The sequence below is a fragment of the Lontra canadensis genome, unplaced genomic scaffold, assembly GCF_010015895.1.
Source record: "Lontra canadensis isolate GAN:19392208 unplaced genomic scaffold, GSC_riverotter_1.0 scaffold7, whole genome shotgun sequence".
In the NCBI taxonomy this organism is placed as follows: Eukaryota; Metazoa; Chordata; class Mammalia; order Carnivora; family Mustelidae; genus Lontra; species Lontra canadensis.
In genome coordinates, this window is record NW_022631001.1 from 32,492,471 (window position 1) to 32,553,418 (window position 60,948).

General features: G+C 39.9%; 2 protein-coding genes across 10 annotated transcripts in view; both read right to left on the minus strand.

The window, feature by feature from the left end:
* Positions 1-8,433, minus strand: part of DENND5A (DENN domain containing 5A) — a 99,271-nt gene extending 90,838 nt beyond the window's left edge. For 2 of the 6 annotated variants that reach the window (XM_032853436.1, XM_032853437.1), the window contains exon 1: positions 8,295-8,432. In XM_032853436.1, the coding sequence (XP_032709327.1) occupies positions 8,295-8,406 (112 nt within the window). In that variant the 5' untranslated portion in view covers positions 8,407-8,432. Of the gene's footprint in view, positions 1-8,294 lie in introns of all 6 variants that reach the window. The other 4 variants (XM_032853435.1, XM_032853434.1, XR_004382158.1 and 1 more) reach the window with 3 other exon arrangements.
* Positions 8,434-29,301: 20,868 nt separating this feature from the next.
* On the minus strand, positions 29,302-56,020 carry TMEM41B (transmembrane protein 41B). Of its 4 annotated transcripts, XM_032853440.1 has the most exons (8): positions 55,874-56,013; positions 55,630-55,755; positions 43,443-43,560; positions 41,016-41,144; positions 36,532-36,625; positions 35,547-35,651; positions 33,653-33,791; positions 29,302-31,691 (listed from the first exon to the last, which is right to left on the minus strand). In XM_032853440.1, exons 2-8 carry the CDS (start codon positions 55,748-55,750, stop codon positions 31,522-31,524), a joined length of 876 nt encoding a protein of 291 aa, XP_032709331.1. In that variant the 5' UTR covers positions 55,751-55,755; positions 55,874-56,013; the 3' UTR covers positions 29,302-31,521. The 4 variants fall into 4 exon arrangements, 3 of the variants coding, with proteins under 3 accessions (XP_032709331.1, XP_032709330.1, XP_032709332.1); XM_032853439.1 differs by having other exon boundaries at positions 55,630-56,013; XR_004382159.1 differs by lacking the exons at positions 29,302-31,691; positions 33,653-33,791; positions 35,547-35,651 and adding an exon at positions 36,015-36,241 and having other exon boundaries at positions 36,455-36,625; positions 55,630-56,018.
* Positions 56,021-60,948: the final 4,928 nt, after the last annotated feature.

Below are 60,948 nucleotides of genomic sequence, written 5' to 3' on the forward strand. Positions count from 1 at the left end.
GATTGAGCCCCACATGAGGCTCCCAACTCAGAGAAGAGCCTGCTTCTTCTTCTCCCTCTGCTGCTCCCCCTGCTTGCGCTCTGTTTCAAATAAATAAATAAAATATTTTAAAATTTTTAAAATAAAAATAAAATAAATAAATAAAACTGCAAAACCAAAGGGAAAAAAAGGACATCAGCTGATAACACAACTGAGAGAAGAACCAAGTCCTTTGACATTCCTGTGGAAAGTAATTCTAATGTATAACAGAAGTGCATGTAATTTGTTATAAATTGGTTTTATCCACTTACAAATTGTGGCTCTATGAATACCACTTCTAAATCATTTCCTCCTCTGTCTTCCTGCTTTTAAAAATCCCGGAAGTTTCTTTGTTGCTTCCCATAATATTCTTTCGTTATACAGAATATGATAAACCAGAAGTCAGAGCCAGCCCCCAAACTACAACCACAAAATATGCAAACTACAGCCTACACTGAGGGATTTCTGAGGTTAAGACACAAACCCTTTTTTTTTTTTTCAAAGAAAACAAACCTCAGACAAAAAAGTATTAAACATCCTAAAACAGCCACACCAAAAAGGGAGCTTCTTAGGAACAAAGCCCTCATAACTATTTGACCTAGGAAACACATTTCCAGAACTGATAAGAGTGGGTTAGACAGGAAAAGATATATATAAAATAACAACCACCTTAACTACAATTCAGACCATGAGTGACCTGGTTCTTCTCCTGACAGAGCTCTTCTACTGCAATGTGGGTTGGGGACTGAGCTAAAGAGGCCACACCATAGCTCTGCTATTCAATGATTAAGCCACTGCTTCAATTTTCCCAAATATACAACTGAAAACAATAATCTCATCAATGGTGTGACACCAGACAAAAGATATGGATTCTAACAGTTCTTTCCAATTTGCTGGGTGACAACGGACAACAAAATTACATTTTGAGTAGGACTGAAAAAATTTTAAAACTCTTTAAAAGTACACTACAAAGTATAAAGTCACTTACAAATATTAGTCATTACCCTCTGTAAAAAGTGATGGATGGACTATCTCTCCTTTCTAGCTCTGACTTTTTAAATTCTGTGAACAATATTAATAAACACACATATTATGTTTTGCCAACTAGGAATAGTTTAGAAGCCAAGGAATCCCACACTCACAGAGGAATGAAGCTTAATAAGAGGAACCACCATAAACCTTCTTCTCCCTGATTAAAACTCTCAGCACTCCATGAATACTCTAGACTAACCCAGTTAGTTCCACCTGTATAGTAGATCACAGATGGCCTAGCAAAATTCTGACTTGACTTACCCACCACACCAATGAACAAAAAATATTACTAACCTGGCTACCTTTAACAGGAAACTATGACAGATCCTAAGTGTAAGATACTATACTTAAGGTCTCAGATATCAGACCATCTTAGTATATCAGAGAAACCTGATGATCAAAACTATACCTGTTCCCATCTTACTTCCTGGAGTCATATCTGATCCTCTAGCAGCACACTGAAAATAGCTTGAGAGCTGGCACATGCTCTCATTTTCCACCATGACAGGACTATGTCACTCATAAATCCAGTGCAGGGTTCCATATACTCCAAAATAAAATCAGTCACCGCAGGACATCTGGAACACAGACATTTGTCCATTATCTGCCTCACTTAGTAACTTTTGAGAACTAAATCTTAAAATCTGGCAATGATTGCCTATATGTAATCACTGAATTCCCTAAGTCACCAACTTCCAAAAGGTTGTCTTTCTCTCCTTCACTGGATCCTATGCCATATCCAGCGGGTTCTCTCCTGTGTACCTAGGTTCCTGAGAGACCTCTAAGACCACTTGACAGTAATTCATATCCAGGGACAGCAGAGGAACTGAGAAGCCAAGCCAAGTCCAAGAAGGCTATCCACCAGATCCGGCCAGAAAACAAGCTTATAAAAGGATATATAACTGGAAATGGGCGTTGCCAAAGGACGTCTTAGGCAAAGAAAACGGTTTCTAATCTAGGAGGGCAGGAAGGGCTGCACAGAGCAAAGTCGCGCACAGAGTTGTAAGCAAAGAAGAGCAAGGCTCCAAGGCCGTTCAAATAAAATCCACTTACTTTCAATCTGATCCTCCCTACCTGAGGGAATGCAAAGTAGGGTTCTCTCATGTTTAAGAATATACAGTCTCGGGGTGCCTGGGTGGCTCAGACAAAAAAGCATTAAACATCCTAAAACAGTCACACCAAAAAGGGAGCTTCTTAGAAACAAAGCCCTCATAACTATTTGATCTAAGAAAAACATTTCCAGAACTGGTAAGAGTGGGTTAGACAGGAAAAAATATATATATAATAAAGAATAAAGTTAAAGAATATACAGTCTCTCCAACTAAATTTAGCATGTAACTGGAAAAAAAATTTTTTTTAAGTAGACTCCATCCCAATGTGGGGGTTGAACTCATGACCCCAAGATCAAGAGCTGCGTGTTCTATCCACTGAACCAACCAGGTGCCCCAGCATGTACTTTTAAACTGCCTTGGACTGCTCTGTTTTCTGTGTGTTGATCCCTTCTCTCGATTTCTCCTTTGCTCAACTTTCAAAAAGGAAATATGTGACCTAACGTAGGAAATCCTCCTCTTGCCACAGCAACCTTGACCTCTGGAAGTTATCACAGACCCTTGAGGTAAGCTACCAGGATTTAAGTTTTGCTTCAGCTAGAGATGCCTTTATACAATGACTATGCATAAAATTGAAAGACTAGCAGAGGAAAATAAAAATAAAATAAAAATTAGCTCATACTCTCTGAAACTGGCTCATCAAGCTTTTTATAGTCAATTCATCTCTGGAAAGAGATAGCCTTTTTTTTCTTTTATATAAGGTATACTTCTTAGCTATCAGGGATATGAAAATCAAAACTATGATGAAATATATATTCATACCCACTAGGATGCCTATAATGAAAAAATAAAGTTATAACTATTGGCAAGGGCATGGAGAAAGTAGAACCTTCATATACCCCTAGTGGGAATGTAAACTAGTATAGCTGTACTGGAAAACAGTCTGTCAGTTTCTCAAAAGGTTGAACACAGTTGCCATATGACCAGCATTTTCACTCCTAGGTATATACCCAAGAGAAATGCAGAGAGATCTCCACACAAAAACATGTACAGGGACACCAGGGTGGCTCAGTCAGTTAAGCGTCTGCCTTCAGCTCCGGTCATGATCCTAGGGTCCTGGGATCAAGGCCCACATTATTTTCTCCACAATGAACTCCCTACTAAATGGGAGCCTGCTTCTCCCTCTCCCTCTGCTACTCCTCTGCTTGTGCTCTCTCACTCTCTCTTTCAAATAAATAATAAAATCTTTTTTAAAAACATGTACACAGGGTGCCTGGGTGGCTCAGTCACTTAAGTGGCTGCCTTCCACTCAGGTCATGATCCCAGGGTCCTGGGATCGAGCCCCGCATCGGGCTCCCTGCTCATCGGAGAGCCTGCTTCTTCCTCTCCTCTGCCTGCCACTCTGCCTACTTGTGCTCTTTATCTCTCTGTTGAATAATAAAAATCTTAAAAAAAAAAAAAAGGTACACAAATGTTCACAGCAGCATTATTCATAGTAATCAAAAAGTATAAATAACCCAATGTCTATCATTTGATGGATAAATAAAATGTGGTATATTCTTACAACAGAGTATTATTCAGCCCTTTAAAAAACCCGTACTGATAAATGCTGTAATATGGATGAACTTTGCTAAATGAAAAAAGCCAATCACAAAGACCATACAGGACTTGATTTTATGAAACGTCCAGAAAAGGCAAACCTATAGAGATCAAAAATAGATTAGTGGTTGTCTAGGGCTAAGGACGGTTACAGAGTTGGAAGGAAATGGGGAGTGACTGTTAATGGGTGGGTATGGGTCTTGGGTGGGAGGTGGGGGGAGAAGGGTAATGAATATATTCTAAAACTGACTATACTGATGACTGCACAACTCTGTGAATATACTAAAAACCACTGAACTGTACACTTTAAATATGTGAATTATATGGTATATGAATTAGATCACAATGAAGTTATTTATATATGTATATATAAGAAAATATATACATACAAGTAATAAAACAAATGAAGCAGAATGTTCATCAGTGAATCTGTAAAAAGGATGCACTGAAGTTCTTTGTACTATTCACATGAATGCTCAGTGTGAAATTATATGAAAAGAAAAATCTAAAAAAAATAAGACATCCTTCATGAGAATCACACATAGTATTCTTCCTTAATATGAAACAGAAACCTGCACTAGAAAAACTGCCATAATGTCTGCTCCTGCCTCTGCCAAACAAATAATTCACTTGTCCCCTCTACTCAACAGATTACTGCAAAGCATCATCAAATAGCAGAAAAGAAAAATGAAACATGGCAAGGGAGAAAAATATTCTCCAACTTTCTCATGGCCTCAGTTTCTTCATCTGTAAAATCAGAAGGTTATATAATCTCTTGGAGAGTTCTTCGGCATGTGACATGCCATGAATTTTAAGTTCTAAATTCACTGCTCAATATGGTTAAGGAGGAATGTGATCTCACCAGTCCTCTGACTTTCCTAGTCAGTAAGCATTTTTTTCTCTCTTCTAACAGTGATATTAAGAGATGATTTCAGTATATTCTCAGTATTCTAAACAGGCTCATACAGGACACTGACAAGTCTCCTATCTATGTTCCCAAGCGTTTCTCTTCAATTCTCACCAAGGCTCTCTGCTCAGAGCCTGGGAAAACTGCAGTACTGGATGCATGAACCAAGAATACTTACATCTCAAAGCTAGGTGCAAGTCAGTTCAGAGGAACCTAAAAAGATTCCAAAGTAAGAAATAGATCACAAGTATTCTGGAATCTTAATTCTCAGGCAGACAGGGAAAGTTAAATTCAGGAATCCCATCTCACAGTAAGCCTTCTCCTGCAGTCACCAGCGGTGATCACAAGAAGAAAAAGGAGAAACAAATACACCTGGGATATCCATCCATCAGAGGGGTAAATAAGGACTGCACTCTACTACCATCTGCCACCCCACTTAGGATGAACCAACAGGAATGGAAAACATATATCAAATGCAATTCTTTTTTTCTTTTTTTTTAATATTTTATTTATTTATTTGACAGACAGAGATCATAAGCAGGCAGAGAGAGGGGGGAAAGCAGGCTCCCTGCTGAGCAGAGAGCCAGATGTGGGGCTCCATCCCAGGACCCTGGGATCGTGACCTGAGCCAAAGGCAGAGGCTTTAACCCACTGAGCCACCCAGGCACCCCTCAAATGCAATTCTTACAGATTTGCTTATCTCTCTAACAAGCTCAAGAAGCTAACAAGCAGACACTATTTCCCAAAGTTGGCTAGACTTACGATTCATTCATTGATCACCTCCCCCAAACCCAAAATAATTTCTCAACTGACCAGAAAACAATTTTCATACCTTCCTCAGTTCCTTGCACAACAAATAAGCATATGACTTGCCTAAATGCTTAAGTCTGAAAGAAAGGGGAAGTGAGAGGGAGGGACTCCTATAAAATCCAGTGATTTGAGTTTATATTCAACTCAGCAAGCTCTATGCTTATTATCGCAACACGAGAATGAATCTTAATCCTTCTCCACAAAACTAGAAGGAACAAATAAGTGTCTTTGATTTGCCTGTTCTGGATTCGCTTTTAAGAGTACAGAAGCGACCTGAAGTATAGAACTTAATTTGCATAGAGAGAACTTAGACTCCTCAGTACCTCCCTAAAGACCTGGGTGCAATTCACAATTTCCTATAGTTTCACTTATAATGACATCATCAGTTTGAGAACTACAAGGCCAGCTACGGAGAGAAAACGCACCCTGGAGAGTCTCAAGACTGACCTGCATAAAGCTATTTGTATTCTGTTTTTATTTTTTTCAGATTCCCTCTGCGTAGTCCAGATTCCCCTACCAACTCACCAGAAATGAAATGAAGTAAAAAAAGAAATCCTTCAATCAGTGCCCATTCGAACAAAGGCCACCTACTGAATAAATGGTCTTATTTATAAATAAATGCCACCACATTTAAAAAGGCAGAAAAAATACTCTTTCTTCACACATTTTATACAATTGATTCCCCCTTTCTTTATTCTCCCAATAAATTTTCACAGGGATATAATTTTCGCTTGCAAATAATTTACAGATAGTCACTAAAAGAAAAGTAACAGTTTTGAGTGTCTACTTGATGAAATGCTTTTTACATACATTCCCTTTTTTATAGATGAAGATCCCAGCAGAGTTATCTAACTTGCCCCGGAGTCACAGAGATAGCCAACATATTGCAGAGGGGTAATGTTTAAGTGCAAAACCCATGCTCTCACTAACACATCATTTGCCAGCTTCATTCTAATGCTTTTACCATTTGCGAACCATTCTCTTCATTTTCTAAAATCAAATTTCTTTTTTTTTTTTTAAGATTTTATTTATTTGAGAGAGGGCACAGGCAGGGGGACAGGCAGGCAGAGGGAGAAGCAGATTCCCCGTTGAGCAAGGAGCCCAATGCAGGACTGAATCCCAGGACCCTGGGATCTTGACCTGGGCAGAAGGCAGATCCTTAACTGACTGAGCCACTCAGGCGTCCCTAAAATCAAATTTCTATATAATTTAATAGATACTCAAAGCACAACATTAAAAAACAAAAACAAAAACAACAACAACAAAAAAAAACACTTGCGTATTCCACCACTTTATAAAGCTTTTACGGGGAAGAACTGTGATATTTTTAGTCTTTCTCAACATGTTAGTGTTTTCTAAAGACCCAACCAGGCAATGAAATGCAGTTTAGTGTAAGAGAGAGCACTGAACCAAAAGTCAGGCAATTAACTAACAGGATGTTGGCCCTACTGTCCTTCCTGGGGTTCATATTCCTGAGGTCTCTCCAAGCTCCAACATCATGGACTGAATTCCAACTACTACATCACAAAGTCACAAATTTAATAAATATGAAACATACATGAAAAACCAACATCTGTATTAGAATTTGAAGATCTAAAGAAGTGATCTTGAAACAATAAAGTTGCCCCAAAAAAAGGCCTAGTATTAATAGCGTTATTGTTTCATGATTTTTTTTTCTCCATCTGGTATTAATTTGAGAAAATTGTATATCTGTTCTGACCTTGTTAAAGGTCATCAATTTATCATGCTTTTTAAAAAATGGTCTTTTTTTGTCATTTGAAGTATACACTTAATTTTTTTTTTTCCACAAGAAACATCGGAATTTTTCTGGTGACAAAACAAAAATCTTGTCCTATTATCTCCGAAGCAAGGTAAAATTAGTCAATAGCATAATAACCTTCAGGAAACTTGGGTGAATACAAAGTTTTCAGTTTTTTTCATGACAAAACAATGAAAAGGAAATCCCTCATCAAATCAGGATGATACAACAAACTCACATGAAATCTGCAAACTGGACACTCCAAAAACTTTTTCAAAACTGTTGCAATTCAAAGGTTCCAATGACAGTACAGTGGAATTCATGGGGATTTTACAATTATGACATTCTTCTGCAATTCTTGTCAATTTGATCCGGGCCCCATCTTCACTTTCCTACTACTTCCCCTTTGAAAGATGACTTGAGAAGCATCACCACCCAACCCAGACTCTCCCACTAGGTCACCGCCCTTTTACTCACAAATGAAGCTGGTCTAATATAGCCACCCATTACTTCTCATAAAAAGAGGCATGGCTTGGTACAGGCCCCTTCTAGAACTAAGAGTTCTCACCCTTCTGGTGCCTCAAGTTCACTTTATTACTTCATGTCCTACCAAACCAGGGAGCCCAGCCCAGGGCTGAGTTAGAACAGTTTTGAGGAACTGGCTTCTTGGGAAGAGGCCAGAAAAACTCACAAGTTTCTGTTTTGCTCTCCTTGTTTTTTGTTTTGTTTTGTTTTTCAGTCTGGGTGGAACTAACTTTCAACTGAGATGTGGGATACCTTCTTCCCTCCCTAGCGGGTGTTCGACAACAGGCTTACCTTCATCTTGTACCAAGTCACTCTACCTTCACCAGACAGAACACACAACGCTTCCCCCTCCTCCTCGTCGCCTACTACAGGACCACAGCGCAGAGGGGCGGAGGGGCCATTGGGACCCCTGCCGACTCAGAGCCCCCTCAGCCCGCTACCCCACCTCCAGCCCGACGCCCCCTTCCCCCGTGCCAGCCGTGGGTCCCGCAGACCGGCCCTCGCCCAGCTCCCGGGACAAAGCGGGGAGGTTTCCTCGAGGGTCCCCCACCGCAACGGGCGCGGGGAAGCAGCCCTGAGCTCCGCGAGCACTCACCCGACAGCTCGTCCGGCTCCAGCCCGGTCTCGGTGTCCAGCCCGCAGATGACAAAGTAGTCGGCGAAACGACTGGGCGCCGAGCCCCCGCCGCCGCCGCCGCCGCCGCTCATGGCGCCGGGGCCGGGCCGGGCCGGGCCGTGCGGAGCGCGGAGCCCCCGCACCAGGGCTCCCGCCCGCCCTCAGGCCGCCCCTCCCGCCGCCGCCGCCGCCGCTACCGCGGCTCGGGCCGCCGCCCCCGGCCCTGGCCCGGTCCCCGCGGCCGCCGCGGCTGCCGTGACGGGGCAGGGGGGCACCGGGCCGCCCCGCGCCGCATCCTGGACGCCTTCCTCTCCGCGCCGCCGCCGCCAGCCGAGAGCGCCGCGACCGGAGCGAGCTTGGAGAAGGGCGGAATGCGCGGAGGAGAGCCCCCACCGCGACCCCCTCCCGCCGCGCCTGCGCAGGCGCCGTCGGGGAGGGGGCGGGCGCCTAGCGGAAAGGATGACGTGATGCTCTTCGGGCCCGGAGGGCCGCAGCTTCCCAGGAGGCCGCCGCAACGCGGCCATCCACTGCCCGGTCGCCCGCAACCGCCACCCCCTCGAGGCTGCGACTCCCTTTGAGAGGATAAGGAGGTGAGGGATGAGTGGGCGCATGCCGCAGAGCTGAGACCTTGGTCTATATTCTGTCCTACCTACTCCTCACACGGGAGATCCCGACGTCTCCCTAACCCGACTCTGTCACAGGGATGGGGTCGCGGGACTGAGCTCGGCAGCCCACCTCGTCCCATCTCCAGGCTAGACCTAGACCTCAGATAGCTCTTTCCACTAGCCCTGCACCTTGGCTTCCGTGCCCTGCTCTTTCCTCAGGAGAGCTGAAGATGCCCCCTCTTTTGGTGGAGGTGATTAAGCCAGTCCCATATTTACCCTTTTTTACAAATGGGGAAACTAAGGCTTAGAAAAAAGCAAGGACTCCCTCCAAGGCTATACAGAGTCTAAGAAACAAAACCCGGTCTAGAATATTGGGCTCCTGGTCAGCTCCCAGGTCCCTCACCCACCGCCCCAGGGCAGGCCTTTTCCCATGCACCAGGCTGTCCTCTTTTCTCTCCTGGAGCCTCCAGAGCTCAGGCCACTTAGGAGCTCCCCTTCCACTTATGAGAATTCTCAAATCCATCTCTAAGCCCGTCGTCCTGAGAGAAAGTAGGGAATGAGGAGGAGAGAGACTTGCCTCCTAGCCCTTGCCTTGGGACCCTCTGATTTGGTTTCCCACAGAGGGCAGGCAGAAACCTGGAGATCAGAAGCCAGGAAGATAATATAGTATGGAGATTATTACCATGGGCTCTAGAAACAGAATGCCCAGATTTGAATCCTGACTTTGTCATTTACTATGTGACCTTGGGCACTCTCCAGGTGCCGGCAGTCATGTTTTTGTGAGTTACATAAGATAAATTTGCAGACTGGTTAAATGGTTATAATAGTGCCTGGAACATAGATGACATACCATATTATTATAAATTATTATTATAAATTGTTATTATTATTATTCCAGCAAGAGGTTTGCTTTGGCAGGCTGCTACTAAGGACTCCAGAAAGTAGCTGGTTTCCCCAAGGGCCAACCATGGGTTCTCGCCTGGGTTCTCTCCTGGGTACTTCTCTCAAGCATTGGTTGCCTTGGGGAGGGTGGCCTGGAGGTCACAGCCGACATCACTGGGAACCATAGCACCTGCCCTTCCCTGTATGTAACCTGCCTGAACTGATGGGACAAAACGGGGAGGAGTAGGGGCGCCTGGGTGGTTCAGATGGTTAAATATCCGACTATTGATCTCAGCTCAGTTCTTGATATCAGTTCAAGTCTTGATCTCAGGGTCATGAGTTTAAGCCCTGTATTGGACTCAAAAAAAAAAAAAATTGGGGAGGAGAAGGTAGCTTCACAGAGCCTATTCAGAGTGATGCCCCACCCCATCCCGTATGCTGGGGACACAGAGACACTAGAGGGGGCTCAGAAAGCTAAATAATTATACAGCATCTGGGGCATCTCCCCAGGTTGGGAGATGGTCAGGGAATGCTTCCAGAAGACAGTATAATCTGACCTGAGTTCCAAGGATCAAAAGAAATTTCTCAAGTAAAAAGAGAGAAAAAAAGACGTTCCAGGAAGCATAGGCAATCACCAGGAGTGACAGATTAAAATGGTACATTCAGGGGCACCTGGGTGGCTGAGTGGGTTAAGCCTCTGCCTTCAGCTCAGGTCATGATCACAGGGTCCTGGGATCGAGCCCCACATCGGGCTCTCTGCTCAGCAGGGAGCCTGCTTCCTCCTCTCTGCCTGCCTCTCTGCCTGCTTGTGATCTCTCTGTCAAATAAATAAATAAAATCTTTAAAGTAAAATAAAATGATACATTCAGGCAACAGCAAATAATTCAATTCTATGTGAAATGAAGAATTAAAAGGGGATGAAACCAGGGAAAGAGGAGAAGGACAGAGCAGGAAAGGCTTCATATGCCAGAGACTGTATCCTGTAGAGTGTGTCAGGGGTGGTAACATAGAGGAATTTGAGCTGGGGAATGATAAGATCTGACTGACATCTTAAAATGATCGCTTGGGGGTGATATGGAAGAAGAGACTTGAAAAAGACTTAAATCTCCTCAATTTGAAAGTCCAGAGACTTTTTATCCAATGCATCCAGGGCAACCAGGTGCTGGGAGATCTCTCAAACTAACTCAACTCATAAAACACAAGTTCAAAACAAAAGCCCAACTGTATTAATTTGTCCTGGGAAATGTAACTGCTCAGAAGCCCAGAATACTCAACTGTAAAGTGATCTCCTTCCCAGTAGGAAATATGTTTGGCAGCATGATTGCTTCTTTTGAGAGTCAGAGAGAAAACAGAACTGGATGCTCTTTAGATTTAGTGTTTAAATCCCCATTCCTGCCTTTACTAGCTGTGTGAGCTGAGGCACATCAGTTAACCTCTCTGGAATATAAGAATAATCATTCTACCTTTCCCAAGATTGCTTTGAAATTTTTTTTTAATTTTATGTATTTATTTCTTAGAGAGAGAGAAGTAGCAGGAGCAGGGGGGAGTGGCAGGCAGAGGGAGAAGCAGGCTCCCCACTAAGCAGGGAGCACAATGCTGGACTCGATCCCAGGACCGTGGGATCATGAACTGAGCCAAAGGCAGATGCTTAACCAACTGAGCCACCCAGGCATCCCTGTTAAATTAATTTTTAAAAGTCAATGAAAAAAGGACTTTCAAATATCTGGGACATTATATACTCTCAGTAAGTAGCATATTGGGGCACCCACTTTCACGATGAAGGACATGAGAGAAAGCAAGTGGACATCTGAGGGAAGGTAATTTCAGGAAAGGGCATGAGACCAAAATGTGCCTAGAGTGTTCAAGGAGTTATAAGAAGGTTAAGGTAGCTAGAAAGTGTTGAGGTGGGAGGACTGGTAGAAGACGGTGGTGGATTTGGCTTGTAGTTCACCAAAAAATGTTCTCCTTTCACAGTGTGTGGAGTTGTCCCTAGGAAGCAGCTGTCTGGTCATGGCAACTTTTCCCAGTCCCACTTGCATCTAGATGTGGCCATGTGACTAGTTCTCACCAATGAAATGTGTGTAGGAATTTATGTGTGTCACTGCTGGGTCAGGGTATTTAAGAAGCAAAAGAGGCTTTTTTCTCTCTTTCATGCTGTCCACCAGCTAGAAGTAGAGGATTCTAAGATTCTAAAGAATGGTAGAAGGAGCCTGGATCTCTGAATCAAGCACATAGAGGAAAGACTCCAGCTGACCAAAAATACCCACACTGGACTGTTTTGTGACCAAGAAGTAAACTTCAATTATGTTAAGCCCCCGGTGCTGTGGAGTTTATTTGTTACAGCAGCTAGTGTTACTATCACCAAAGTAGAAGATGTTGGGGTTGAGGCGAAGCCGATTACAGGGAGCTCTGTAGGCACACTGTAAAGATTTGGCCTTTGTCTCTGAATAAATTGAAGGGTCACTGGAGAGTTTTGAATAAAAAAGAGTCATGACTTACCTTAAAAGGACATCCAAGGCACTGTTTTAAGTACTTTATGTATATTAACTCTGCCTAGAACCTGTCCCTGCACTCAAGATTTGTGTATCTAACTGACTTATCATCTCAGTTTAGAGGTCTAAAAGGCATCTCCAGGTTAATATATTCCAAATCAGATTTCTGATTTGCCCCCATAATGCTGCCATTCCACATTCTTCCCCATCTCAATAAATGGCAACCCCATTCTTTCAACTCATGCAAAAACCTTGCATTCATTCTTGATTTCTCTCCTCTTCATCTCTCTCTCTCCCTTTACCAAACACACACACATTAGAAAATTCTATTAGTGGGGCATCTGGCTGGCTCAGTGGGTTAAAGCCTCTGCCTTCAGCTCAGGTCATGATCCCAGGATCCTGGGATTTCTGTCTGTCAAATGAATAAATAAAAATATTTAAAAAAAAATTCTATTAGTGGGGCACCTGGGTGGCTCGGTCAGTTAAGTGTTTGCCTTCAGCTCAGGTTGGGATCCGGGGGTCCTAGGATCAAGCCTATGTAGGACTGACTCCCTGCTCTGTGGAAAGCCTGCTTCTCCCTCTCCCTCTGCTTCTTCCTTCTCCCTCTCCCCTCTGTTCTTACTCAGTTTCTCTCTCAAATAAATAAATTAAATCTTTTAAAAAAATTCTATTAGTTCTGAAAAACAGTGAACAAAGCATAGCACAGTATTGTCCAGCTTTTAATCCCTTTAACATTACCTGGCTCTAAAGTTATAAGAAAACTGAAAAAAGAACAAGCTACTGAAAGCATGAAACATTTTGGTTGTATGAAATCCAGAAAATCACTAAGCATAGTTTGAAAAATATTTGGAACTTTGTAAGTTTCCTCTACTTTTAGTGAGGGTTGCTGGATAATGATATCAATAATGGAAAAACTGGGAAATAAAAACAATTTCATTGTGTGTAAAACATAATGATACATACAATGCATATAATAAACCCCTCAGGGACGCCTGGGTGGCTCAGTTGGTTGGACGACTGCCTTCGGCTCAGGTCATGATCCCGGAGTCCCGGGATCGAGTCCCGCATCGGGCTCCCAGCTCCATGGAGAGTCTGCTTCTCCCTCTGACCTTCTCCTCGCTCATGCTCTCTCTCACTGCCTCTCTCTCAAATAAATAAATAAAATCTTTAAAAAAAAATAAAAAAATAAACCCCTCATTTTAATATAAATATACAATTTTTATTAGCAAATCAGCTTCCTTTTGCTTGATATATATTCAATAAATTCGGTTTTTTTAAGTAAGTTCTATGCCCAGTGTGGGGCTTGAACTCATAACCCAAAATCAAGAGTCACACGCTCTACTGACTGAGCCAGCCAGGCACCCCTTAACAAGTACTTTTTAAAAACCGGTTTGAAGGGACACCAGATTATTTGCCCTTTTATTTCTCTCTGGAATGTCAGTGCTGCCCTGGAGGAATATAGGAATAGCAGGGCTATCTGTACCTTGCAAGTCTCTACCCTGGAAAAGCAACACCAAAGTAAAGGGGAGGGAGGATATGATCATAAAAGATTGCCCAAGAGCAGAGCTAAACCCTGCTTTGAAAGATGGGAAAAGGTCATTGGTGTATCTTGGATCAAAACTAACTGGAAAAGTGTGTGGATGTGTGTATATATATATACATGTATACACACATACATACATATACATATATCCTTTGTAGTATGTAATAGCAAAGACGAACAGAAAAGCTAAGTGGTAACAATTCAAATATCCAGCTATAGGAGACAAGTCAAAGAAGCTACATTTTGCACAAGACTTGAAATAATATGCATTTGTAAAACAAAACAAGCAAGAGAAAGATTGTAAGACAAAAAGGAGACTCATTGTGTACTGACATGGGAAAACATCCAAAATATATTGTTAATGTAAAAAACAAGGGGGGAAAAAAACCCAACCAACCAAACAAACAAACAAACAAAAAAAACAACAAGGGGCAAGACAGTGTGTGTAAGAGTTAAAATGTGGAAGCGACCCAAGTGTCCATCCATGAATGAATGAATAAGCAAAATGTAATATGGAATGGAATCTTGGAATATTATTTAGCCTTGAAATATTATTTAGACTTAAAAAGGAAGGACAATCAGGGATGCCTGTGTGGCTCAGTCGTTAAGTGTCTGTCTTTGGCTGAGGTCATTATTCCAGGGTCCTGGGATCCAGCCCGGCATCAGGCTCCCTGCTCAGCCAGAAGTCTGCTTTTCCCTTTCCTTCTCCCCTGGCTTATGTTGCCTCTCTCACTGTCTCTGTCAAATAAATAAATAAAATCTTAAAAAAAAAAAAAAAAGGAAGGACAGTCAGACACATGCTACAACATGGAAGAAACTTGAGGACATTATGCTAAATGAAATAAACCAGTCACAAAAAGACAAATAGTATATGATTCCACCTACACGAGTTGCCTAGACTAGTCAAAATCCTAGTGACTAAAAGTAGAATGGTGGTTGTCAGGGGTTGTTGGGGAGAGAAGAATGAGGAGTCATGATTTGATGGGTATAAACTTTCCATTTTGCAAGATGAAAAAAGTTGCATAACGTTATCAATGTACTTAATAGCACTGAGCTGTACACTTTTTTTTTAAAGATTTTATTCATTTATTTGACAGACAGATATCACAAGTAGGCAGAGAGGCAGACAGAGAGGAGGAAGCAGGCTCCCCGCTGAGCAGAGAGCCCGATGCGGGGCTCGATCCCATGACCCTGGGATCATGATACGAGCCAAAGGCAGAGAGGCTTTAACCCACTGAGCCACCCAAGCGCCCCTGAACTGTACACTTAAATAAGATTAATATGGTAAATTTTATGTTATATACATTTATTTTACCACAAATTTTTAAATTGAGGGAAAAACCCATAGTCAGGAAAATAATTGAATTTCAAGGTAACTCATCAATCTTTAGTTGTTCTGAACTTACTTCTTGGACACTAGCTTTTTTTTTTTTTTTTTTTTTTTTTAAATCAGAGAGAGAGGAGGAGGGGCAGAGGAAGAGAATCTTAAGCCGTCTCTAAGCCCAGAATGGGGCCCCACCGAGGGTGAAGCCCCACACAGGGCTCGATCTTAGGACCCTGAATCATGACTTGAGCCAAAATCAAAAGTTGGACAATTAACCAACTGAGCAGCCTAGGTGCCCCTGGATAATAGCTTTTAAAAAGGAAAGTGTAGAGGTTCCTGGGTGGCTCAATTGGTAATGTGTCTGCCTTTGGCTCAGTTCATGGTCCCAGGGTCCTAGGATTGAGCCCCACATCGGGCTCTCTGCTCAACAGGGAGTCTGCTTTCCCCTCTCCCTCTGCCTGCCTCTCTGCCTACTTGTGCTCTCTCTCTCTCTGCCATATAAATAAATAAAATCTTAAAAAAAAAAAAAGATAGCCCTTCTTACTTAATGTGAAATGGATCAGTTTCCTGATTTATAAATTTTACTGTTGGGATTTTTAGTGGAATAAAAGATTGGCATTATGACATTCCCGTTATAATTCGGGACTCTGAAATCAGATTCCCCAGGTTCAAATCTCAAATTTACCATTTATAAAACCTGTAATGTTAGGTAAATTTCTTAACCCCTCTAAATGGAGATAATATTACCTGTCTCACATGTTTGCTGTATGAGTTAAATGAGATGATACACGTAAGAAAAAAAACAAGGGTTTGAAACATGAAACATCTGTGTAAAAAAAAGAGAAAATAAAAACTATGTACTTTCGTAAAAAAGATTTTATTTATTTACTTGACAGAGAAAGAGAGAGCAAAAGCAGTGGGAGGGGTAGGCAGAGGGAGAGGGAAAAGCAGGCTCACCACAGAGCAGGGGAAGCCAGATGTGGGACTCGCTCCCAGGACCCTGGGATCATGACTGGAGCCAAAGGTAGTCACTTAACCAACTGAGCCACCCAGGCCCCCAAACTATGTACTTTCTTTATTGTATATAAAGTGTATATACTATTTTTGTGTAGTATATATACAAAATTATAAAACATATACAAAAGTATATACTATTTTTGGAAAAAATAAGACATTGTTAAAACTGATTAAGTCTAGGGAAGGAAACTGAATGTCTGGGCTAAGAAATAGAAGGGAAATATTTCATTGTATGATATCTTGTACTTCTTGAGTATTGAACCATAATGATGTATTATCTCTTCAAAAATAAATAATAACAGGGACGCCTGGGTGGCTCAGTTGGTTGGACGACTGCTTTCAGCTCAGGTCATGATCTCGGAGTCCCGGGATCGAGTCCCACATCGGGCTCCCAGCTCCACGGGGAGTCTGCTTCTCCCTCTGACCTTCTCCTAGCTCATGCTCTCTCTCACTGCCTCTCTTTCAAATAAATAAATAAAATCTTTAAAAATAAATAAATAAATAAATAAATAATAACAAACTGAGGGTTGTGGGAGGGGAGAGAGGTAGGGGGATGGGGTAACTGAGTGATGGACATTAAGGAAGGTACATGATGTAATGAGCACTGGGTATTCTATAAGACGATGAATTACTGACCTCTACCTCTGAAGCCAATAGTAGATTATTTGTTAATTAATTGAATTTAAGTGCAAAATAAATTTTTAAAAATAAATAAATAATATTCAAACTTTTTAGGAGCACCTGGGTGTTTCAGTCGGTTGGCATTTTCTTTTGGCTTGGGTCATGATCCCAGAGTCCTGGAATTCAGCCCCATGTCCGTCCAGCTCCCTGCTCAGCCCAGAGTCTTTTCCCTCTGCCCCTCATCTCCCTTGTGCCTTAGAATAGGGCCTCGCTGCCCCAGCTCAGACTTGTGATTCCAAAAGGAAGAGCTATGTGGGTCCAAAAATCCCTGGGACAATGGCCTGTGTCCACTAAAAAACTCAGGAAGCAGGAGCAGTCCCACCTTGTCCTTCTGAGCAAGGCCTGCCTTGGACCCAGAGGGACAAGCAAGTGGTGAGACACTATTAGGCAACTATGAGGACCCTCACCTGACCTGGCATACTATATATGCAAGGAGGTTAGAATACCCCTCCCACTAACCTTCCCATCTGTACATTCTTACCTTGACTCCATATAGAGCCTCTGAAGAGAGGATAGGGCCAAGTGAAGGCTGGATTCCAAGCTACTGCCAGATTAATTGTCCTCCTTCACCTGTTGACCCCATTCAGGGCTGAGTTCATGCCCCTCCTCTTCTAAGGGCCCTCTGCTGAAAACTCCTAGAGTCCTCTTCATCTTACCACAAAGGACTTTGATACCGTGGCTCAGTTTCCTTCCCGCAAAGCAATCAATGTTAGCAATGCCTTGTTTATCATGTCAGAGATAGTCTCTGCCTATCTGTCAGAGACTATCTCTGACTATACTAACAGGGGTACTTCCTCCAGCAAGACCGGAATCAACTTGACTCCACCCAGGCAGAACCCACCCAGTCCCCAGTTCACAGCACAGCATTCGAGAAAAAGCTGATGAACCCCTGCAGGTGCTCAAAACCCTTCCTCTCCAATGCTCAGTGACGAGTTCACCACGTGCAAAACTAAATGAATCTCACTGATGACACAGAGAAACGGATGCTTTACAATATGGGCTTTCTTAAGACTAGAAACACAGATTCAGCTGGATATAGACTAATCTACCCACAGCCATCTCTGGCAGCCAGCTCCTTCCGGACAACACTCCATCCCCACAAAAGTCACACAGGCTTCACTTTCCCGTGCCCAACTGTCCCACTAGCCCCCAGTACCTCATTCATAACAGGCATCAGGCTCCTCATGTCTCTCAATGACACAAGGGAGGTTAAAAATTGGTTAAAAATTAGATACCACCCAGACAAACTATTAGAGACTCTTAATCTCACGAAACAAATTGAGGGTTGCTGGGGGGTGGGCAGGGAGGGATAGGGCGGCTGGGTTATGGACAGTGGGGAGCGTATGTTCTATTGTGAGTGCTGTGAAATGTGTAAGCCTGATGATTCACAGACCTGTACCCCTGGGGCAAATAATACATTATACGTTAATATAAGTAAGTAAGTAAATAAATAAATAAATAAAATCAGACACCACCCCAGAGTAACAAAGAAGCCCCAAAGAAGAGTCAGTATCAAGTAGCATCTGATGCCTCACGGCATGGGGAAATATGAAGTTGAGCAACAAGAGAAGCAAATTGCAGATAAGGTCCCTAAGTGATGCAACTTTCCCAGAAGTGGTTCATGAGCGCATGCATGTGCGTATCTGTGTACCTGTGTGTTGGAGTTTATATGTGAGGGAGCATTTGTGTATAGGGTTGATCATGTGTATGTGTGCATTTATGTATATTAGATGTATGTGTAATTGCACATGCAAATATCTGCATGGGGTGTGTGTGTGTGTTGTGTGTACCTGAGGAGGCCGAGACAGGGCAGACTGCCAAGACCAAATAAGCAGAGAGATACATTTGCCTCTTGACAAACCCAGGAGTGTCTCACTGATGGTCTGCTCTTCCTCTCTATCCTCCTAGGTTGAGGAGACTTTTGAGAGTTTGGGTTGATGGCCTTATTTGTGCTGCTGCCAGCCCTCTCTCTTAGACTGTGAACGTAGTGGCCTCACTATTCCCATCAACTTGAGGGCCAAGAACTTCCTGGGAAAGGCCAGATGGCCCAATGAGGGACATGAAAGGCCCTTGGACAAGATCCCAAAAGGAAGATATATTTAACTGTGGCTTAACTCTCAGAAATTTCTTTGGGGTGATTGAACTGTAATGTATCTTGATTGTGGTGGTGGTTACACAATTGTTTGTATTTCGTATCTCACAGAACCACACACTAAAAAGAGTGAATGTTACTATTTGTAGATGATACCATAATAAAAAATGAGAAAACATCTGTAGAATTGATAATTGAATATTTTAGCATTTTGTCCTACTGAGTGTAAACAAAAACATAGAGTCATACTATCAATTTCCAAGTTCTATCAATCTGCCTTTAGTGTGACAGACAGAAAAATCATACCAGAATTATTATAGAGAAAATGAATGGTGTTTAATTATTAGATGATTAAATTTATAATAACGATACTGATAAAATTCAAACAGCACATCAATAATTAACTGTAATCAAAATAAACTGAATTTCTAAAGTTCAGAACATTATGTCCTAGAACATATTTGGAGAACACTTTGTCTTTATTCATGCATAAAGGGATGCTCCACTTTTAAGAGGACAGTTTAATGTATTCTATGAACAAAGAAGAGATATAACTGGGTCACTAGTCAGTGTGGGGCTCACAAAAGATTTATTAGCCATTGTTATTAAATACAATGTATTCACAGTATCCAATAATTTTTTTTTAAGATTTTTATTTATTTATTTGACAGACAGAGATCACAAGCAGGCAGAGAGGCAGGCAGAGAGAGAGAGGGGGAAGCAAGCTCCCTGCTGAGCAGAGAGCCCGATCCGGGGCTCAATCCCGGGACCCTGAGATCATGACCTGAGCTGAAGGCAGAGGCTTAAACCACTGAGCCACCCAGGTGCCCCCAGTATCCAATAATCTTTTGGCAAATGTTAATGAAGTGGTTTGGGCCCTTTCTGAGTCTGACCAAAGGTTCATAAAATTTCAGGAAGAAGAAGAGGAGGATGAAGAGAGAAGCAGATGCTCATTCATGGGGATTGAGAGCCGCTTGACCGAGGAGCCAGGAAACCCAAGCTAGAATCCTAATTCTGCGATTTACCCAGATCATGTGACCTCAAGCAGACCCCTAGCTCTCTCAAGTCTTTGGCTTACCCACTTCTGTGAAGAAGGGCCTGGCCATGAGCAGGGTTTCCAGTAGCTCCATCTTTGAGAATCCTTTTATTGTTTTCCCACCCCAGGGACCCTATAATCAGAAAGATGTCTCTGGGACACCTGGGTGGCTCACCTGGGCGGTATTTTTTTTTTTTTTTTGGCCTAAATTTACCTCCGTCCTACACAAACATGGCCTTAGCTCATTTTTATTGTAAATTATTTATGAAGGATATGTTGAATCTTGAAACTGAGGTGTGAGGAAAAATAATCCCATGTTACTTTTATCTTTCTGTACTTTTCTCCCCCTTGCTTCACTTATTGGGCTATAGCTAGAGGAAGAAGAGCTTTGGCATTTTTAAATATAATTAATGTTGAAACTGCTTTCTCAGTTGGGTATCAGATGGGATGTTGGTCTCTAGGCACAGAGTCATGAAAAGCAGATCAGACCTGGGAAGGAGGACTAAAGGTCCGGTGGCCAGTTGCGCAGCGGCTGACAACTCTGGGCCTCAGTTTTGTTTTTTTTTTCTCCAAAATCGGGGTAATAAGACCCAGCTACCTTCCAGGTTTGGTGTGATCATCAGTCAAGAAGGGTGACTGAGAAAGCGTTTTGAGAATTGCAAAGCACTGTGCAAATGCAGCCCAGGTGTCTTAGTGTGTCTGTGTGCAGTTAGGATTTTGAGATAGAGGTGGGTCTCTCCCTCTCTCTGCTGCGGAGCTGCTGAGGATGCAGCCAGGGCTTGCTGCAAGTAGGCCTTGGTGTTTAATGTTTTAGACCAGCTCAGCGTCTGCCTTCGGCTCAGGTCACGATCCCAGAATCCTGAAATTGAGTACCACATTGGGCTCCGGGCTCAGTAGGGAGCCTGCTTCTCCTTCTGCCGGCTGTCCTCCACCCCTGCTTGTGCTCTCTCTCTTTCTCTGACAGATAAATAAGTAAAATCTTTAAAAAAATAAAAAAGATATCTCTGAAACAAATTGCATCTGTAGTCAGTTTTCCCATTTTTTGTGAATAAAAGATACATTCATCTGATGTTAAGACTTTTTAAAAAGGTTTATTTGTTTTTGGGAGACAGAGAGAGAGAGAGAGTGAGAGAGACAGAGGAGGCAAGTGGGGGAGGAGCAGGAGGAAAGAATGTTCAAGCAGAATCCCTGCTGAGCTGGAGCCAGGTTGCTGGGCTCAATCCCACCACCCAGGAGATGGTGACCTGAGCTGAAACCAAGAGTTGGATGATGAAGGGACTGAGCCACCCAGGCGCCCCTGATGTTAAGAACTTTTTTTTTTTAAGATTTTTTAAAAAATTTATTTGACAGAGATCACAAGTAGGCAGAGAGGCAGGCAGAGAGAGAGAGGAAGGGAAGCAGGCTCCCTGCTGAGCAGAGAGCCCAATGTGGGGCTCGATCCCAGGACCCTGAGATCATGACCTGAGCCGAAGGCAGAGGCTTTAACCCACTGAGCCACCCAGGCGCCCCAAGAACTTTTTTAAAAAAATGTTTTATTTAGGGGTACCTGGGTGGTTCAGTCATTAAGCATCTGCCTTCGGCTCGGGTCATGATCCCAAGGTCCTGGGATTGAGACCTGCATCTGGCTCCCTGTTATTGTGAGAGGTCTGCTTCTCCCTCTCCCACTCCCCCTGCTTGTGTTCCCTCTTCCGCTGTGTCTCTCTCTGTCAAATAAATAAATAAAATATTTTTTAAAAAAAAAGATTTTTTTATTTATCCATTTGAGAGAGAAAGTGTGTGTATGTATGAACAAGATCACGGCAGGTTGGGGAGGAAGGTTGGTCATAGGAAGAGGGAGAAGCAGGCTTCCCTCTGAGCTGGGTACCTGACACGGGGCTTGATTCCAGGGCCCTGGGAACATGACCCAAGCCAAAGACAGATGCCCAACCGACTGAGCTACCCAGGCACCCCAAGATTTTCTAATTGGTACAAAATATGTGGATCACAAAGAGTTAACGTAACTCCAGCCAAAAGCAAAAAAAAAAAAAAAGCTGGGGGTTTGTATTTTGTATTTTATTTTTGCCTATAGAGGTTTCCTTTAGATAAAAATACTATTTCCATCTACTCAGCTTTGTCAGATGTTGGAACTGGCCAAAAATCCCCACCATGACAATCTTCATGAGCTGCCACGGGACAAGGCAATGTAAAAAAGAGGAACAACTGATTTTGATTCTCAAAAGAATGCCTCTGAGGCTGGGATTTGGAGGTATGCCTGGGCCACCCGTAGGCCTGCCACCTGGCCCCCTGCCAGCTGCCCACTAAGATTGCCAAGCTCAGGTTGTGAGTCATCTGTGTGTGTGCCTCTGGCCCCCAGGACCCTGAAGGGAACAGGCAGGGCTGCCACTCACGTTTTTACAGACTCACCATTGCCCAAGAGATACCATTTACTGTAGTCACCATTACTTTATAAAGTGATTATGATGTTTTCCAACAGATGGCAGTAAAGCATCTTAAGAAAAGGGCACCTTGGAACTAGAGGGTATCATGCTTAGCGAAATAAGTCAATCAGAGAAAGACAACTATCATATGATCTCCCTGATATGAGGGAGAGGAGATGCAACATGGGGGGTTAATGTGGTAGGAGAAGAGTAAATGAAACAAGTTGGGATTGGGAGGGAGACAAACCATAAGTGACTCTTAATCTCACAAAACAAACTGAGGGTTGCTGGGCAGAGGGGGGTTGGGAGAAGGGGGGGTTATGGACATTGGGTAGGGTATGTGCTATGGTGAGTGCTGTGAAGTTTGTAAACGTGGAGATTCACAGACCTGTACCCCTGGGGGGAAAAAAAAAAAATATATTAAATTATTTTTATAAAAAAAAAAAATATTTTAAAAAAAAAAAAAAAAAAAAAAGAAAAGGGCACCTTTTTCTAGTTCACTCAAAATCACAGTATGAGCTAACCACAGGGCCACATTTTCTCTGCGTTGCCCAAAGTGGTGCCAGGAAATAGCAGGACACAGGAAGTAGGACTCAGCCTCACAAAACTAAAAAGTAGTTGACAGTCAACACCCATCCCTACCTCCTTCTGTCACACCCAGGGCCAGCTTCCCGGTATTTCACCTATGTCCTGGGCTCTCTATTCAGAAGGGCTAAAAAGTCGGTTTAATGCTCGGCTCTTGCCATTTTAAAATCCTTCATAATTTTGTGTTGGATACTTGTATTTTGTAAGTGGAGTCTTATGGGACAAAGGTGCGTGTACACGAGCAGACACTGTTTGAGCAATCTGCACATCTGGGGCTCCTTGCTGCCTCATTCCCAGGGAACATTTGCATACTCCATGAGCAGACAATTCTGGTGGGCCCGTGATGCCTGGGAGCTCAGCAAAGCTAGCATGTTCTGTCTACAATCGCATCAGCAGGGGTGCTGACTGTCCTGACAGAGTATGCTTTCCCTTCAAACCAGAACTTGCTTCCAACACAGAAAGGCGGCATTGGAATTCTAAGAAACACAAGTGACCAAGGAACCCTATCACATTCTTAGATATGTGACTTCCTTGTAGCAATCACTGGCTAAAAAGGATGCAATAGAAGGAAAAGGGAAAATTAGGGCAACCTATAGTCCCTTCTCCTTTCAGTCCTTCCCTACTCCTCAGTCAGAAGAAGGCAGAGACTGTTGGTAGAATGTGCATCTATCAAGAAGTGAAATAAAAACAGTTGAGTTACTTTGGCAGCATTTCTGCTACTCATGTAAGAACTGAATATATATGCATGTATGAGCTTCAGAGTAGAACTGTATTATTTCAGAAAGTCCACACACGGGTAACTACTCTTGTATTTGCATTTAAAACCGGCACAGCGCAATATAAAGGTAAACTAATAATGTACAATTTTAACTTTTTCTTTACTTAGGACAATGTTAAACAGAAAATAAAATACCATAACAAGTCAAGAAGGAGACTCTGGAAGAAAGGAAAAAAACTCTTTATTTTTCTGCCTTTAATGGCACCTTTTTTTCCCCCTGCCTTTTGAATAGAGTTGCTCTGCATGTTGCGCTGACTGACCCCTGCAAATTATATAGCTGGCCCTGATTATTATTCTCTGAATTGCAGGGGCTGGAAAACTACAAACTTTCAATACTGGAATTCTGCATGCAAAATAGTTTCCACACATTAGAAGCCCTTGCAAGAAATTTGAATGGAAAAGAGAAACAGATGTTATCTTCCTGCTACTTTTGGCAGTGTTCCCTGGGCAGGAAGGATTGCAGAGATGTCCATGGTCCATCTCCAGCCTTGCGGGTGATATGACAGAGTTTTAGTGGCATAAGTAGCAGGATCTTTCTTCTAGGATCTAAGAAGCAACATAAAATTCTTTTAAAAAGATTACCTGGTATATTTTCCAATCCTTTCGTTTTAAATTTTTGTTTAAGTATGCATTTATTGTATTCCGTTTTAAAATTATTTAAGTAATCTCTACACCCACCGTGGGGCTCAAACTCACAACCCCGAGATTGAGAGTCGTATGCTCCTCTGATGAGCCAGCCGGGTGCACCTGTATTCTTTTTTTTTTTTTTCTTTTAAAGATTTTATTTATTTGAGAGGGAGAGAGAGAGAGAGAGCACAAGATGGGATAGGGAGGAGGGAGGGGAAAAGGGATAGGGAGAAGCAGGCTCCCCACTGAGCAGGGAGCCCAGACATGGGGCTGGAGCCCAGTACCCTGGGATCATGACCTGAGCTGAAGGCAGACACTTAACTGACTGAGCCACCCAGGCACACCCCCTGTATTGTTTATTTCAATTATTACATATATCATACTTAGAGTTTTTACCTAGTTCTTTGTGATTTCTTGTTCTTGCATATTAATCTTTATCATCTTGAATGTTATTTTTAAATGTATCTGATCCAATAATTCTGCTTTAAGTATTATACATTGTTCAATTTATTGTCTTTCTTTCATAGTGATTGTTCTTAGATGTTATCTTGCTTTATGACTTCATGTTCTAGTACTAGTTACTCTGTTTATTTTATTTAAGATTTTATTTATTTTGGGGCACCAGGGTGGCTCAGTGGGTTAAGCCTCTGCCTTCAGCTCGGGTCATGATCTCAGGGTCCTGGGATCAAGCCCCGAATAGGGCTCTCTGCTCAGCAGGGAGCCTGCTTTCCCCCTCTCTCTCTGCCTGCCTCTCTGCCTACTTGTGATCTCTGTCAAATAAATAAATAAGATATTTAAAAAAGATTTTATTTATTTGACAGAGACACAGAAAGAGAGGGACACAAGCAGGGGGAGTAGGAGAGGGAGAAGGAGAAGCAGGCTTCCTGCTGAGCAGGGAGCCTGATGTGGGTCAGGAACCCAGGATCATGACCCCAGTCAAAGGCAGATGCTTAACAGCTGAGCTACCCAGCCATCCCTTGTTACTCTGTTTATACGTGTTGAGGAGGGGCTGAAGGCAAAGCTATAGTGTCTTTCTCTGTGAATTTAAAGCACATCAGAAAAGATTCTTTTTTACTGCCACTGTACTAGGCCACTCCTCTGGCCAGGAACTTCACCTGGGAAGTCTTCTTCTCTTGGGAAGAAACTCCAGTGTAAGAGGTAGTCTCCTTAGTTTATGATTACTTGGTCCTAGATGGAGCAGGGAGAGAGAAGTGATACTCACCAATTCTTCACCCCAACAGGACTTTTGCACTATGTTGTTGTCATTCTGGTGACACAGTGAGTCTGGGCTATCATTTAACACAGGAAGGGGTAAAACAGAACTTCAAAGCCCCATCATCTCATTGTCTTCTAGTCCTCCACCATGGCTATAGCTGCTAATACTAGTTAACACACACACACACACACACACACACACACACACACACACACAGGCAAAGCTAACTAAAGCTTTTTTTCTCCCCAGGGGTTTCTTTTGGTGTTTGTTGCTGACTTCTCAGATCTGTGCTTCTCTTGCTTCCATTGTTTCCCTAGGGTTGATTTTGGGGAGGAAGCTAGTAGGTTTTGCTAGTTCACCATTTTGATAGGAGACAAGTTTTTAAGAGATAGTGCTGGCTGCTGTGGAGAAAATGGATTTTAGGAGGGTGACCTTGGGACAAAGCAGACAAATTAGGTTACTGAGGTACTTCGAGTCAAAGATAATGATGGACTTGGATGAACTAGGATGCTAGCAGTAAAGATAAAAGAAATTAGATTCGAGAGTTCTAGAGGTACAATCAGTCTTGCTCATGAACTAACTGTTTTCAGATGAAGAAAGAATAATGGCTGCCTTTTGGCATAAAACTGGACTATGAATGGAGCCACTTTTAGGATAAAGACTGACGGGCAAAATTAGGGGACTTTTGATTTCAGAGTTCTGTATCGTATATTCTTATTGGATAAATAAACAGCAGAACCCCTAAGTTGGGTGAATTCCCAGGCAGGGTCTTCTGCCACTCTCCCCTCTCAGAACCACATCTCCCTTTTATCTCTGTCCCATGCCAAGGCCCGTCATAGATAAGCTTCCTGATGGTCTTAGGGTCTCATTTCAGAGTCTCTGTCACGTGTAGGGGAAAGGACATGGCATGTATAAAATCAAAGCTTTCTTCTCACTGGGATCAATTACTGCAGCATCTCATTTCCAATTTCCCACTTGTTGCTTTTTAGTTAACTTGAACCCATTTCCCCTTCCTGTCAGCATCCCAATTTCTTTCTGCCTTAGCCTGGTGGAACTGTAATCAGGTGCTCTGCTCTCCCCTGGCTGAGTGGGGGGGGGGGCATATGAACCCTGGAATGTAAATGCTGAGCAAGTGACAAGGTGAAGACAACTGTACTTTATTCATTCCATCAGCAGTAGCCTGACTTCCATCCTGCAGGATGGAATTCCTGAGGGCATTCCAGTGTCTCTGGGTCTGGGCCTCCAGAGGTGCTAATAAATGTCCTTTTGCTCAAGCCAGAGTCAGTTCTTGTTGCTTGCAATCAATGAACCTTAATAATAAACAAACCTTATTAATTTCCAGGACATGAGTGCAGCCTCGCCCCGATGCCCAGCTTTACCGTAACAGTAAAAATGGGTTAGTGTTGACCCTAACACACCCTCACCCTCCCACTCCCAAGCATCCCTTCGTTTTCTCATAACTGTCCCCATATACTGAGGCCTGCTAGGCTTCTGTTTTGTTTGTAATCAAGACTTCCCATACATTCATAGCTGAAGTAATTTATGTCCAGGTTAGTTTTCAGACAGCATTTTGACCAAAAGGGAATGTGTTTATTTCCATTGCCCAGAATCTTACTCATGAGGCCTCTGAACTCTATTCCAGCTCAAGTCTGAACTGAGGCCTCCCTTCCCAACAAGGCTGGTTAGAATTGTTATCTGAAGATGACCAGTGTCTTATCCTGCATCTCTTCCACCCAAATTAGACCCCTAAGAAAGATTAGAGAGCCTCTCAGGTCTTTGGGGGTTTTAGTTTCTATACTTCACTAAAAATCACTCCTATAAGCGTTTAAATCTAGCTAAGACTGCTGTTCCAACGTGCATTCCCTAGCACCCTTATCACATGACTTGATGAAAAATCTCCCAAGCCTTACATATAAAGATTATTCTTCCTTCCTACTTTTGTGTAGCCAGAGGCTAGCTATATATATAAATTCTGACAATTCTACATGTTCCCAAATACATTTTATGAGGAGTCACATATATCACTAGTTACATTAGCACCAGCACCTTTGACACATTATATAATTCCTTTTTTTTTTTTTTAAGATTTTATTTATTTGACGAGATCACAAGTAGGCAGAGACACAGGCAGAGAGAGAGAGGAAGGGAAGCAGGTTCCCCGCTGAGTGGAGAGCCCAATGCAGGGCTCAATCCCAGGACCCTAAGATCATGACATGAGCCGAAGGCAGAGGCCTTAATCCACTGAGCCACCCAGGCACCCCAACACATTATATAATTCTTGATGACAAATTCTAATATTCTGTATCCATCACTATTCCTTATTTCCTAAGCCTCTCCTTCTGTAATGTTTTGGCATATGTTCTAACCAGAAGTTCCAATTTTCCTCTGCTGTATCTATTGCTATGTCACGTCTCCAGGTAACAGTTGCCTATAACCTTGAATTAGGTTTCTCCAGAGAAACAGAACCAAGGTGTGTGTGTGCATGCGTGTGTGTATGAGATTTGTTAGAAGGTAGTGGTTCGTGATTATGGAGGTTAAGAGTGCCTGCCATCTGTTGTCTGCAAGCTAGAGACCCAGGAAAGCCAGTGGCATAGTTGGAAAGTTTGAGAGACAACAATGTCAATTCTAATCCAGGTCTAAAGGCCTGAGAAACAGAAGTGCAAGGGGCAGATGATCAAGGTCTCAGTTTACCAGTCAGGAAGAGTGAATTCAGCCATTTTGTTCTGGCCTTCAGTGGATAAAGCTATCTGCTTTATTGCAACCACCAATTCAAGCGCTAATCTCTTCTGAAAAACATCATCACAGACGCACCTAAAAATAATGTTTAACCAGCGATTTGGATGTCCCAGAGCCCAGTTGAGATTGACACATAATTACAAGGGCTTATTAATTGGAGCAACTGGATGGCTCACTCGGTTATGCATCTGCCTTCAGCTCAGACCATGATTCCAGAGTTCTGGGATCCAGCCCCACGATGAGTCCCAAGATGAGTGCCAAGTTAGGCTCTTGGTTCAGTGAGGAATCTGCTTTTCCCTCTCCCTCCCCCCAACTTGTGCACGCCTTCTCTAATAAATAAATAAACCATAAACAAAGAAGGACTTATTAATCTTTTTTATCAATTTCAGAGAATTCTATCATATCTGAGCTATAAGGAACCTAGACTTTAGAATTCACTTGTACTAGATGAGAAAAGTGAGGCTGAGCTTAAAAAAATTCCCCCTAAAGTCACCCAGCCCAGAGAGTTTTCCTAGATAAGGAAAAAAAGAAAAGAAATGAAATTGCGCTATGATTCACTTTCTAAACATCTAAACTACAAGCCCTGAGTTATCATTTACACACCAGGAAAGCTTCAGCCCTTTTGATGTATTCTACCCATTTTCAAAAAAACCAAAGAGGGGTCCTGGGTGGCTCAGTTGGTTAAGCACCTGCATAGGCTCAGGTCATGATCCCAGGGACCTGGGATCAGGCCCCCTGCTCCGCTGGGAGCCTGCTTCTCCCTCTCCCTCTGCCACTCTCCCTGCTTCCACTCACTTATTCTCTATTAAATAAATACAATCTTAAAAAAAAAAATTTTTTTTATTCTTAGAGGGGAAAATGTGCATCAGAATTTTAGAATATATTTTTGTTCAATGAATAAAATGTTTTTTAACATAAATACTTCCATGAAATAAATGCCAAGTACTACATTAAAATTTTTTCAGTACAATTTATTCTTATTACATTTTAATTTGCATTTATTAAGTAGCTTAGAAATATTATATTCAAAGTAACAGAACTCCAGAGAAAGGCCACTAACCAAGGTGAACAGTCTCAGCATGTCAGCTTCCTAGTAAGCGTGCTTGCCTCTTTTTATACATATTTGCTCTCTGGTGGTTATTACTATGTAATTGTCTTCAAGATGCGGCTGAAGCTTGAATCTACATCTGGGATCAGGCCATATCTGTAAATCCATGAATACAGGTCACTGACTGCGCTTAGGGTAGAGTCAATGATGATGAATCTGAAAAAGACTGGCTATTCTCTTGGAAGAAGAAAATACACCTCACCTAAGTGGCAGCTCAGTTTTCTAAGAAACTCTGAAAAGAATCATCAGCAAAGGGAAAGAATCAATGATAAGGATAGAGATAATACTCTGAAAATAGAGTAAATACAATATATACACACTGAAGTACGTAGGCTTCTCCTGAGTCCAAGCTCTTACTTTTATTTTTAAAAGTCTGATAAAAATGTACTCAACTACATTTTACACAGTAATATTTAGCGAACTTTGTCCAAAAAGACTTATGTTTTAAGTTCATTTGTAAAAATAACGAAAGCTGTATCACTCAATCTCTGGTCAATCAGGAAGAAAAACCTTGCTAGAAATGACAATAAATAATTACACACAAAAGGCCAGGTGACATAAGAATAGTATATTAATTAACATATTTTCTTTGTATTTACAATAAATCCATTTGTTAATACTGTGATAGAAAAAATAATCAGTCCACATTATATAGTAGAAACAAGCTTTGAGGATGACCATTCCTCTCACAATAAAAACATACAAGGATTTCTCCCATAGCTAAAGTACTTTTCAATGTGACAGTCTTGGGTGAAGGTAAAACTGACAGAGTACTTTACCTTATAGATAGCTATGTCCTAGAATCAAGACTTCAAGGGTATTACCATTAAGCAGCAAAAAGCTGTTTAGTTTTTCTAGGACCATTTAAATATAGTAGTTACCATGTGAGAATTTAATTTTACCTTGAGTTATAAAAAGTAAAAACACTAAGTTGGGTAACTACATTAATCAAAAGCAATCCCCAACAAAAAAACCCATCAATAAAAATGAAACAAGGCATTCTTATAAGTGTATCATGCATAAAAAGGATAATTACATAATATATGCTTTAATGATCAGACTAATAAATAAATGAGGTAAATTTTTCAGTTATTGAAATAAATTGTATTTAACCACTTAAGTGTTATGCTGCCGTTGCTTCAGTTTCAAAATACAAAGTAATATAATTAATCTATCATCTAAAAACTGCATACTTTGAATGTTTACTTTGATCCCCCTCTGAGACGGTAAAGGGAATTATGTAACAAAATATTATCCAAATATAAATTATCAACACCAATATAATACAATTATCATGTAATTGCCATTTTCATATGCACAGTGGAAATACTGTGAAAGCTAGAAAAAAAGTGAAAATAGACTGGCCAGAATTTTAAATTTCAGACTAACCCATGATAATATAGAACAGGAAAAACAAAATAAATTTAGAAAACAGATATAACTTGATATCCTTTCCAAATTCAATAATCTATCAACATGCAGCTTCTAAACACATCTATTACCTCAAAGTTAAAAAAAGAAAATGTAAATCTCTTTTTGAGCTTTAGTTTTCAAGTTCATGCTCTTAAAAAAGACTAACATTAGCAAGAACTGTAATACTACTTTTTAAAAATCTAGAATCTTTGTTTTTTTTATTTGGTGTTTGCTTTCCCTATTTTAGTTATTATTAAGGGATTAAGAGGGAAAAACACTAAATTATCCAGTCAAGGGTAAGTACGTGGAGCCAGTTCATGAAATATATTAAGTTGAATCAGTTAGATCAAGAATTTCCTACTGTGCTGCTACTAATTATCTATAGCTAGCCTGGAGTAGTGATTTAGAAGGTGTCTATCCTAACTATTGACAGTACTTTTCATCATACATCAATTTCTATTTTTACTTTCTTCTCCCCCTTGCCACTTACATGCATTACTTTAACTGTGTGATAGGAAATTATATTTTACAAACTCATTTCAAATTACTGAAGAGGTGATTTTAACACATAAACCTGCCAATCCTGAGATGATGATGGTGATGACGATGATGACAATGATGATGATAATAGGAAAACTAAAACCCAGATGATTTCTCACTCAAATTTCTGCTTTAGTTTCTTTTGGAAGATGGCTGGCAGAATGGATAGAAAAGCCAAAATCATTAGAACGAATACTGAGTTCCAGGAAACAGCCTCCCCGGCTGTTGTAAGCTGGTAAAGTGTTGTTCCAGCTTTAATTGCGACAAAAGAGGGAGGTGCAACACCTAAAATAAAAAATAAAAACATAAGCAGTAATTTTTAAAAATAAGATTTTGTAATATACTTTACATTCACAAAATTATTCATAACTCATAACAGCACTGACATTATTCTAACACTTTGTTATGTAATATTTTTAATGGATTCAAATAAATCCATATTCAAATTTTTAAAAATTAAAATTTTCTCTGTATAAAATTTCTTGTAAGAATATACTGATCTCTGGGGTGCCTGGGTGGCTCAGTAGGTTAAACCTCTACCTTTGGCTCAGGTCATGATCTCAGGGTCCTGGGATCGAGCCCTACATCGGGCTCTCTGCTCAGTGGAGAGCCTGCTTCCCTCTCTCTCTGCCTGCCTCTCTGCCTACTTGTGATCTCTCTGTCTGTGTCAAGTAAATAAATAAAATCTTAAAAAAAAAAAAAAAGAATATACTTATCTCCATTTTGGAAAAATGTAACTTAATTTAAAGCCTCTCACATTTATTTCCATATAAAGAACTAAATCTTTCATAACTACTTCTGAAGGATAATGAACTTAAAAACTCAAGAAAAATTTCTGTAAAATAATTGACAACATTTATCAATAGCTTTAAAAAAGAGAATGTATTTTGATTCAGCAATTTCAGCTTTAGGAAATACTAATGTAAGGGTGGTGCCTGGGTGGTTCAGTCGTTAAGCATCTGCCTTCAGCTCAGGTCATGATCCCAGGGTCCTGGGATGGAGTCCCGCATCGGGGTCTCTGCTTGGTGGGAAGCCTCCTTATCCCTCTCCCACTCCCACTCCCCCCTGCTTGTGTTCCTTCTCTCACTTTCTCTCTCTGTCAAATAAATAAATAAATAAAATCTTGGGGGGAGAAAAGGAAATACTAATTTATATAAGCAAAGATCTAGTCTCAAGGATTTTCATCAATGCATTATAAGTAACAAAAATCTGGAAATAATCTAAATGTTCAAAAATAAGATTGAGTGGATTGTCATTCATTCTTGACAGAACATACTTAAAAATGAAATGGTAGGAGTTGCTAATAGAAAGATACTCAAAATATGAGTAAGAGCAGTTTATACAACAGCATAGGTGGAACAAGGTTTTATTAAAAACCAGAACAAAATGGAAAAGTAATTTTAGACCAAGTTGAAGTTAACTAAATCTCTAGGCATTCCACACGTAAAATAAGAAGATAGGGATAAATTCTCTTTTCTGATTCCATGAACGTAACATTGTTTTACAAAATCCAAAATTATCCCTGCTAAGATTTTCAAGTTTGTCATGAGTTTTTTTAAAGCAGCAACAAAAAATTGATTATTCTTTTCAAGATCTATAAATACTAACTTAAACTGCAACACATAGTATAAGAGAAATCTGTTTGTTTCATTGGTATCTAAACAATTCAAATTAAATTTGAAAGAAAAGCAGAATACTCTTACTAAAGAACCATCAGAATTCACAAAATGTATAAATGAATTTTTATGTCCACTAATTAATTTCAATATTAAGTGCCAGCTCCTTGAAAGCAGAAACATTTTATTAATACTGCTTCCCACATACTTCCGGTAATGCCCATAATAAATATTTATGTCAATAAAAAAGAAAATAGGATCAACTTTCTACTGAACATTACAGTTCAATATTTCAATATGTGATTAAAAGACAAGGGAGTAAATTATTCAAAAAGGGCACCTTGATTTTCTTTTCTCTCCACCAAGGGAGAGAACGGAGTTAGTTAAAGTCCTGCTCAAACCTGTGTGATTATAAAAATATCCAATAGAAATTGCTCTTCTTTAAAAGAAGTAAAACAGAAATACTTAAACACAATTCAACAAACATTTCTATTTATGTATGATAGGCTCTGTGCTCAAGAGTTATATATGGTGCTGGCATGTGTCCAAAGAACATGAAACCTAGCCCAGCCGGACACTGTTAGGTACATACACAATGAGTTCTAACACACTGTGAACCAGAGGCCTTACCTAGGAAAGTGCCAATAAAAAAAACTTTCAGTGGCACGTTTATCACAGGTGATGTAATATTAATAAACCAATTAGGCAGAAATGGTGTTATTCTCAAAAATATAATGTAGTTAATGAGATGTTCTCTATGACGTTCAACCTGTCATAAGAAAGAAACCAGTTAGGATCAGATAAGGCCAATATTGAAAATAAGTTGCTTAATATAAAATATTTATTTTGAATTCTCATTCCCCGATAGTTCAGAATCTATCTACTAGAACTGATCAAAAAAGGAGCTTGAAAATGACGAGCTACTTAACACATGCTCTTTACCAGAGCTAAATGAGATTTTTTTTTTAATCGTACTTATAGCTTAATGTTACACTACTATAAGACGGTTCTGTATCCGCCTAGCTAATATGGCTCAACAATGACACTTTACAGCTCAAAAAGCAAAACTGAACTTAAAACTATATACAAGATACACATCAGGTGACTAATATTTTAATGCCTTTAACTTCCTACAATGTAGGGCGCCTGGGTGGCTCAGTGGGTTAAGCTGCTGCCTTCGGCTCAGGTCATGATCTCGGGGTCCTGGGATCGAGTCCCGCGTCGGGCTCTCTGCTCAGCAGGGAGCCTGCTTCCCTCTCTCTCTCTCTCTGCCTGCCTCTCCATCTACTTGTGATCTCTGTCTGTCAAATAAATAAATAAAAAATCTTAAAAAAAAAAAAAAAAACTTCCTACAATGTAAAGGGCTAGTACAGCAGCATGTCACTAAACCTAGTCTCCAATTTCATCTTTATTTTTCTGTTATTTTTATATATAGTACATGAGTGATTCATTCATTAGATAAATGAGATTGCATAAGTATATGGAGATATTTAGCCAGTTAAATAAAAGCACGGATTAGTTTATACTTCTAGATCTTGCTTTACAAATAATGATGGTGATTTGCAGCAAAACACTTTGTCATTTCTTAGTCTGTAAAGCAAAAGGGTAAGGCAGAATGATTTCTACAATTCCGCTGGGATTTAACATATTGTTTCTTCTAATTCTTTATAAAAATAAGATTTTCTTAGCAACACTGTATTAGACCTTCCTGTGTAGTGCTGCTATTATTTATCATCACTTGTCTTTGTAGAGATCCTGACTAAGAGAAGAGTCATTTCTACTGATGAAATGCATTCAAGGAGTTGGCTGATGAAAGTTTTTCAGTGACCCACTACAGTGGTCTGCATCAACCCAGAACAGGTGAGGTGCCCAAAATCGTGAATGCCTTCACACGTTGACTTCTCTGCTCTGACTGAACTTACTAGGAATGAAGAACTAAAACTCCTGTTACAGAGACACCCGGGTGGCTCAGTCATTAAGTGTCCGCTTAGGGTCTTGGGATCGAGCCCTTCATCAGGCTCCTTGCTCAGCAGGAAGCCTGCTTCTCCCTCTCCCACTCCTCCTGCTTGTGTTGCTCTCTTGCTGTGTCTCTATCAAATAAAACTACAGTTACAGGGGCGCCTGGGTGGCTCAGTGGGTTAAGCCTCTGCCTTCGGCTCAGGTCATGATCTCAGGGTCCTGGGATCGAGCCCCGTGTCGGGCTCTCGGTTCAGCAGGGAGCCTGCTTCCCCCTCTCTTTCTGCCTGCCTCCTCTCTGCTTACTTGTGATTTCTCTGTCAAATAAATAAATAAAATCTTTAAAATAAATAAATAAATAAATAAAACTATTGTTATAGCATAGAAACTTCATATTTGAAAGGATTAACATTCATTATTTGCCCACCACTTTAATTTACTTAGGTGGAAAGATCATTTTTATTACAGCTCAGGGTCTGGCTTAATTCTTAGAGAGACCATACACTGATACAATGACCTCCCAATTAGCCAAAGAATTACATTAAATAACTTAAAAATACATGCTTACCTGCTGTGACCATTTTACTGCTTTCTCTGTTAGGTATTTGTATACAACTGGCCTCCCAACTAAATAGGAGAGCATATAGCAGAATGAGGCACCGAGTCCTGAACACTAGGAAATAATAAGAAGCCATAAGCATTATGTACCTTTCCATCTTAGTCACATAGATTTATTCACTTAAGGAAAAGTTCAACTAGTATACTTCTTTCGGGGTTAGGGGGGGATACTCTGCATTACTCCTCTTTGTGCAGAGAACAAGAACCCATTTGATCTAGTCCTTTCTCAGTCCAAATCAGGACTAAAATGAGACCAGCTGAAACTAACTGGCACTTGTGATTAAACTTAGTGACTATATCCAAATAGTTAAGGATAGCATCTATCCTAAGAATAAGACTTAAAGAGCCAATTCTTTTTTTAGTTGCCATGCTTGAAAATACTAGCCTCCCCCATCCGTCCCCCACCCCCCCGGTCCTGGACTTAACTCATTGGGCGCACCAACACTCTTGGACTGTTTGAATTACAAAACACAATAAGAAGGAAAGGCTAAAACAGAGCCTATGCAATTAAGTCTGTGATGTCCCTGTTCCAGGAAAAAAACAAACTATAACATCTGCTTATGGGAAGACTTAAAAGATACTACTTTAACATTAATCCCCTCTTAAAACTAATGAGTTTATGCTTACATAACTGGTGGGACTAGAACTGATCAAAAAGGAGCTTGAAAATGACAATGAGCTACTTTAACACATGCTCTTTACCAGAGCTAAATGAGATTTTTTTTTTTAATCATACTTATAGCTTAATGTTACACTACTATAAGACGGTTCTGTATCAGCCTAGCTAATATGGCTCAACAATGACACTTTACAGCTCAAAAAGCAAAACTGAACTTAAAACTATATACAAGATACACATGTCATCCTTCTCCCTCATCATTCTATCAAAAGCTACTTTTTTTCCCTAGTCTCCCAAATTCATTTTATATACTTACCAAACAAACAAGAAATAAGGCTAGTGGAAAAGGATAAAGAAACCCTGAGAGTATACTGAGAAATATAGAGCCTGGGATAGCGAATGTTTGCAAGCTGTTAACTTTTAAGTTAAGGACTAAAACATAATAAAATGGAATTTTTAAAAGACAAATCAAACATCTTAGGAAAAAGTATCAATATAGAAGTTATATTTTAAGCTTATATCCATATTTCAGTATTAATAAGGTAAAATTATATCTAGAAGTTTAAAAAACCTACAATTCAGTTATAATGCCTTTAACTCTAAACTGACCATTTGCTAGCATTATCATAAATACAATGCTAATAAGAGTGTGTTACTAAAAGAAAAACCAGGAAAAATATCCAACATGTACCAGATAAAGAACTTTGGCAAAAGAAAAGAACAAAAGAGAAAAAAAAAAGAACAAAGAAGGCCTTTAGTATATTTCTCTAATGCACTGCATATACTCCTAAAATGTGTACAGGAAACAGGATTTCCGTGGAAATCTAGGTACATATAGGGTATAATAATTACTTGTTTCTAACTTAACTTATAAACATTTACTTCAATTCACTACTCATTTAAAAAAGGACAGGGACTAGAAAATATAGTAAAAATCACAAACCTATTTTAAAAACAGAATTATGCTTTTTTACTACTTCCCTCTTGTTCCCAGTTTTGGTGTGGAGGCACCCCCCACCCCCCCACCCCAGCACCTTTTTTAAAAAAATCCCTAACATGATTTACTTGTAAGTCGGTCAGAGTTGAGTGGATTCCCTCAACATCTACCCTTCCTTTAAAATTTCTATCTTCAAGGGCACCTGGGTGGCTCAGTTGGTTAAGCATCTGCCTTTCACTCGGGTCACAGTCTCAGGGTCCTGGGATCAAGCCCCATGTAGGGCTCTCTGCTCAGCTGGGAATCTGCTTCTCCCTCTGGGCACACACTATCTCAAAATTTCTATCTTCCCTCATTCTCCCACTCTTCTTTTCCTCTAGTTCCCACTTTATTCATGTTTTCATCTCACTCTCCTCTGTCTTCTTCCTGGCTTCTTTCATCTTCAGCTTCTTGCTCTTCCACAGGATCCCTCCTGTGGAAAACCGCTCAGATGCCTATGAACTCAAGAAAACCTAGGCTTTCCTTGACTGGGGTATTCTCCCCAGATACTGCATCTCATCTTTACTTCCCCACAGAATATTCCTTCCTAGTCCCCTTGCAACCTGACTTACCCATCTACCACTCTACTGACACTTCCTCCTGGCCAAAAATAATGATTTTGGGGGCACCTGGGTGGCTCAGTGGGTTGAGCCTCTGCCTTAGGCTCAGGTTATGATCTCAGGGTCCTGGGATTGAGCCCCGCATAGGGCTCTCTGCTCAGTGGGGAGCCTGCTTCCCCCTCTCTCTCTGCCTCCCTCTCTGCCTACTTGTGATCTCTGTCTGTCAAATAAATAAAATCTTTAAAAAAAATGATTTTTTTCCTGTTTCTTTTTTCATTCTGACTTAATTGGTTTTAAAATTATGTAAAATATTTACCTGGTTCTAAAGTCAAATCTACGCAATGAAGTACATCTAGAGGTTTCACTTCCATCCCTGTATCACATTCGCTCCCCATAGGTAAACACTGTTGTTGGTTTTTAAAGATATCCTTTCTTTTCAAAAAAAGATAACAAAATATCTGCATCTGTATGTGTGTACTCATATAGATAAAACACAGCATACTGACTGATTATTCTGCCCCTTGCTCTTTTCATTTAACAAGATAGCCTGGAAGTAACGCAGTAACAGCATAGGGAGACATTTCTCATTCTTTTAATAGAGTCCACTCCAGTGTTTACATTTACTATGGCTTATTCAACCAGTCCCTTATGGACTAACACTGGGTATGGATACTTCAATTTGAATATTTAAAATTCTGCATTACCTAAATCACCTAAAGTAAATATTACCTTCCTTTTCCAACCTATTCTCTTTTTCTCAAAAAGTCAAAGAAAGGTAACCAGCAAGAACAAAACTGGCATAATATTGATAACTGTTGAAACTAGGTGATGGGTCCGTAGGAGTTCATTATATGATTTTCTCTACTTTTGTGTATATTTCAAATTTTCCATAATAAAATAAACTTTTTAAGTTACTCAAAGATTTTAGCCTTAGGGAAATAAACAAAAAAGGGATGATGGCAACACTTTTAACGTCATCCACATCTCAAAAGTCCTCAATGAGTACCCAATTCCAACAAAATATTCTGAATTCCTTAGTCCTCTACAGACTGAGTGCAATGTCTAGCTTATCTTACTAAGCTTATTTCTCTATCCTCCCTTTTTCATACCCTAAACTCCAACTAAACTGGATGGCCGATCACTTCTTACAAATGCTCTGGGCTTGCAAACTCTGCTCTAGACTTACTCCAACTAGAATGAGACTGTGCCACACCTCTAACCATGATTCCTCATTGCTCCAGTAGTTGTTCTTCTTTTGAACGCCCAAAACACTAGATTTGTAAACAGCATATAATTAATAACCCGAAAGCTGAGAGGCAAAATAGGGCAAAACAAGATGACTTTCCAAAGTAAACAGAAATTATAGATCTTGTTCCCAAAAAAACTTGTAAAAGTCAAATGAAAAAAATGAACCAAGTTTTTATCTTACCCAGGGAAAATATTTTAATATATGGTTAAAGTGTATAAAGGCAAAATAACCCTTAAGTCTAACACTATGGTTTTCCCAGATAGGCTCTAAAATAGAATTAGGAGGCAAAGGCAGCAGTTAGGGTTTCTTAAACCAGTTTATATGCTATTAAATTACTTTACAAATAGCTGGCAAATAACTTGCTGAAAGATAAGTGCATAATAGTAATTCTCTAAACTTTCCCTAACTTTGATTTTTTCTCACAATAAGTAAGTAATGACAAAGTTCCTACATACAGCACACTACCTAAAAAAAAAAAAAATGTATTCTCACTAGATGGATAAAAGAGTCATGTTTGTATCATCAGCAGAATATTTTGTAAATGTACCTGTAACAAACTGCTTATGCTTGGAATAACTGGTGCAGTGCGCTTAAGAATATACCCAAATTTGTATAAGGAGGAAGGATAGAAACATACATATATGTTAAATATACAGCATCTAATCTAATACAAATTCAAGAAAAGAAAATGCTACTGGAATTTTAGGAGAAAAAGTACACTGACAAGTCCAATAACCAAAAATTCAGGAAATAAAAGACGCCAAAACAGAAATAGTTTGAAAGGAAAAAAAAGTTTGAGAGAATTAACAAAGTAACTAATTTAAATTTTTAAAAATAAATGCTGGTTGGGAGGATGCCTGGGTAGCTCAGTTAAGCCTCTGACTCTTGATTTCAGCTCAGGTCATGATCTCGGAGTCATGAGATCAAGCCCTGCACCTAGCTCTGTGCTCAGCAGGTTGTCTGCTTAAGACTCTACCCCTCTCCTTCTGCCTGCCTCCCCCTCCCACACCCCCTGCCCCGCTCCATCATGAGCACTGGGTAATGATTACCTTTCCAAAGTCAAGAGATAATGTCTTTTTTTTTTTAAGATTTCATTTATTTATTTGGCAGAGAGAGAGCAAGGAAGCACAAGCAGGGGGGAGTGGCAGAGGGAGTGGGAGAAGCAGGCTCCCTGCTGAGCAGGGAACCTGACATGGAACTCAATCCCAGAACCCTAGGATCATGACCTGAGCTGAAGGCAGATACTTAACAGACTGAGCCACCCAGGCACCCCAATAATGTCTTTCATTAATGGAGAAGATCTGAAAATAGGTGGGATTAAAATAAAAAATACAAAAAATCAGACTGACATTAAAGTCCATAAATTAGAAGATTATTGACCAGTAGCATAAGCCATTTGAAAATATGTAGGAAGAATAAAGATATTTTCCTGACTAGTTAATACATGTTTCTATAAAATGAAATACATACCAGTCATTATTTTAAAAATTCATATTCTTTGAATTGACTAATTAACCTCTTAAGATATTTTTACAAAGAAACCATTAAATGGAAGGGAAAAATCATGAACAAAAAGATTCCTAACTGGACAAGTAGAAAAATAAAAAATTAAATACAAATTATATCTTCAAACCTAAGGGAATTTTTTTTTAATTATGCTGTGGTGATTATTAATTCAACATAACTAAACTAAATAAAAATAATCAATTAACTAATATAATCATAAATTAAATAGATAAATAAAATAATTATCTTGAATAATACAGAGGAAAGGAAGATGTTTATGATAAGTGAAATAAGCAGAATACAAAAGAACTGGTAATAAATATTCAGAAATAATAACTGAGTTGTGATAGTTTTAAAGTGAGAATTTTTTCCATTTTAACTTTTCTATATTTTATTAAATTACACTGAATTAACAATTTTTAAAAGAAAAAAGTTATGCATAACTAAACAGAACTTTTAAAACTTCTTTCTTGAATAAAACTAGGAAACATTTTTTTCAGTAAAAAGGATACAAAATATATGTAGCAAAATAAGCTACAAGTACTTGTACATAAAAGGTGTCCTTATATTTGGATAAAACTTTTCCTAGAGCCTTGGCATCATCCATATCTCTGGGAACCTTCATATTCACTCTTTCTTCTCTAAAGAAATAAAATTAAAGTGAAAAATTTTAAAGCAGAAAATTTGCCAAGATAATTTTGTCAAAGTTCAAAACATGAAATTTTATCCAAAATGATTTGATACCTTGATCTGTAATATAGTAACCATAAATTTGTAAGTTTTAAGTTCAAAAGCCTATAAATTATTTGTTTTTCATGCTTTATTATGATTTCATGTGACCTGTAATCTATATATGAAAGTAAGGATGATCCAAACCCAATTAGGTTAAAAGCATTTGCTCCAACACTGGTACAAATTTTGAGTTAATTAGTGAATTACTGATATTAGCATATTTAAAACATATTCAGCATCATTTTGGGTAATCCTCATGATAAACTAAGGTCAATAATTAATTACAACTAAAATTAAGTAAAATTTTTAGTGAAATTACGGTTCACATCTTTTCTAGAATATGACAGCCCAAAATTCAGATAAAAACGGAAACATTTTTCTTTTTCTATTCATTTTACTTTCTATTTGGTGCCTTATTTGGAACTGAATGATTTCTTGCTTATAAAAGCCTCAAATAATTACCTTTGTGTTTAATGCATATTGTGCCCATTTGTTTACATGATACAATTTAACTGATCTTGCATAACAATGACAGACTGCTGCTTAAATTCTATAAAAACAGCAGGTAAACTGTGTTTTCTCATTTATAAATTTAAAAACTTTAAAAACTCATTATAGTGGTTTGCGCATACATCTGTATCTGCGTGCACACACACACAGAAATAAGCCGAACATAACAGATTTATAATAGCATACTTATATACAAGTCTTGTTATCATTCTTACAGCAGACTGAGAGCAAAAACAACCTCAATCTATACTCTATATTCTTGCCCTCTTCAGTCAGTTCTTTACTTCCTCCTCCTTGATCAAAACCAGAAAGGATCTAAAATTCAATCATACTAATGTCAACCATCAATAGGAATGTTAGCCTCCCAAAGGCATTTATACTGATGTAAGAAATCAAAGTACTAAAATAAAGATAAGTTTAACTATAAAATTTCAAGCATAAGGAATTGTTAATGAAAGGAATTTAGGGCAAAACAGGAACTTCCGAACACCTTGAAACATTTCATAGTTATCCATTACTACTCCAGTCTGACCCTGGCTGAAAGTCTAACTACATTTTAATAGTCCTTTATGTAATCTATGATTATACCAAGGGTGGTATTACTGTTTAAACAGCCCTGGGTGGGGGTGAGGGATGACAAAAAAACCACACACAGCCCTGGGGTATTTTGCCTTCTTAAAGTGTGTTTCAAGTCCATAATCTCTTCCCTAAAATTCAAAAACCTCTAAAAACCAAAAGTTCTTCATACCTTGTCAGCAAAAGTTGACCCACACTTACGTAATTATTCATATAGTCTTTTATCATGCCCTTTTCTGTGCAAAAATATTAATGTATTTGATTATGGGATGCTGCCCCAGATCCTGCGGGAGGTACTACATAATATACAATATGTATTCCATGTAGTCTTCCCCAAATGGAAAAATTCTAAATTCTGAAACACATTTCACCCCCAAGGTTTTGGCTAAGAAATTTTGGACGTATACTAGATAAGGTATACAAGGTTTACACAAAGTCCATTTCACTGTGAAAACTACCTTTCCAGACCATATCATTTTCATAAAATGCAGAAAAGAAAAAGAGCGAGGAGAGAGAGATGTGGTGGGATTGGAAATGGGTGAATAGAAACAGACAGAAATTGATCACAAGAAGGAAGGGAGAAGACATGGATGGATGGGTGGGGGGAGGGAGGAGGCAGAGAAGAAGAGCATCAATGTTTTTCAAACTGCAGGTCAATATCTTTCATGGATTTTAAAATAAGTTTGCTTCCTCACTTATGGCATTAAAAAATAAATCGAATAATTTAGAAAATATAAGAGAACACGACCTGTTTCATGAAACTTTTAAATTAATTTTATATGTACAGATGTATGCAAGTGAGCAAGAGAAAATGGACAGGCACATGCATGCAGGATCGTGATATAAAAACATATTTCTTAATGTAGTTGTATTTTTTTTAAAACATTTGAAAGCCATTAGAAAAATGAGACTTTAACTAGAGGAGCAGTGCTAGGAAACCCCTGCACAGAAAACCAAAAGGCAAATTTGGAAAGGAGTGTTTAAATAAGTGTCAATATGGACTTGCTACAAACCATGAGAGTTGATATACAATCACCATGACATTCTGTTGCTTAAGATTAGTTTAACTTTTAATCCATCTATAAATGTCTAGCATTTTCAGTTTCTTTCTGTATACTTACTCACTAAGCTGAGGAAAATTTTTATATACCAGAAACATAACAAAAGCTGCAGATAAGAAAATGGACACCAATATAAGAAGTGACATTCTTGCTGACCCAGCTTCTGCACAGGCTTTTTCTGAAAGGGGGAAAAAAAAGAGGCTGTAATTAAGATAAATATTTTAAAAAGATAAGTATTCCAAATCAGCAAATACTTTCCTTAAAGAATTTCCTCCCCCAAAAAACTGTTCACACTTTTGTCCAAAACACTGTTTTAACATAAAACTTTTACTACTATTGTATTTGACATTTATTAATCAGGCATACTACTTTTGGGGAGATATATCCATTTCAGAAGCATGAAAAACAGAACTACAGAATTTGTAGCCTTGATTTGTTGATAAGCCAAAGGGGAAAGGGGGCATCACTCTAAATACTACCACTGACTTTCAAATTTATTTATCTACATTGGGAGCTGACAGCACAGACAGAATGGCCTCTTAGGAAAAATGAAGTAATTTGGCAATTACTTCAACTGTCACAAGAACCCAGAGATTGACTAATACATCTGGTAAATGTTATAGTTCCTTTTTTACACTGAGGGCTTCAGAATATAGTTGAGTCTCGCATGTTTTCAGTGGCTCTCTGAGACCCAAAGAATGGCAGAATTTGTTTACATTCCCTCACAAGGTAATCTTAGTGTTATCTAAAAAATTATATGCAAAATAAAAGTATGGAATGAGATCTAGGAGACAGCAAGCAGAAGAATGGGCAAGGCTTTTTCTACGAGGAAATGGTCAATAGTGGGGAGGTTAAGGTACCTTAGTAGTGCTTACTGGGAAAAGGCAGAAGTGGGGGCGGGGAGCTCAAGTTTTACTGCCTACGTTTGCCATTATCCCATGTATATACTGATAACACTCAGATTTAAAAAAAAATATATGTATACTATAATAAGGATTATTTTTAGTTCTCTGAGAACTAAATGGATGGATCTAACAATGCCCGTTCCCTAACTACTGTCTATGTAACTTTTATACACACTTTTATGAAGTATCCTAATCAAACGCCTGCACTCTATTAATTTCACAAATATGTATAGTAGAACAGGCAATAACACCCTCTTTCTCTAGGAAACTTTCCCATCTTCCCCTTCCCTCCAAAGAGACTAATCTTACTGGCCCTATTACAGTGTGATTCCAACCCTCTACCCACCCAAACACAGAAGGCTAAGTTGCCCAAGATTGGACACCCGAGTCAAGTAGAAACACTTCATTACTGGCTGATGAAAAGTTGGACTACAACAAAGAGATGCTCTTGTCAAGAGGTGGTAGGTTTTTGTTTTTGTTTTTGTTTTAAGATTTTATTTATTCATTTGAGAGAGATACAGCGACAGAGACGGGGAGAGAGAGAGAGAGCACGAACAGGGAGAGTAGCAGAGGGAAAGGGAAAAGCAGACTCCCCACTGAGCTGGGAGCCTGACATGGGGCTTGATCACAGGACCTGGAGATCGTGACCTGAAGGCAGATGCTTAACTATCTGAGCCATAAGTCAGGTGTCCCAAGAGTGCTAGGTCTTGAGGCTGAAAGGTCAAGCAGTAAAAGCCACAGATAACAACTGTGGCAAGCCAAAAACATGCACCAGAAAATATAAGAGGAGAGACTGAAAGATAAATCCAGAGAAACTCATTGATTTCTAACTTTCTCACTCTCCTTGAAGCCTGGCTATATTTCATTTCCTGCTCATAAATGCCAGTGAGATTGTCTCTTATAGTCTTTTTCCTATATTCTCCTTTTTATTAGTGCTGGTTTAAACTTATTTCTGCTCCTTTCAACCAAAAAGCCTTAATTAAAAAATAAACGTCATATTATTCCCTGTCTCATTATGGCAGCTTTATATATTTTACAACTGAATTAGTAAGATTTTGCTCAATTCTACGTTGAACATGGAGCAATAGTAACCATCTAGCTCCATGCTACCCAAGATGGACTGCATGGGCCACATGAATCAGCATCACTAGGGAGCTTGCTGGAAATGCAGATTTCAGGTCAACATCCCAGAATTACTAAACCAGAATCTGCATTTGAATAAGATACCCAGGTTACCTGCATGTAATTAAAGCTTAAGAGGCATGTACATTAAAGCTTAAGAAGAAGCAATATGGTAAGTACTTATCATAAGTAAGGAAACAGAAGCCCTAAAGAGGGCTTATTAAAAAAAACTAAATCCTTAAAAATTAAAAAAATTAAAAAAATAAATCAGCGGCACCTGGGTGGCTCAGTGGGTTAAAGTCTCTGCCTTAGACTCAGGTCATGATCCCAGGGTCCCGGGATCGAGCCCTACATCAGGCTCTCTGCTCAGCGGGGAGCCTGCTTCCTGCCCCCTGTCTCTGCCTGCTCCTCTGCCTACTTGTGATCTCTCTCTGTCAAGTAAATAAATAAAATATTAATAAAAAATAAATAAATCGTAAGCAACCAAATAGCATAAAGTATATCTCTAAAGCCTTTTAATATCCATTTATAATCAACTCATAATTTCTGTGGAAATACAAGTTGCTTAGGTTAGTGCTTTTATATACTAGATATAAATTATTCTTAGCAGGTCATTAAAGCAGATTTCCTAAAAGACACAATACTAGGTTTATCAAGTTCTAGTATTTTGTGAACACTAAAGACAAAAAATTTTATCTTTTCCGATTTTCTGTAATCTAAACATTAATTTACTTTGTTATCATCTGACTCTAAAAAAGGGACTTTACTTCAAAAACCAAATCACAAATAGAAACTTACTTGTTCATTTCATACTTCTAAAATTTACTGCAGGAAGGAATAGGATCATAAAATAATATAAAAGATGCCTTCAATGCAGTAATAAACCAGGCATGCCTGCCACTGAATACTCCAGTTAATTAACCCACTAACGTATTTATATACATGCTTTTTTGCAGCACAGAAAATTAAACAGAGACTTTAAACATCTGAGGTGGGTCAAATGTCAAAAGGTTTCTCCAGAATCTTATAATAACAAATGCCTAATTGTTCATATCTTTGTCGTGGTTATGATATCTAACTCAATGCATGTCTTGAGAATTTAAGATATCATATCTATTCACCCTAAAAAGAAATGAGGAATCAGCCAAAAGTTACAAAAATATCAGTGTGCACTAAAACTAATTCAACCAAAAATGTAGTTTTAAATAGAAAATCCACTGAAACACAAACTTCTCATAAGGCTAAAATGTTATTTTCCTACTTTATTAAATAAAGAAGTAATCTACTGGAAAGGAATTAGAGTAATATATAAACATTGAGGTTTTGGGCATAGTTTTCTATGTGCTGATAACAAAGCAAAGACATATTAACATATATATAGTCTGTACAACTTTTTCAAAGGTCTGCTACTTCTTAAAGGCGTGTTCCTTTTAAATCTACCAGGAATTACCTTGCTCACACTTCATTTTTCACTTACTTCCCTGCTTGAAGTCCAGAGTATAAAAAGGACTGATACAAATAGTTTAATATCATGGGCATCTTTTAAACTCTTCAAAACCACTGCATTTTTGTTTTTCATCCAAAAGATATTTGCGGACCCAGAATTACTCCTAAGAATAAATGGATCATTCCCCACCACCACCACCCCACCCCCTTCTTTGTACTTTTCTTTAGGATTTCTACTCTGAAAAGTATGCACTAAAATGGAGAGTTACTCAGGACTATCTGCTGAACATCTATTATGTATAAAATGTTCTGCTCAGTCTCTGCTTTTAAGAAGTAGATACCACTCACCTAATTTCCCAAAGAATGGCAGAAAGAGGTTTTGAGTATACAGAAAAGCAAGATTACTGGGCTAGAGTAATGGAGACAAGATTCCCAGAGCAGGTAGAAATTTGGTTGAAGACTGAAAGATGAGAAGAGTTTCCAGCCTTATAAACCATAACCTGTAGCTAAATACATTTTTAAAGATTTCAACAGGTTATATCATTCTCTTAAATTAAAAATTAGGGGCACCTGGCTGGCTCAGTTCATACAACGTGCAACTCTTGATCTCAGGGTTGTGAGTTTGAGACCCATACTGGGCATAGAAATTACTTAAAAATAAAGTCTTTGAAAAAAAATTTAAAAAGTCATTTAGCGTGTTAGCTCTAAAATCAAACTATAATATTTTTCTTCCCATTATTAATTTACCAGTCCTAAGTAATGGGTCACAGGGAAGAAAGGTGTCAGGGAACATTTAGCTGGACTACAGAACACCACTTGAGTGTTCCTGAGTACACATTTCTCTGACTCCTGCTTGTTGTCTTACGGTTGGATGATGAAATATATAGACAACTGAATAAAATTAACCGCCACATTTAACCTGATATCAATTTTCTGGATGCTTTAAAGTAAGGCAAACTTTTTCAAGCACTGTGTTCAACAGTAACACAGAAAACAAGAATGTAAAAAACAAAGTGACATTCAAAATTGAAGCTCTCCTTTCTTTCACACTAACTGGTAACTAGGGGTTTGTTAGTTACTATGACTCAACAATTCTTGAGTAGAATTCTATCAAGTCCAGAGACTAGCATGTAATTGATTTAGAGTTCTAAACAAATAAAAGTTGAAAATTTTGAGGCGCCTGGCTGGCTCAGTGGGTTAAAGCCTCTGCCTTCGGCTCAGGTCATGATTCCAGGGTCCTGGGATCGAGCCCTGCATCGATCTCTGCTCCGCAAGGAGCCAGCTTCCTCCTCTCTCTCTGCCTGCCTCTCTGCCTGCTTGTGATCTCTGTCTGTCAAATACATCAAAAAAAATCTTAAAAAAAAAATTGAAAATCTTGCTTTAATGATAATTCTACATTGAAATGTATAGCATGCATAATTTATAATGCATCTCCTCTTGGTTACATTAGATATATGTCATTTAGCATTTGAAGTTACCCACAATAGTACTTTATATATTCATTAACCTTCAAATCTTCCAAATCATAGTAATTCCCAACCTGAATTATCCCATTATCTGCTTTCCAACCTCCTCCAGGCCAAAGATACTATTAGAAAGAGTCAAGATTATGTTCTCTTGGCCTCCAAGGCCACATGCTTTTCTATCTTCAATTACAGTTATCACTGGCAGACAATAATCCTTTCACATCATTCTCTAAAAAGGCTATTTCAAGTCTCCTCAAGCCTTTAATTCTATCTTCGTCTTTTCTCAAACAATGACACTGCTTCCACAGTTCAGTAAGCTCCCCAATCTCTACCTCAAGATCTGTTCCCCAAATTATCTTCCCTTGCCCCTTATCTTTGCATTAAATGCTAACACATTTCCTTTCAGATTTTGCTCCAAGAACTGTCTCTTCTCCATTCACCCTGTATCTCCAATTCTTCCTCTTAAGAGCACCCTTTCTCTAACTCCTAATATGCATTTATCCTTTCTGAAAAATCATAACCTTAATGGCCCTATGATAGCTCCCTATTTCTTATTATTTTCATATCAAAACCTTTTGAAAAGCAAAATCTGGGGCGACTGGGTGGCCCAGTTAGTTAACTGTCTGCCTTCGGCTCAGATCATGATCCCAGGGTCCTAGGATCAAGTCCCACATTGGGCTCCTCGCTGAGTAAGGAGACCATGGAGGAGCCTACTTCTCCCTCTGCCTGCCACTCTCCTGCTTGTGCTCACTCTCTCTGACAAATAAAATCTAAAAAAAAAAAAAAGGGGGGGGGAGGGGGGTGCCTGGGTGGCTCAGTTGTTAAGCATCTGCCTTTGGCTCAGGTCCTCCCAGGGTCCTGGGATGGAGCCCCACATTGGGCTCTCTGCTCAGCAGGGAGCCTGCTTCCTCCTCTCTCTGCCTCTCTCTCTGCCTACTTGTAATCTCTGTCAAATAAATAAAATCCTAAAAAAAAAAATTAAAAATGGTAGCAGTATCATCAAGTATAAATTCAAACAACTAAGATAAATATAAAATACAAATAATTATTAAGAACAGACACAGAGAGAAAGCATGTTTGTAGTTAGAAGAAACAAGACTGCCAATTTTGTATACAGGCTCATTCTCTAAGGCTTATGCCCTACAACTGTACTGCCACTCAATCCACACACCCTCACTCTCATCTAACCACTTTCACATGTTTCCCCCCCATTCACTAAAGACTGAGATCAAGCTTATAGTAAACTTCATAATCCTAAAAGATCCATCATCCATTTAGATGATCCACCCAGCCTCAAAATTCTTAGACCTTCATTTCTTTTTTTTTTTAAGTTTATTTATTTATTTATTTATTTATTTATTTATTTATTTATTTATTTATTTATTTATTTATTTATTTATTTGACAGAGATCACAAGTAGGCAGAGAAGCAGGCAGAGAGAGGAGGAAGCAGGCTCCCTGCTGAGCAGAGAGCCTGATGTGGGGCTCGATCCCAGGACGCTGGGATCATAACCTGAGCTGAAGGCAGAGGACTTAACCCACTGAGCCACCCAGGCACCCCTAGACCTTCATTTCTATTCAACTTTAACCACCTACTTCCAATGATAAACTAAGTTCTCACATCCCGAGACTGCTCTACCTTGAACATTTTAAATTACAATATGCCACTCTTCGATCACCTTTATTCTTTCCTGAGCTTACTCCCTCCATTTTCTCCCTTCTGTTGGGCCCCTCACTTTTCTTCCTTCCATGCCCAGCCTCAATTCCACTGTGTATCTGAAGCAGCACCTTTGACTGGAATCCTTCTTCACTAAGATGGTTGAGCACAAATAGAGAAAAATCATGAGTGATCCATCACAGAGATCTATGTCTTTGGGAAAACTGACTTGGCCTTATTCCTACTCCAATGTTTTTAGGTGTCAAACATGAATCAGGTTGAGCTAATTGGGTAATAGTGATAGGTTCAGGGACAAGCATTATCTGAGACAGTCTAATCAGAATTAATATCTAGACTTCTATTGGTAATGCTAGGAAAAAGATTCTCAAAGTTATGGGAGGATTCAACTTACCTGGACCATCAAGAGAAATCAACCTTAAGGTAAAGCTGACATTAAACTGGGTTATGGACATTGGGGAGGATATGTGCTCTGGTGAGTGCTGTGAAAATGTGTAAGCCTGATGATTCACAAACCTGTACCCTAGGGCAAATAATACCTTATATGTTAATTTTTTTTAAAAGCTGACATTAAAGATATGAAAGAAATCAGATCCTGATGATATCATTAGGCCACTGTTCCAGACTGAAGCCAGTGAATCCCACTGAATCTCTCAATTTTTTAGTTATATAAGTCAATCAACTTCCTTTCAGCAAGTTTCTTTCTTTTTTTAAGATTTAATTTTTTATTTTGACAGAGAGAGATCACAAGTAGGCAGAGAGGCAGGCAGAGAGAGGGGAAGCAGTCTCCCCACTAAGCAGAGAGCCTGATGCGGGGCTCGATCCCAGGACCCTGAGACTATGAACTGGGCTGAAGGCAGAGGCTTTAACCCACTGAGCCACCCAGGCGCCCCTCAGCAAGAGTTTCAATTGTATTTTCTATTGATGACAAGCACAAGAAGCCTGATACATTCATATTTGGGTTGGGACTGGCATCAACAAATTATACTAATACGTTGGCTGATGCCTACTTGTCAATTTTAGTCTTAGTTCCCAGTTATCAGTAAGAGCTTCCTTCTTCCTCTAAGCTAGTACCTTGCCCATAGCAGATGCTCAAAGAATATTTACGGAACCAAATGAGCAAGCAGGATCTAGAACAGACATCTGAGAGGGGTTTGTTATCCAAGTTTGAACAATATTGTCTTCTAAAAGCAGTAAGATCAACTTTGAGACAATGTTTCTCAAACATTTTTGGCTGCAATCACAATAAGCAACTTTATATCATGATTTGGTACACACAAAATTAAAAAATAAAATTCAAAGAACACTTACGCCTTACCACATGCAAAGTATTCTATTTTCTCTTCCATTTTTAAAAATGTCTCATCATTACCCATCAAATTGATTTCACACTGCTCACAAGTATGATGACCTCTATATACTGAAAAAACACAGCCCTATGAGCTCTTTTCTATTTTTAAGTTTATTTATTCTTTTTCAGTAATCTCTATGCCCAATGTAGGGTTTGAACTCACAATCCCAAGATCATCAAGAGTCACATGCTCTCCTGAATGAGACAGCAAGGCATCCCAGAGTTTTCTTAAATCAAAATGGGAAACTTCTATGACTTGTTAGCAAATAGATCAGCCAGGACAAATAACACAGAAGAAAATAAATACCCTGGTCCAGGCACCCTTGCAGATAGATTAGATCAAGAGCCTCTTAAGTACTTCTACCTCTTGTCTTGTTTCTTGTCCTTCCTCATCATTCAAGAATTAGACTTTCAGGGGCACCTGGGTGGCTCAGTGGGTTAAAGCCTCTGCCTTTGGCTCAGGTCTTGATCCAAGCGTCCTGGGATCGAGGCCCGCATCGGGCTCTCTGCTCAGGAGGGAGACTGCTTCCCTTCCTCTCGCTCTGCCTGCCTCTCTGCCTACTTGTGATCTCTGTCTGCCAAATAAATAAATAAAATCTTAAAAAAAAAAAAAAAAGAATTAGACTTTCAGTGTCCTTGCTCAAGTTTTCACAGTCTGTAAGGCTAAGATGTAAGAATAGAGACCACAGTCATGGTAAGGGACCCACTAAACGTACCAAACACTGCATATAGCATGTAAAATATTTCAAACATACACAAAATGACAACTATTTGTCAAAGTTATGTAAGTATGTCAGTTAAAAAAATACAAATTTATTTAAAGTGTCATTGAATTTATAGGAACATTCTATTACTATGTATTTCTCAATCAAGAGTTACATTTTTTTAAAGATTTTATTTATTTGTCAAAAAAAGAGCGTGCTCGCACAAGCAGGGGGAGCAGCAGGCAGGAAGAGAAGCAGGCTCCCCATTGAGCAAGATCCCAGAACCCTGGGATAATAACCTGAGCCAAAGGCAGACGTTTAACCAACTGAGCCACCCAGGCGTCCCTGAAGTTACTAAATTTTTATCTCTACTCCAAAATATGTAATTTTTCTGAATGCCAAACTAAATAACACCTGCAATTAACAAAAACTGTTTATCATAATCTGGAATATTGGTTGCTAAGTAGTTACTAATGGCATCACATCACAAGTAAGCAAACCCTATCACGTAAGGGATCTACAAAATCTTTTGCCCAGAAAATGAATTCCTAACACTAATTAAAGAGAGACAGAGACAGAAACAGAGAGGCAGAGAAGAAAAAGAAAACCCTGGGAATTACTAATTAACAAGATGGATCAAAAAAGTTCCTCAGCATAGCACTTAAATCCTTCTGTACCAACACCATTTTCATCATGGCCAATCTTATCTCCTACAAAAACAGAAATCCTCCACTCCCAACAAATTAATCTCTATACTGACATAAAGATTCACACTAACCTCCCAGCTTAATGTTTCCCCCAGCCCGAATCCCCTTACTATCTAACAATTCAAACCCTACTGCTCCATGAAGGCATGCCTTCACATCTTCCTCTATCTTCCTATAGATTTGTAGTCCACAGAAGTAATATGATAGGGGTGACTGGGTGGCTCAGTCCATTGAGCATCTGACTCTTGGTTTCAGCTCAGGTCATGGTCTCAGGTTGGTGGGATTGAGCTTCATGTGGGGCTCCATACTCAGCAATGAATCTGCTTGGGATTCTCTCTCTCCCTCTGCCCTCCCACCCCCGCTCCCAGGCACTCTATTTCTCTCTCATAAATAATTTTCTTAAAAAAAAAAAAAAATGAGCACCTGAGTGGCTCAGTCAGTTAAGCGTCTGCCTTCAGCTCAGATCATGATTCCAGGGTCCTGGGATCAAGTCCTACATCTGGCTCCCTGCTCAGCGGGAAGCATGCTTCTCCCTTTCCCCCTGCCACTGTGTGCTTGTACTTCCCCTGTCCCTCTCTCTGTCAAATAAATAAATAAAAATCTTAAAAAAAAATTTTTTTTTAAATAAAAAAAAATGGCATAGTCGGTTAAGCATCAGACTCTGATCTCAGGTCATGCATTCAAACCCCATGTCGGGCTCTATCTCCCTCTGCCCTATCCTGCCATGCTCCCTCTCTCTCTAAAGTAAATAATCTTAAAAAAAAAAAAAAAATTGTGCTGAATGTGTCATCTTAATGATAAAATAAGATAAACAATTATAAAAGCACTTTGGAAATCTCAAGGTTTTATTTTCTAAATAGTTTTAGGTTAAAACAACAACAAAAATCAGTAATACACAACTGACTGCTACCACAAACCAAATGACAATCTTTAGGGATGCCCCATCTGGAAAATACTTTTCTGAAAACCCTTGGATTACTCTCCACAGCAGCATCTTCAAAACAATGTTCCTTTAATTTAGAGTGGATTTATACTTAGACAATTCATTTCTGAGTTTTTGAAGTTATGTGGCCCTATGTCTATAAGATGGAGAAATATCCAAATACGTAAAGCTTAAAAAGTCAAATTACACTGGGGACATTTTAAATTATTTGAAAAGAAAATACCATTTTCTGCAGGATACTTTTTTAAAAATTTATTCTATTTTAAACTTCAGCTGTATGTTAAACATATGATCTTCATATATATAAATATATATTTTTAAGTGTGCAATACTTTGTTGTTGACTATACTTATGTTGCCAGACAATCTTAAAAGACCCTCTCCTTACCCATCACTGGTGGTGGAACACATCACTGTAAGCTGAAAACAACTGAATGGACATTTGTTAGGATTTCTTCAAGTTTATGGGATTTTTAAAAAGCATTTAAGGGGCGCCTGGGTGGCTCAGTAGTTAGGCGTCTGCCTTTGGCTAGGATTGTGATCCCAGATTCCTGGTATTGAGCCCCACATTGGACTCCCTCCTCAGTGGGAAGCCTGCTTCTCCTTCTCCTACTCCCCCTGCTTGTATTCTCTTGCTGCCTCTCTGTCAATTAAATAAATTTTTTAAAAAGTAAAATATGGGGCGCCTGGGTGGCTCAGTGTGTTAAGCCTCTGCCTTCATGCTCAGGTCATGATCTCAGGATTCTAGGATCAAGCCCTACATCGGGCTCTCTGCTCAGCAGGGAGCCTGCTTCCCCCCACCCCTCTCTGCCTGCCTCTCTGCCTACTTGTGATCTCTGTCAAATAAATAAAATCTTAAAAAAATAAAATAAAATAAAAAGCATTTAAAGTTTAGTCATTTCAACTGTTGAAAAGCAATGAAAAACTCTACGCCAAGATGGAATAAAAGTATTTAGTTTCTAAGTATACTTTCTTTCAAAATAATATTTAAAGTCCTGAAAAATGGCAGAATGGTGTAATGCAAAAAAGCTTGAGAATGAGAGATCTCAGTTACAATAGTAATCGCTAATATTTATTTAACCTCCACTTCACATAAGCCATTACAACAAATGCTTTACATCAATTATTTTGTGTAATGCACATAGCAAGCTAAGCAGAGACTACTCTTACTATAATCTTTGTCATCCTCACTGTACAGTTTAGACACTGAGTTTTTTGTTTTTTTTTGACAGACAGATCATAAGTAGGCAGAGAGGCAGGCAGAGAGAGACAGGAGGAAGAGGCAGGCTCCCCGCTGAGCAGAGAGCCCGATGCGGGACTCGATCCCAGGACCCTGAGATCATGACCTGAGCCGAAGGCAGAGGCTTTAACCACTGAGCCACCCAGGCGCCCCTAGACACTGAGTTTTGAAAGATAACAAGTCCAAAGTCATAAGTGGTAGAGCAGGGACTCACACCCAAGTGTTCCTGCCACCTGGAAGTGGCACCTGTATACAGTTAAAACCTTGCTCTTAACTACTTGACTAATCTGGTTTTGTGACTTTATGCAAGTTCCACATCCACTGTGGGCCTCAGTTTCTTCATCGGTAAAAATAAAGCAGGAGTGCTGAAGTTCCTTTCCGTTCTGTCTAGCTTCAATATTGTCAACCTTACGTCCTGCCCGAGCTTCAAACAAGCCAGCGTCATTAGTTCTTTTATTGAATTCAACTACAACAGCATTTACAACGCACCTCCTAGGTGTCCGGCCTTGCGGTGGGCAGCGGCCCAAGCCCAGGTCCCCCACCCTCTCTGCTCCAGCGTCCCTGGGTGCCAGCAGGCCCCCTTCCCCTCGCAAATCCCAGGGGCCAACTGAGGTCCTTTCCACCCCAAACCACCCCCTGGCACACTCTCGCCTCTGGGCCAGCCCCAGCTCTGGTTCCGGTTTTACTCACCCTTCAGGTGGTCTCCGCCGCTCTGCGCCGTGAGACCCCGTGTCCCCGCTGGCCTGTCCCCCACGGGGGTCGTGTGGAGTGCCCCCGTCTGCGATCGTTCAGAGACTCTGCCTTTCGCCATGGCTGCTGCAGGGAAGGTGGAGGAAGAGAGGTGATGCCGCCCCCCTTAACAACAACTCTGCCGCAGGCTCCTTACAACACCCAGGGGCTACGGCCACAGCCACTTCCGGGGCGACCACCTCACCTGAGCCGACCTCACCCCGGCGAGCACAGTGACGCTCGGCTGAAACCTACAGCGCCCACTCGAACTAGGCTCCGCCCCGCACCACCCCCGAGCCTCGCGCGCTCACGCTCGCCCAGTAACCGCGAGACAAGTCAGGGTCCCCAGTCACTGCCCCGCCCCCCCTCGCGACTACAGGGAGCATGCGCAGTCGCGGTGCCGGAGTCCTTTGGTGTGGCTGGAGGACGCTAGCATCTAATGCGCAGCCTTAATTATCCGGAAGTGCCGTCCCTGAGACTTCAAACCCTTTGTCCCGGCCGCCGGAAGTGCTCTCGAGTGATTAGTTGGCGTTTCCTGGCGAATGCTGATTCAGCTTACTGACTAAAACAATTCCGCAAGCTGCTGTCTTCGCTTTGGATGATGTAGGTGATGTTTGATCTGAAGACGCTGGAAAATATACAGCCTGAGCCGAAACTACCGAGTTAAAGGACAGTGAAGGCTCAGAGAGGAGCCTGGGAAGGTCACAGGATGGCAGAAATGGGTCTAGAAGCTTTCTCTGTTCATCACCCTGCCGCCCCTCACTAGTAAAGCCAGGTCAGCTTACGTAGCTTTACCTTTTGCTCAGCCCAAACGTGCCGGGTTTTTTTTGTTGTTGTTGTTTTTGTTTTGTTTTGTTTTTAAGATTTTATTTATTTGACAGAGAGAGATCACAAGTAGGCAGAGAGGCAGGCAGAGAGAGGAAGAAGCAGGCTCCCTGCCGAGCAGAGAGCCCGATGCGGGGCTCGATCCCAGGACCCTGAGATCATGACCGGAGCCGAAGGCAGCGGCCCAACCCACCGAGCCACCCAGGCGCCCCTAAACGTGCTGTTTTTTACTTAACTTTTTCCACTCTGAAATCTCAGAGCAGGATTTAGTTTACTCATTGGCGAGTATGTATTGGAATTCCCTCATGAAAGCAACTTGGCAGTCTGTATAAAAATACTCTGTTCCTATTCAGTAATTACATTTCTAGGAAACTATTCCATGGAAATAAATGAGAATACAGAGGGAGTTATTCCTAACAGCATTATTTATTAGGATAATGGTAAACGTGGAAGAAATCTAAAAACCCAACACTAAAGAATAGTTGAGTAGGGGCGCCTGGGTGGCTCAGTGGGTTAAGCCGCTGCCTTCGGCTCAGGTCATGATCTCAGGGTTCCGGGATCGAGTCCCGCATCAGGCTCTCTGCTCAGCAGGGAGCCTGCTTTCCTCTCTCTCTCTCTGCCTGCCTCTCCATCTACTTGTGATCTCTGTCTGTCAAATAAATAAATAAAATCTTTAAAAAAAAAAAGAATAGTTGAGTAAATTATGAGATTATTCAAGGGAACTGTTTTATGTACACAACCTCTGCCTACTTATATTAAGACCTTCAGTGACCGCTCTAAAAAGTAGCTCCCCATTTTATTTCCTTAATTGTCGCCATTAAAAGCAGTAATTATTTGGATTCTTTACTTGTTCATTGTCTGCCATCTCTACAATGTGATCTCAACTAAGGATCTTTTTGTATTTTTAAAAGATTTTATTTATTTATTTGACAGAGAGATCACAAGTAGGCAGAGTGGCAGGCAGGGTGGGGGGGGGGAGCAGGTTCCCCGCTGAGCAAAGAGCCCAATGCAGGGCTGGATCCCAGGACCCTGGGATCATGACCTGAACTGAAGGCAGAGGCTTTAACCCACTGAGCCACCCAGGCTCCCCTCAATTAAGGATCTTTTTTTCACCATTGTAACTCCCAGCACCCAGAATGCCAACACCTTAAGTGGACATTCAATAAATTCACTGACTAAATTTTCAACCATAGATAATTATATTTATGAAGGGACTAATAATGTGGACAATGCTTATTCAAAATTAAAATCAAAGAGTATAAAAAACAAATATTAAATACATAAGAAAGTAAATTTATATTTTTAGGATAAAGTCTTTTTTTAATGTAATCTCTATACCCAACTTGGGGCTCATACCACCCCAAGATGAAAAGTCACATGTTCCACCAACTGAGCCAGTCAAGCACCCCAGGATAAAGTCTTCAGTAAAACACAACTATTTTAATTATTTTAATTTTATGTTATTTATTTTTTTAAAATAAAACTATTATTAAACATTTGACATATTTTACTACATTAAAAAATTAAAAGTAACTGTAACAAAAACAAACAACAAAAAAAAACCCCTAAGAAACCCTTCCAAACCTAGGAACAGACCGAAAAGATATTGCCACGTAAATAAGAATTACTGCAAACTGGGGCTTCTGGCTGGCTCAGTGGAGTATGTGACTCTTGATCTTGGGATCATGAGTTTGAGCCCCACAATGGGCACAGAGATTAACTAATTTAAAAAAATTTTTTTAAAGAATTATTACAAATAATTAAGAAAAGCACAATTCAACAGAAAAACGAACAAAGGATATGAATAGTCAGTTCACTGAAAAAAAATTAAATACACCTGGGCGCCTGCGTGGCTCAGTGGGTTAAGCCTCTGCCTTCAGCTCAGGTCGTGATCTCAGGGTCCTGGGATCTAGCCCTGCATTGGGCTCTCTGCTCATCGGGGAGCCTGCTTCCCCTCCTCTCTCTGCCTGCTGCTCTGCCTACTTGTGATCTCTCTCCCTCTGTCAAATAAATAAATAAAATTTTTTTAAAAAATTAAATAGCCAACAAATTAGGAAAAGATGAACAACTCATTAATACAGTATGATAACACTGACTGAGAGGTACATAGAATCCAATAGCAATAGAGAAGGGTATCTAAATTCGAGCAGGTTGCAGTGAAGGCCTCCTACATAGAGTGATTCTTAAAGTGATTTAAAGGATGAATAGGAATTAACAAAGGGGAAGGAAACATTTGCAAAGGCTAGAAGCTACTGCTAATCTTTGAAAAATAAGTAGAAACAGATTACGAGAATGGAAAGAAATGAGGGAGATAAGACAAAGGACTTGTCACGAAATGCTAGAAGTTTGAACTTAATCCTCAAAGATATCTGGTCATTAACTGGAGAGGAACAGACTAGGATTTGTATTTACAAAACTTATTCTGACTTCTCAGTGATAGATTTGAGGAGTGCCCCCGTAGCAGAAAGAAGGTAAGAAATTACTATAATCCTGGCCTGACCCAGGGTAATGGACTGGAAACAAAGATCTGACATCAAATAGAAGATGATATATGAGAAAAAGTACATTTAACCTTTTATTATTTTAATTACATGAGTAAATACATAGTCATTCCAGAAAAATCAAAAAAGCAAGCTGTCAGGAAAACAAAGATCATATACTGTCATCCATAGATAATCATGATATTTGGAGTTTATCCTTCTGGAATATTAGAAATGTTAAGGAAGTAGAACCTAGGGTACTAATGCTCTAATTAGACAAGCCTACTAAGTGAAAGGGAAGAGACTAGAGAGTTTCTGATTTAGGAGGTTGGGGGAAATATTTGTGCCTAAGAGATAAGAAGAGGAGTCAGATTGGAAGGAAAGGTGCTGAATTTTGTTTTGGATACCCTCAATCTAAATTTCCTCACTTCCTCACTTCTTCCACCTTTTCTCAGTTAAAACTGCTCTCATTAATGGTCACCAATAGGCTTCTTTTCACTGGATTCAGTGGGTCAGTTTTTAGTCATTTGCCACCTTTCTGCATTGCTTAACACATTAACTGCTCCCTTCTTCATGGTTTCCATGACAACTCTGACTCCTTAGTAGACTCTTAAAGGTCATTCTTTTCCTCACCTGTTAAATGCTGGTTATTTCCCCCAAGATAGTCACTTTCTTCACAGTCTACAAATTTTTTCTAGGCAATCTTGACCATGACTTCTGCAATTGCTAACACATACATAGAAGACAAATGAATGTTTATCTCTAACACCAGAATGAGACATATAAATTTTATTTATAACAGGGTGTACTACACATAAACACTGCAAACTCAGAACATCCAAATCTGAAATCAATATCTTACCTCCCAAACTTTTTCCACTCCCTATATTCACAACCTTGGGAGATGATACCATCCATTCCCCTTTTGCTCAAGCCAGAAACCCAAGAATTCTCATTTCACATTCATTAAATTCAACTTAGTTTTTGGTTTTTGCTTTGTTTTGTTTTTGAGAGAGAGAGGAAGGAAGGGAGCAGGGCAGGGGCAGAGAGAGAGGAAGAAAGAATCTTAAGCAGACTCCAAACCCATCCTAACAAGAGGTGCAATCTCACAACCCTGAGATCGTGACATGAGCCAAAATCAAGAGTCAGACACTTAACTGATTGAGCCACCCAGGCACCCCTCAACTTGTTGAATGAATGAATGAATGAATGAATTCCTCCTTTCACACTCACATCCAGTCAAATCTTGGGTCTAGTCAGATATCCGTTTCCTTACTCACTTCATTCAAATCCTATGATACCTCTTCTCATTTGCCTCTAAGCCATCTTCCATATTACCAGTAGAGTGGTCTCTAAGAGATAATCTTGAAGCCATTCATAATCTGAAATAAACTCAATGGTTCTAGCTGACTCTGAATCCAACATGAATAAACATATCAGTGAATAAGCCATTCTGAACCACATGTACCCTGAACATACCTTACGCATTTATGCTACTGTGCCTCTGCATAAGTTATCTCTCTGCCTTAAATGACTTCTCCCCAGTGTTTCTGTATGATCAATTATTGCTTATCTTGGAAGAGTTTGTCTTAGGATACCAGTCCTGAGAGGTACTTTCTCTCCTGGATTTCCTGTATTTTAGCAATTATCTAAGTATTTTCTTTTTTTACTTATTTTTTTACTTATTTATTTACTTACTTTTTTACTTTTTTTTTTTTTACTTATTTACTTATCTGCCACCAGACTATGAGCACCCTTTGGTAATCACCACAGTGTCTTTTTCAGTATGTTTTTACACAATGAATGCTTTTGAGATGCATGAAAACTCTCCAGTTATCACTAGATAATTAAATGTACAAGTCTTCCTCAGCAGAGATTAAAACAAAGTCAAATATTGATACTTTTTGAAAAAAGGAAGACTGAGGATGGTAGACCTGCATTGCATTAGCAGATATAAAAAATACTATAAAGCTAC

Bases quoted from the DNA above. Each gene is read 5' to 3' on its own strand.
- TMEM41B (XM_032853440.1), bottom strand. From the start codon at position 55,750: ATGGCGAAAGGCAGAGTCTCTGAACGATCGCAGACGGGGGCACTCCAC. The intron at 35,652-36,531 runs GTAAGTATATAA...ATTATTTCCTAG, and splicing joins CCTTATTTCTTGTTTGTTTG to TGTTCAGGACTCGGTGCCTC. The intron at 33,792-35,546 runs GTAAGCATGTAT...TTCTTATGACAG, and splicing joins CAGTAAAATGGTCACAGCAG to GTTGAACGTCATAGAGAACA.